Source organism: Phaseolus vulgaris, chromosome 1 (genome assembly GCF_051622355.1).
Source record: "Phaseolus vulgaris cultivar YP4 chromosome 1, ASM5162235v1, whole genome shotgun sequence".
NCBI classification, from domain to species: domain Eukaryota; kingdom Viridiplantae; phylum Streptophyta; class Magnoliopsida; order Fabales; family Fabaceae; genus Phaseolus; species Phaseolus vulgaris.
The window spans coordinates 42,267,318-42,332,870 of record NC_143498.1 but is presented as its reverse complement, the minus strand read 5'-3'; the positions used below and the strand labels follow the sequence as shown (position 1 = coordinate 42,332,870).

The following is a 65,553-nucleotide window of genomic DNA, read 5'->3' as shown; positions in this document are numbered from 1 at the left end:
CAAGACAAAAAAGTATAGGAGACAAAGGATCACCTTGTCTAACACCTCTACTACAAGGAAAAAAACCCACAAAACTACCATTTATTCTGATAGAAAGCATAGCTGAACGGAGAATAATACTAATCCAACCGACAAACGAGGGGTGAAAACCAAAGCGTGACAAAACTGATAGTAAAAACTTCCAACTTAGAGTGTCAAAAGCTTTGTGAATATCAACTTTGTAAGCCACATTGCCTCCGTGAACCTTTTTAGAAAGCAAGTTAATAGCTTCAGAAGCAATACTAATACAATCTTTAATCTGTCTGCTCTGCACAAACCCATACTGATTAGGATTCTGGCAGCCACAAGAGCAAGCCGATCTGCCAAAATCTTGGAAATAATCTTAAATTTAAAATTAGCAACAACAATCGGTCTGTAATCTTTAATAGATTCAACACCCTGAATCTTACAAATTTTAAAACATATAAAATTGAATATTAAAATTATGGATTTTTTTAAATACAAAGACTAAAACCTCTGGATAAAAAAAAATAAGAAGATCAAAATTATAAATCAAGAAATAAAAGTAAACTAAATCTGTATTATAGTATTTTTTAAAAATTATTTAGTAAAACTAGGGGAAGCATACACTTCTCATCTCATCCACTTCAACCATAATAGAAATTTAACATACATAGAGAAATAATTTTGTATGAGTTAAAATTGAAAAGCAAAAAATAACATGTAAAAAAAATGATGAATTGATTAATCAATCAACCTCTTTTTTCTTCTCCTCTAATTTGAATTTCTCTTATTCTTCAAGCTTTTTCTCTTCTTCCATTAATGGTTATGGGATCAGAGAGTGTGATGACGTTCACATAAGCTTAATGGTATACAAAAGAATGATGATTTTACCATAGAATATAGTTGCTTGAAATGGAGTGGAGAGGGTGATTGAAAATAGAAGTTATTTTATTTGATATGTCAGATTTTGATATAAAAATTGTCCCTTAACATTAATTTAAAAAATTAATTTTTTTTAAGTAATTCATATGAATTGACAAAATATTTCATTGTTTTAATAAGATGAGATATATTAAATAATCTACAACCAGTTGTACACCAAAAAAACTGATATGTTAAATACTTTTCTCATTATATAATACTAGCGGAAACAGAGATAGACAACATCCATCTGTGTATTCACATTTTTTTTATTATTTACGTATAATTATGTTTAATATTAAAAGATGATATTATTTCCACATTTATATTGTTAATATAAATTTATAATCAATTTTAATAAATACGAATGCACATTAGAAAGCACACAAATTTTCTGACCGCACCTACTCTTATATTGTGGTTGAAACATTGTCAAACTTAGTAGTTATATATGTATGGTAATAACTTAATAATGATTAAAAAAATTATCTTAATATTTCATATTTTGATGTTTTGAAATGTAAGTATTGGTAACGTGATATTTTGTTTATTTTAATAATTGTTAGTATCACCATTAATGTTACATCTGAGCTAATATATGATTGCATCATCTTCCATTAACCATCTTTTTCCTTTACATAAAAGAGTCCAAGGAAAAAATAAATAAATAGATAAACACCTCTTGTTTTCATCTTCCTCTTTGTGTTTCTTCCTCTGCACCTTCTTTATCCCTCTGGATTAATGACTTCTACACCTTCATATCTAAGAAACTTGGGAACAAAACAGAAACATGTAAATAAACTTAAATTCCTTCTCAAATCTAGATTGAAATTTTAGTGTTGTAAGGATGTCATATCCTACCTGTCAAAATATTTATCTCTTTTTAGTTTTAAAGACTTTAAAAAATTATCTTTGAAGATGGAAGAAAAGTGGTGAATGATTAATGTTTATAAAACAGTCATTTTAGTGTTCTTGATATGAAATAAACAAAAACATGAGTCTTTAATAAAAAGAAAAAAAAGAAAGAAAAGGGATTTAGGAAGAAAAATAGTGAAAAAAGATATCTGAAACGCAAGTGTGTTGTGAAAAAAAAAGTTGAGAAACTTACTCTTTGATAGTGGAGAAAATAGAGTGAGAGAAATTGGGAAGAGAGTGTGTTTGACGAAGAGTCACTTGATGACAACAACTGTGAACCAATACAAAACTAAATACAAAACTATATACAAAATCTTATATACAAAAACATAATGCATGTAAAGAAGATGAAACAAATGAAAGTGCGTCTCTCTAAAAGAAAAGGATGATGCTAGAGAAGGAAGTGAGACTTAAGAAAGTTTAAAGAAACAATTAAGAAAGGGAGAGGAATGAGAAGTTTTTAATAGAGAGGGAAGTGAGAAGTTTTTGATAGAGAGGGGAGTAAGGAATTGTTAGAGAAGTTACTTTGGATTTTTAAATGATAGAATTAATTAAGAAAAGAACAGTGAATACCAACAAAAGAAAATAATGAAAATGTCAAAGATAATAATAAAATGACAAAAAACCTCTTATTTTATATTTTTAAAATAATAAAATAAAATATTGGTATAAAGATAAAATAAAAAAGTAAATGTGTAAAAAAATAAGAGAATTTTTTTTATATATCTATACTTATATATAAATGGATTTCTCATAATAATCGTTTTTTGGTGTATAGAATTTTTTTTCGATTTTACCATTATTTAATATATCTCATTTTATTAATACAAATTAAGTATTTTTTCATTTCATATGAATTACTTCAAAAATATTTTATTTTTTATTTTTTAAATTAATATTAATGTAAAGTTTTGATATGACTTCACATTTTTCCCTTAGTTCCTTATTTTAAGATAACAAAGAGAACATATTCGCACATATTTTCACATCAAATCTCATATATAAAATAAAATAACTTCCACTTTTAATCACTTTTCGCACTCCATTTTTTTTAAGTTTTTTAATTTAGACTCATCCAAAATTATTTTTATATGTATATTATATTTCTATCATGGTAAAAATTAAGTAAAAGAGAAAAATGTGGTGGAATGCGGCTCTCTTTACACTAATAAATATAAATGTTATAACATTTCTTTACTAATAATGTTAGTTCAGCAATGACATATGTGTTTTTTACTCAATTACATTAGCACTGTTGGTGAAAAAATTGATAAAGAAAAGGTGAATTCACGTATTTGTTTCACTCTTTAAAAAACATAGTATACTTTAATAATAAACAGAGTAAATTATAAAAAGAAAGGATTAAAAAAATATTTTCATAAATACAACAAACTAAACCAAAATTGTTATGAAATAAATGATATAAAATTGACCTGATATAATTAATTTTGTTTCTTTCACTTTCTCCAACCAATCAAAGAAAAGCTTAACCGAATAAAAAAAGTAAAATTTTTATTTTACATTTTTATTCTAAGCATTGTAAAAAACAAACAAAAATATTTAATCTAATTTGGTATGACATAAAAAAGGCATTGGACAACCTAAAAGAGTGGTCAACGGGGGACGGGGATTGTCCGAAGCGGGAAAGCACGTTGTTTGTTTGGTTGGTGGTTATCTGGTGCACGTCTTGGGGAATAGCAACGAGAAGAAGGGTGAAGCGTCCGATGAGAAAGCGAATCTGAAGCGGTGAAGGAAGGAAGCAATCGCAGCGAGGAGGGTGCAGGAAGTGCAGGTGGAGTGAAGCGCAGGTTAAAAAAGAGTGAGACACGATCCATGGACAGTTGCAAACTGAATGGTGAGTTGGCAATGTTGTGGCATGTCGCTTTTGGCACCGTCCCATGCATGATTACCCCCACATCACAACACACCACACTTCATCATCAACCTCTAAAAAGTTAAGAGTGAAAATTACACACACCCCAGAACAAGAAAAGCTGCTTCTTCTACCAACACGCCCTCCCTGGTTTACTTTACTTTTCCTTTCATGTGGGGTCTTTTTCTTTTCCCAATTTGCCCCTCTTTCATCATCATATCATAATAATATCCAGCTCACACTCTATGTGCAGTTGGCACTCACACCATAATGCATCAACTTCTCAACACTTCCTCAAATAAATCCCACACCTTTGCCCTTCCCATCCCCTCATAAAGTCTGTTTGGATCGGATTTTAAGAATATACCATGCCTTTTAACTGCTCTCAAAATTCAGAACAAGTCACCTCACCAAACATATTTAATGCTTCAAAACACATTGACCTTTGCTTTCCTAATTTTAGTTATATAAATCAAACATAATACAATCATAAATCACATTTCATATTACTTCAAACACACGTGATCATTATTATACTTTCAAGCTTCTTATATTGAATATACGTTTCTTAATAACTACCTGACAATGTTATTTTGAGTTATACTTATTAGAGTTAAAATTAAAATTTATTTATGGAAAATGGTTAAAGTGGAATTTGGAGTCCTAATTCAATTAATATAGTATAATATTAAACACACTCTTACTTTTGGATATATAAACTTCTACTTCTTCTACAAGTATCTTTCTCTTGTTCCATTTTATTGATTGACCATATATTTCTTAGGGGTCTACATTTTTTTACATGAGAAAGACTATTTTGACACTTTTAAAAAAAATACTCTTACCTAACAACTAATTTTAGTAATATAGTAATATATATTAATATTTTATATTAAAAATAAATGAATGTTTTTATGTTTTAATAGTATCAAATGAATATATTTTGGTTTTTAGTGGTGTCAACATGTATTATCACTCTTTTTTACATACGTGTAACTAGATGTTTCACTCACTATATTTAATATGTTCTAAGAGTATAATCTATTTTTTAAAAAAATTAAGAATCAAAAGATCTCCTAAATGCACAAAACATAAAAACAAGAAAATGGAAATATTAAAGGATATGAATTGATTGATTATTTATTTTTTTGGCTAGACTTAAAATGAGTGTACAAGTTGTATATATTCAGACTATTCATTTTGATTTCATAACAATTAAAGAGATATTCATTCTCATATCATTTGTCTTCTTTTTACTCTTTTGTTCATCTTTGTTCTCTTTTGTTCATATCGATTCTATATAGATAATGTGATCATATTAATTTTTATATAATTAATGCTCATTGATAATATGATCAGATTAATTTTTATATATTATAATTTAAAATGTTTATATTATGATTTGATTACAAAGATAATGATAAATATAATCTTTATGATAATTTTTTATTAGATAACAGTGTAAACAATATTTGTATTATAATCTAATATATATATATATATATATATATATATATATGTGTGTGTGTTTTTGAAGCTATAAGGTTATAAGATGTAGTGACTGATTTATATGAGATTTGTTTCAAGTGATAATTTGTTATGTGAGTGTAGTGGTTTGTATATCTCATGTTTTTGTTGGTTAATGTATTTTTTAATTATATATGTCAACATATTTTTTTATGAGGACACATAATAATTTAATCTTGAGTTGGTAAGGTGAAGAGACTCCTATATGATATCAAATCAACATGTTCAAATCTAAAGGGTAAAGATCCATTCGATGGTATACAATTTCTCGATTTTGAGTCACTAAAACGAAGAAGTTACATGGTGTGATCGATCACATATCATATAGTTGATCATATGACTAATTAGTTGGAAAGTGGAGGTGACAAAACATTATGAAATGTTCTATAACATCTTACTTTTTATGTCACAATACAAAAAGGTACATAAAACACAATGTGTGTTCAAACATCATATTGTTCAATTCAATAGGTTTATCACTAGGTTGCCAAAAAGTGACAAGCTCCTATGTGTGAATTTCTCATCTTTACCTCAAAAACCTCTTCTTGTTTCCTATTACAAAGTGGACTTTAAGTCTAATTCAATCCCATAAAACCGGCTCATGGGGTGAGGTTTGCACCCACTTATATACAATGAAATATGTGAGATCTCCAACATTGTCAACGAGCAATGCTTTGTAATCGATGAAATACTTGTCTTAATTAGCGTGAGAAAATCAGGTTTAGGGTTATTCATATTTTTTGTGAAAAAAATGTGTGTGCTGATAAGTTGGTTAATTTAAGATTTATTCATATATAATCATTTCATTGGTATAATAGGCTTCCATCTAACATGTTCTTAGAATTTTTTATGAATAGGTATAGTCTACCTATGTATCGTTTTTGTTAACATATGAATTTTGGTCTGATTCTTCCATATATTTTATATTTTTTTTTCTTTTTTTAATAATAATATTTTTTTCATGTGATGATAGATGATTGTTGTTACTTAATGTGTTAGCCTAACTAAGATGTAAAGTTACATAGTAATGTTTAACATGAAAAGTTTTTATATATTATCAACGAGCATTATTTATATATGCATAGATATCAATTCAATGTTTTAAAGTATCCTCGTAACAAACATATTACATAATTATATTTTTTTTTATTTCAAAATTATAAATTATATAAGTGATGAAAATTGTATATCTTTTACACTTTTTAATATTATACATAAATATTACAAACAATATATAATTGATACAATTATAATTACACTAACATACTAAAAAAAAATTGATAATATAATAAAAATTCGTCACTAAAGAAGTTGATAATATGAAAAAAATATTTATGGCCATAGATTATTTTTAAAATCTTGATTAAGCTAAAATGTTTATTGATTATAATAAAATTTTAATAAAAGAATGAAATTTAGTATATCACTTTTAATCGATAATAAGATAACAATATACAATGTTTATTGATTAAAACAATTTTTTAATATAAAATTTCAATATAAAATTTCAATCTATTTTTGTAAAATTTAACTTTTATATTTATACATTTTTAAACAGTAAATGAATTTAAAATTGTGATAAGTTAGAAATAATGAAAAAAGAGGACTAAAAATAAAAAATGAATAATATAAAAAATAAAACTTAGTGTTCTTTAAATATAGCTTACTTGTAATAATTATTAAAGTATGTCCGAGGGTCACACATGTTAACTAATTATTATAAAATTTAATAATTTTATCATGTACTAAAATTCTTTATTAAATAATAATTAAAACTACTTTACATTCATTAAACTCGTAATATGTAACGAGTTTAACATTTTTGCGTGTTTAATGTTAATGAATTCAGATTTTAAAGCAGGTTTAAAGTGTCATTAATTCAATTGTAAATATCTGACTTTTAATATAATTATTATAAAAAATATTAAACTTACTATAATTTCTCAGTGATGGGATAAGACGTGTGTTTCTCAAAAAGTAATATTGATTTATTCTCTTATTAAATGTTCATTGTGTAGAGTTATTATGTAACTAATAGTAATCTTGATGTTATTTTCTATATAATAGGAATATTAAACTAATAATTTTTTAAAATAATATTGAATCCGTTTAGCGATTAATTTATATGATTTTTTTTTATTTATGCATAAAATTTGGATAAACTAAAAATGATATAATGGAAAAAAGAAAAATAGGATGAATAATGGAAACAAGAAAAGTGGAATAATGAAAATGAATAATAGAGATGAGGTGAGGTTATTGGAGAAGCGAAAGGGGTGTAACTGGAAAGTAAGAAAAAGCGCAAGAGTGCCAGCTATTTCCAACAACAAATGTGGCCCGTGGATGCGATATTCGCAATGGACGGTCAGGATCCTAGGACGTGCAATTTGCGCTTCATTTGAGGCGAATTTCATTTGACCATACCTTCCTTTTTTAAACCACAGGGCGGGTACCTCAGCCACACACATACACACACAAATTTCACAAACTTCGAAAAAACACGACACACTCTCATACACACACGTTGTCGCACACACATTCCTTCTTTCCGCAGGTACCGCCACGTTCTCTCTTGCTCTTTCGTTCGCCCGATAAGAACAGCCACCCACCGATTAACGCAACTTTTGTGTGTTTTTGCAGCAACAAACGTCCTTACCTTAAACGACAATGGCCGATGCCGAGGATATTCAACCCCTCGTCTGCGATAATGGAACTGGAATGGTCAAGGTATGAGTAAATGAGATCATAGTTTTTTTTTTTTTTACTTTTAATTTTTACCGGTTTTATAGATGGTTAATTGAAATTGAAACCTAACCGATCATCTTTGGTGTGGTCTTATTCGATCATTTTCTTCATTAACAAAACTCGAATTCGAGATCCGAACTCAGTTTCACTCAGATCAACGGAATGTTGTTGAGGATCTGTTAGAAAATTGAATTTTCTTTATTGATGACGTGAATGTTGTTGAAATTTGTCTGCTAGGCTGGTTTTGCCGGAGATGATGCTCCGAGGGCGGTGTTTCCTAGCATTGTGGGACGCCCACGTCACACTGGGGTGATGGTTGGGATGGGGCAGAAGGATGCGTATGTTGGGGACGAGGCTCAATCGAAGAGGGGTATTTTGACTCTGAAATACCCTATTGAGCATGGGATTGTGAGTAATTGGGACGACATGGAGAAGATCTGGCATCACACTTTCTACAATGAGCTTCGTGTGGCTCCTGAAGAACACCCCGTGCTTCTCACCGAGGCACCGCTTAATCCTAAGGCTAATCGTGAGAAAATGACTCAGATCATGTTTGAGACCTTCAACACTCCTGCTATGTATGTTGCCATCCAAGCTGTGCTTTCCCTTTACGCTAGTGGCCGTACAACTGGTAACTGATCTTCATCAACCTTTCTTGATTCTTGTTTATTTGGTGTAACATGCATGTTGTGGCTGCCAGTTTTGTAGATATGCTGTGAAACTGTTGATCTGTCTTTCTCATCTAACTTGATGTTTTGTGAAGTTACCGATCATGTGTTTGTCTCAATTGAAATGGCTTGCATGAGCTCCAAACTAATCCGAACTGGGTCCGTGTGTCTTTGCATGTTAGTTTAAGCTTCTGGGTTTTTTGGATCATGACATGGTACCAAACTGATCCTTACTTTTCTATTACGCCGCCAAGAAGAGAGATCGGTTACATGGATCACGCTATCATTGAACTAAACTGCAAGGATTCCTTGTTGTTGTAATCAAATAAAAAATCAATACACCCTTGAAGCCTAAAAGAGTTCCGATTGTTGCATGGTAGTGAGGGGGAAGTTGTGGGAATATGTTTAGAAGTTAAACTTTTGGTTTATTTCGATGTGTTTTTATCATGAATGTTTCTATGATGTATGATGATTTCGATTTGTTGACATGACTTGGTATTGAATGAAATGAGTTGATTTTTCTATGATGTTTGTTGTAGGTATTGTTCTGGACTCCGGAGACGGTGTCAGTCACACGGTTCCTATCTATGAAGGCTATGCCCTCCCGCATGCAATCTTGCGTTTGGACCTTGCAGGGCGTGATCTCACCGATGCCCTCATGAAAATCCTGACCGAGCGTGGTTACTCTTTCACCACATCTGCAGAGCGGGAAATTGTGAGGGACATGAAGGAGAAACTGGCCTATATTGCTCTTGATTACGAGCAGGAATTGGAAACTGCCAAGACTAGCTCAGCCGTTGAGAAGAGCTATGAGCTTCCTGATGGGCAGGTGATCACTATTGGTGCTGAACGATTCCGGTGCCCCGAAGTTCTGTTCCAGCCATCCATGATTGGGATGGAATCTCCTGGCATTCACGAGACAACATACAACTCTATCATGAAGTGTGATGTCGACATTAGGAAGGATCTATATGGTAACATTGTCTTGAGTGGTGGTTCAACAATGTTCCCAGGCATTGCTGATAGGATGAGCAAGGAGATTACAGCATTGGCTCCAAGTAGCATGAAAATTAAGGTTGTAGCACCACCAGAGAGGAAGTACAGTGTCTGGATTGGAGGCTCCATCTTGGCTTCCCTCAGCACCTTCCAACAGGTAAACTGCATGCATCACCATAATTGCATGAGTGAAGCTGTTGAATTTGGAATGTTAATACAGCATATAACTTGGGAAATTGTATTTCAATAATATGTAGAAAGTTTAATAAAATAAATATTATGAGAAAATTAGAGGAAATATCAAACATAATACGTAGCTATAGATGAAGGGAATATAATTAGTTTAAAATATATTATTTTTCGTTTAAAATACGTAGCTAGAGCAAGCACTTGCTGAAGCCAACTCAAAGCATTGAAAGTAGCAAATTTAGTGTACTCCTTTTTAATGTTTTCTCTCCCGTCTGCAGATGTGGATTGCGAAGGCAGAGTATGATGAATCTGGGCCATCAATCGTACACAGGAAATGCTTCTAAGTTATAATCATGGAGTATGAAAGCTGGACCAGGGAAATTACTATTTATACGAATACTACAAAAATACCATCAAGTGGTTGAGGAACTTGCATTTCCTACTCTTTACCATTCCTTTTATCATGTTTTTGTGTTTTCCTTTCTTTGATATGTTGAGATAAGAGCATGAAGGCTGGCAAGATATGTAAGATTCAATTTTTCCCCGTTTTGTTGTAGTAGAAGAGATGTGCATTGTTACCGTTTTGGTTTGGTTGAATCAACAAATTCTTTTTATGAAGTATTCTGATTAACGCAGTGGTCTGGTACTTGCGTGATTTATAATTTTCTGCAACGAAAATGTGATTTTTTTTATCACAGTCCAATATTTTATCACCACATTTGATGTTTATCTCAGTTCATCTGTCAATTTGCCAGCTTGGTATTTACTTGTTCCCTATAAAGTTATATACCAGTCTGTTAAAATTATGCTGGTGTACTACTTAGCGTAAGAAACGACAAAGCTTTTAGTAAAAGCATGTTCTTTTTTCAATCAATATGGGGAATTTCTTCCCTGCAATTTCAGTCAAGCTCAATTGTGGGTTTTTACTCTCTCATGGCCATTCGTTCCTTCCCAAATTTAAGGCAAACTTGGAAACTCTAATTCAAATTATCTTGTTTAATGTGTTAAAACAGAAAAAAAAAAACACAGAAGTTGAACCCATTTGTCATTCTTGTTTTTATTTTAGTTGTCGATATTAAGGAAATACTAAAATCCAGGGATTTTTTTTATCGGCAAACTAAAATCCAGGGAATACAGTCTCACAACACAAGGGAGGACGAGTGCAACCTTCTACTGATGGTGAATTTTAGATCTCGTGTATCTTTTTTTCTAACTTTATTTTATAAAGAATATGTTTTACATTATGATTGATTTTATTAAAATGTTGAGAAAATAGTTTTTTTTACCAAAAATAATATATAACATTAGATTAAAATAAATTATCTTTTTCGAATAGTTGTGGTGTGATGTCGTAGAGATGAATATCCAAAATGACTTCGGTTGCGTTGCGTTAGTGTGCTTTGAGTATTTCAAAATGGGTATCATGTTTTACTTTCTTCTTCATTCTAGAATCTGCTTTTTCATATTTTAATTTCACTTTAACTTAAAGTTTGTTATTTTTTTAACTTTATTACTTTATCCAGCTTTACTGAGCTTGAAACTTGAAAACTGAGTGGTTATTGTATTCATTCCTCTGACTGTTTGAAAATTTCTTTCTAATGGAACCAAAGAGTAATTCCCTTTTGGGACTGCATGTTTAAATGACTATAATTCCACTATTATTATAAGAAAAATCATTTTCCTGCTACTTTACATGTCCATAAGTCCATTATTACAGAGGATTTAATCAAAGATTTTAATCCATAAAAAATGTAATTTTCTTATTTGATCTTCATTTTTCTATTTTTTCAAATAAGCTTTTCATAAAATATATTTGGTCACTAAGTGATTCATTTTGTTTATTTTTTCAATTCAAGCTCTCTAAATAGTTCAAAATTTCCACAAGGACCTATTAAATTGAAAATTAAATGAAAAAACTCACAATATGTAAGAATAAAAGTAAAACTCTTAACATTGGGGAAAAACCCGTGATATTTAATAAATCAACTGAGAAATGAAAAATGAATAGAAATCATTCTATAAAGAAAAAAGTTTTATAAAGAATTGTTTTAAAAACTAAAAACGAGACCAAATAAAAAGTTCAGAATTTTTAAGAAATTTAATGATACAGATCAGATAATTGATTCATCGGTGATGATGTAAGATCCTCTTCTTTTTAGGTTGATTTTGTAAGAATTTTCGTTACGAAAAAGAATTAGAAAAAAAAAGTCAATAATAAAACAATAGTGCGGTGCTACTTTTATAACTGACACCCACTTGCTCTTCTTTTATCCCGTTTAAATGTAATGAAACCTTGGGAGTGGAGCAAATGGCAGTGTTCCTAATGTGTATTTCAAGACTGCGTGATAAACGGTTTAGCATTCAAAATAGAAAAAGCCTTCTAATCCAATGAGAAGCAAATGAGTTTCAGAAACAGGAATTATAGTTTTAACAGTAAAATAACCTTGATAAGGTGGCAATGTATGTGCTCAAAATGGAGAATAGTATGCTGCAAACTGTATGTAAGTGTTATGTTACAGATTATTGGTTTCCTTTTGAGCCAATCAACTTTATTTGCTGTAGTTCTGGAAAAAACAATCCTTGAATCACGGCATCAACAAATCACCTAAAGTTCGAAAACTTGATGGTCCAGACGCGTCAACGAAGGCTCTTACGGACAACTCTGGCACATTAACATCTGCTTCTTGGCGTAAGAAGATAACAATCACAGTAATGTCATCATGATAAACCCGTCTGGCTCCCTCCTTCACGTTCAGAAGCTGCCTATATTCCATCCTCGCTCTTCTAGCCGCCTCCTTTAATGCAGTCTTAACAAGTCTTCTTGCAATCCCCTGGAACCATGGCATAAGAACATTTTCATTCATACAAGGGTGAAGATAATATAAGGACAAGTACAGAAAAACATACATTTCGTGGATAACGATTAACAATCTCAGCTGCTTTCTGATTTGACAGGTGTTCCCAAAGTCCATCGGATGCAAATATAAGAAATTTGTCATTGGGTTGCAAAATTCTTGAAAATAGAGATGGTTCTGCAGACAGCACAGGTTCAGCGAGAGGTCCACTCGGGATATGAGGGAATGTTGGATCGAGAGAGAATGGTGGCGTCTTCAGATATGCATCTCCTATGGTTCTGGATACCTGATACCAGTTTTTGTGTCAAAAAGAAAACCGTATGTTATTACAGTGTTATACTACTGATTCAAAGACTATCTTAGAAGTGAACACAATTGAAACGCAGAAATAAATCTCAAACCTCAGCAGTTCGCACATAATCAATAACTAGTTATAGTTTCCACCAACTCAAATGAGCCAAAAGATAATCATGACACAAAATAGTGAGTTGTAACAGAGCCTACTACGTTTCATATAACATTTATTAGTTTTGCAACAACCAGGGTCAATTATCATGTATTACAGGAAGCTGTTAACAAAAGATGGAGAGCAATGTCACAAATCACAATCAGTTTATCCATGGAGTCATTACACATGAAAAGTACAGGAAAAAAGTTCCATAAAGAATCAAAGAGGCAGATTACTAGAAACCCATTCTGAAGGTAAAAGCAAAAGAAAACCTGGATGATGCCTTTAACACGCCATGCTCCACGATTCATGACTACAATATCTGGATCATTTGGATGCAAAGCCCTAAGTTCTTGTCTAATATCCTCCCTACCGACATTGTGGTCTCTAGTCAACTGTTCAGCAATGATGGAGTTACATCTACCAGCACAACCAACGACGGCACGGGAGTCTCCAAGATTGGCGATATATAGAATCCCTCTCCAGATCAAACCAACCAGAACACAGGAACCAACTTGCGCCATTGAGGAATCTATCCTAAAACTCCTACTAACAATAGTCATAAAGTCATCCTCAGTAGCAGCAATAGCTTCTCTCAGAGTTCCTTCACAAAGAGTTCTACTTTCCTGAGCAATCCCTGTAACCAATGAACATCAACAACAGCATGGCAAAATAAAATAAGCATATTTATATTATTTTACATGTTAACTCACTAGTTACACACAAATTAAAACTAAAATGGAAATTTAAGAAAATAAAAGCAGGCAATATAAAATCTCATAAAACATATCGATCCTAAATTGGCAGATAAATTTGTCTCATGATTTACCAATTTACCATTTTTTTATCCTGAAATGCAGAAGTTAATGTTTCCATATCTTACACATAATTATAAGTATACACAAGAAAGTATAGCAGAAATCCGTTGATATATAATCACCACTTGGTTCCTTTGAATTTCAGGTTCATCTTTTCATTCATTTTTCATTCCTCAATTTTTTCAGAAACAGAAAACACTAGTTCACGCAGGAAATGAACACAGAGAAGAGGAAGCCAAAAAGAAAAGCATCAGAAAGCAAACTGAACTTCATGCAGTTTCTTACAGCAGCAAAAGAACATGCAATGAAAACAAAACAAAAATAGAACCAGATAACAACAAGAAAGTATAAAATAAAAAAATAGGAAAACACTCAGCCAGAAGATTCCAAAATTCAAAGCAAAACCATCCATAGAAACTCTCAAGACTCACTTATTATGTGTTGGAAGATGCGATTTCTAATGAACCTGGAAGCTTCAGGACCACCATGACCATCATAAATCCCAACAAAGAGCACATTAGAGCCAATTTCAACTTGGCTATAGTCTTCAATTTCTCCATTTGCCTGGCACACAGCAAAGGAGAATTCACCACAAGAATGCCTCTGAAGGTCTCTACGCCACATAAGCGAGTTTCCAGTGGAGGAAGACTCATCTTCATCATCACTGTCCATTCGTGCATAGTGCCTCAAAGAGTTGAAGCACGAAAAAACTATATTTGAAATCCAGGTAAACATCAACATTGACTAAATTCTTGGCGGGAAAATCCTCAAGGTGGAACTGACAAGACCCAAACTTTGGTACCTACTGAATTCCAAGATCAACACCCAGAAGAACAAAAATTGTGATTAGAGTGGTATTAAAAGCAAGAATTGGAAGTTAAAGAAGGGTGTGAGCAAAGATTGAAAATTGAGCTTGAACAGAACAAAATGCAGAGAACAAAAAGCAGAGAACAAAATTTAACTTTTCAAGAAAGATAAAGAAAAGCATGAAAGAATGAGAAATTGCAATGCATGTCAAATTTTGTAAAAGAATAGAAAGATCACAGTTGGACTAACCTCTCCTTCTTGATGTGCTAGAAGTTCATGCAAGAACTTGTGACAGTGGTCAAGAGAGAAGAGAGAGAGAGAGAGAGAGTTTGGTAGTGAAATTAAAATTCCAAAACAAGAATGAAGATCTTATAGAAGAGACTAGTGTTGAAAATGAAATGATGAAAATGGTGTTTAAGCAGGTGATTTTATAGAGGACTAGTTTATCTCTTTCCGTGCATTACACGGCACATTTTTATTTTTCATAATTCACGAAATAAAATAAATTTTACAGGTACTAAAATAATATTAAATTGAATTTATACATTTATTACAAACTATAAAATATACTAAAAAAAATACATTTATGTTGTGCAGTTAATATTTTGAAAAAATTATATTAATGACTAAGAACAAAATTGGGAAAATTTTATGTATTTGGAATCTAACAGAACAAAAAAAACATAATTCAAGAACTAATAAAATTTAAACCTATTATCAAGATAGAAAAAATATTTATTCAGTATTTTAAAATAACTTAAAATAATTCATGTAATAAAAAATTTAATGGTAAAATACAAGTATTTATCAAATGTTTGTATCTAATACATGTATAATATAGTACTGAACAACTAAATAATATATTATAATAAATTAATATTTTTTATCCATTCTAAAATTTAATTATAAAATTAAAAAAATATTATTATTTTATCATTATTTAAGAAAAATAATTTTATCATTATAAATTTCTTTCATTCTTTTGGTGTATAACTTTTTGTATTCCAAATAACACAAGTTAAGTAATATAATTTAGCACAATAAGAAATATGTCTTTTGAAGACATTCACATCACATCACGTAGTTTCAAAAGAACAACATGAAAACATAATTCAAGAAATAATGAACCTACTATTAAAATTAATTTATTATCAAAAGTAGTTTAAAATAATTTATGTCATCAAAATATAATTTGTAAAATTTAAGTATTTATGAGCGTGTGTATCTGATATTTGTATATAGTATTGTACATAAATAATATATTATAATAAATCAAATGAACTTTATACATTCTAAAATTTAATTATAGAATTAAAAATTTAATTATTCAATCATTAGTTAAGACAAATAATTCTATTATTATAAATTTCTTTCATTCTTTTAATCTATAATCTTTGTTGTGTTGTTATTTTAAAAGCAGTTTACACAAATTAAACTTTAGGATTTAATTTTAGGGTCTGACTTTCTACTCAATTTCTTTTCATTTTTTTTTTCACTCTCAAATCCACTTACGATTTCTTTTTATTTTCTCTAAACATTTTCTTATATGGACCATTTTCTTAAATATTTAATTAAATTTATCAAATATCACCACGACATTAAATAGACAGTCTTAGAGACGAAAAAATAATTAGTCACTATATTGACTAAATTATATACTATGTAGACACTAAAAAAATTATTAATATATAAGTAGTCTTTATTATTAATAAAATTTATAAATTAAATTTTATATTGATATCTAATTAGCTATCAATTATTTCATACTCTAAAACTCGTAACTAATTAATAATAAAATTTATAAATTAAATTTTATATTGATATCTAATTAGTTATCAATTATTTCATACTCTAAAACTCGTAACTAATTAATTAATTAATGTAATTGAATGATAATAGTTAATAAAAACAATTATTAAAAAAATAAAAAATCAAAATCAAAACAAAGATTGAGTCCTATGCAACAATTTTTTTTGAAAAACTAACTATTAATCGTATACACAATTAGTCAATATCAAATTAATCTAAAAAATATTCATATTATATAGTAATGAATATCACAATAAACCTAAAAAAGTTCCCATATATCTATTATACAACAATTTTTATTTTTTTATCACATTATTTATTTAATTACTTATTCATATTTCATTGATAACTTTATCTTACTATTTAATTTCTATCTCTATTCTATTACATGACTTAACGTAATATTTTTTCTTATTTTAAATCCGCAATAAATAAATTTCATACAATTACCTACATTTAAAAAATTATAGCTGTAATAAATAAACAGAAATTGCAAAATATATTAATAAACAATATTTTCATTCTTTTATAATTATTTTTTTTTCATTTTTTGCTGATTTTTATTTTTTATTTTTTTTATAATTATTTTCATTAACTACTATCATTCAATTATATTAATTAATATCATTTAATTATATTAATTAATAGTAATTAATAAAAATTTAAAGATTATTCGCTGTCACCAAATTATCCGGGATGTCGTCTTGCCAAATTCCAAACTAATAATCTTTGCCAAATTCCAATAATTAAAGTAATGACTCATCCATGTACCACGAAACCACCAATTGTTGTACCATGGTTCAAATAATCAAATGCACTACGAAACCACCAATTGTTGTATCATGGCTCAAATAACCAAATGCATGACTCAATTAAGAAATAAACCAAATGTACCACAATCACCAAACTCGTTAAACACATGCACGACTCCCAAAGAAGTTGAATTTTCAAATCAACTGGAGCCATTTAGGAGAAACATGTTTTTTGAAACCCGGATCGTTCAACATGCCTACAACTGATAAGTGTCATATCTCAGTAATATTACATATTAAAATACAGACACTTGGGTATTTGTTGATAAAATAAATACAATTTAACCCTTAATTTATGAATTTATTTATTTTTTTACATATTTTGTGATTATAATATGAATAAGAATGATTTATTCCCAAATTTGTGTTAATCTCAAGATTCTATGGGGAAATTGAGATGAAAGAGCTAAAGGAATATATACAAGATAAAAAGGGAAAACTAGAATGCCCCAACATTCACTCAAACTCGCTTAAGCCTTCTAGAGGAACTTGTCCAAACGAGCTTATTCTCACTCAGGCGAGACCACTCTAAAGAGATTGGGTTTTTTCTCGTCTAACTCGCCCAATCACAGCCAGACGATTAGTCACTTAGCCCAAGCTCAACTAGGTTAAATATGAGGTGTGAGACGTAACCCTAGACATTATTGAAGAATATAAAGTGATAAAAAAAACCCTAGAGGAGGTAGCTGTCAAGGAGAAACATCCTGAATCTTATTTTCTTGCTTTCCATGCTTGTAACAACCAACATGAGTGGCTAATTCTATCCTTTAGAATTGAGAGTAATCTGTTAAGGCTCTTATGTATTGAGGTGATATTGAAATATAATATTATGTTCTTAATTGATGATTGATATTGTCATTTTATTCGGAAGGCTTGTTTACCATGATTTTGATCCTTATATTTGACTGAAAAATACTTATAAGTTTCTGACCTAAATGACAATGCTTAACATATTTGAATGCTAGGAATAAATTTGAAATTTTAATTGCAATCAACATCTAATCGTAAAGATAAATATTTTTTTATAAATATGTGAGAAATCAATATTTGAAAACTTTCTTAATAATTTTATATGCAAGAAATCCATATAAATGAATTTTATATGGGCATCAATATCAATCCAAGGATAGAATATTATTATGTTTTTCAAAATTAAAAAGAGTAAGAAGGATGAACCTCAATCTCATTTTTTCCAATTGAATTAACAACTCTTTACTTTACTTTATTTACATTCTTACAATCATTCATAACAAAAATCCTACAAACTTTTACTTATTGTCTTCTATTTAGTGAAACTTATACTTTATAATTCAATTATTCCTTATAGGTTCAATATCCGTCCTTAGGGACTAACTATTACTTTTAACACGATATACTTTCTGTAAAATAGTCATCAACAATTTCAATTAATTAATTTCTAAACTTAACAAACTCGTGTAGGTAACCCACGACTTTATAATAATAATCAAATTCATTATTCTCTCTAACGACTTCTTTCTCGTAGATATGAAGTCGTGCTAGTTCGAAAGAATTTCAATGAATAAATTTGTTTCATGTACCCAAAAATTACCTATATACATAATAAAAAAATTAATCATACCCGTAATAATGAAAGCGAATTGCACCATTAACGTAAGTGTTCCTACTTGACATATATTAGAGAAATTCACTTGCACTAACACTGGTGCAAAAATATAAAAAAACGGTGAAGTGATTAAGGTTCAATTAATGGCTTGACAGTTTATTGAGTGATCTATTACAATCAACATGTTCTAATGGCTTTTAACATATTATAAGGGTTCTTATTGAAATCAACCAGTTTTCTAGAAATTAAGAACAATATGAACCGTACCCAGAAAGAACAGATTTATTTTTAATTGAACAGATTCATTTCTTTGTTGTTTTATCAATTATGCAGAAACTTAATTGTAGAGATTGAGAGAGAATGAACACAAGGAAGTTATACTGGTTCACTCAACTGAGCTACATCCAGTCTTCACCTAAACCAAGGTGAAATTCACTAAATCACAATACAAACAAACACAATTCCCACTGTTCTTGAAACCTACAAGAACTTAGGTACTCTTGCTGAAAAAACCTATTTCAGCTCACACACACTCTTCAAGAAAACCTATCAAGAAGGGTGTTCAACCAAACTATTACAAGAAATGAAAAGTGAAACGACTACACCTGATTGAGGATACAAAGATATGCCTTAAACCAGTAGGCAAGATTGCTAGAACAGTAGCAACACCTCACACCAAGCTTTTGGAACCAAACCAAGAACAAACACTTTGTAATTTTCGAAATCTTTGAAAAACAAATGCTAATTTTTTGTAAACTCTTAATTCTCTGTTGTAAAACTTGTTTTTACAAATGTATAAACGATGTTTAAACTCAAAAACAAGTTCTCATTTTATAGAAAACCAACTTATAACAGAATTTTGAAAAACAATTAAAGCTGTTATAAAATGAACAGATTGAGAATAAAATGAACAGATTTATTTTCAAAAGTAGTTAGAGAATTTGTTAAGTGAGGAGACTTAGTCAACCATTCTGGTACAGAGATAAAACTGAAAAACGTTTAAGCTAGATATGGCACCAGAGACAAAAAGAATCTATTCATTTACAGATGAACAGATTTATTTTTCAAAACGAAAACAGAAAAGCTTAACTATTTAAACACAATCGTTTTGAAAGGTAGAAGACTAGTCAAAATACATGATGCACAAAATCTAATTTTCACAGGACTTAGCCAAGGCATCAGTTAAAAAGAATCTGTTTATTTAGAAAAGAACAGATTTATTTTTATGCAGTAAATGTGTTTTTTGTAAAACATGTGAAAAACAGCTTAAGAAAACTTATGTTTGTTCTTATCACATGGCCAGTGGTTAGGAGGTGAGTTACTCAGCAAAAAGCCCACTCTTAAACAACCTCTAAGCACTACCTAAGACACACTTAAAGCAAAGCAAAAAATACACATGAAATGTACATAAAAGTCTTCATCAAACACAATCTTGAAGGGGCAACAACCATCTTCAACAGTAAATACAAGAGATAAGAAGGCGGCTATTTAGCTGCATTCTTAAATGCCATTTATAAATGCGGCTATGGTAAATAGTCGCATTCTTATTTAAATTTAAAAATAAAAAATAAAACTCTAAACCCTAAACCCTAAGGCAGCAACGACGGAGGCAGCAACGACAGAGCAGTGGTGACCTTCGCCAATACAAGAAAACAAACAAATAAGAGAAACAAATATATAAACCAATGGTGAAAAAGAAAGAGAAATCGAAACGAACTTACAATGGCACGAAGAAGACAATGAAGGGTCGCAAAAGACGAAAGGAAGCACAAGAGCAAAAACATAAGAGAAAATGAAGCGCCAGAGAACCCTTCGCCAATGCAAGAAAACAAACAAATAAATGAAATGAAAAAAATTTATAAACTATTGGTGAAGAAGAAAGAGAGTTGGTTGAAACAAACTTACAATGACACGAGAACATAATGAAGCCCGCAGAAGAAGATATGAACACCAGAGCAGAAACAGAGAGAAAACGGGAAGCGCTAAGAAGAAAGAAACTATGAAAGCGTAAGTGGTGTGCTTCAGAATTAGGGTAAAAAATGATTTTAAGAAGGCGACTATTTGTAATAGCCGCATTCTTAAATCAAACATTTTGATTTAAGAATGTGACTATTACACATAGTTGCCTTCTTAAATCAAGTTAATTTAAAAAATGTAACCATATTTTGAAACACGGTGTCTAACCCTAAAACCGCATTAAATAATGGGTCATTGTTTTAAACTTTTGTACTAGTATAAGAAATTTCTGAATCATTATTGATATCATCTAATGAGAAATGTAATTGTATTTTTCCTTGGCCAACTTCTAGAATTGTTTTCTAGAAAATTTGCTCATTGTTTCTATCAAGAGATGAATTATCTATCATTGGAATATCTCATCTCAACTAATAAACTTGTGAAACTCACCTCATCATCCAATTTAGCTCCAATGAGTGTAAATTCAAAATAAAGCAATCACAAAGTGAACTTGATTTAACCTTTTTTAATAGATAAATTTAAAATAAAAAATAAAAACTACTAAGGGAGGTGTGTATTGATAGTCATCTGGGATGTTTGTAAGGAACAAAAGCATTTAAAATTGAATTTAATGCAATGACCATATTCAAACACGTCAGATGTAAGATGAACATGCATAGAAGCTGAAGTTGTTCAACAACTATAAACAGTTTCATCCTACTACCTAGAGAAGTGAGCTTACTCTTGTATTTATTGAAAGATGTAATCAATTCCTAGGGAGTAAACATATGATCTGAATTAGATGATAAAACTTACAATCTTTATATGTTTGTTAGGAGTTGATGAATGTCAAAGAATACTCGTTAACCTAAAAGTGATTGAAGTGAAGAATACTCGTTAAGTTAGGAATGACTGAAGTCAAGAGTACTTGGTTAAGTCATGAATGATTTGATAAAGAATACTTAGCCGAACCAAAAGTGGCTTGAGAAAGAATACCCTTAACGAAACAATAAAAAAATTGAGTAAATTATAAAGAATTCTTTATAATTATTGTTAAAGCATAATAAATTTTTTGTTAATTTATTAAATGTATCAATTTAGTGTGTGATTTATTATTTAGTGTATCATCCATTATGAAAACTTTTCTACATTTAATGTTTCTCTCTTACTTTCATGATAGTTTATAATTTTATTTAAAAATTGAGTAAATTATAAAGAATTCTCTAATTTAACCAAGTATATTGAGAAGTGACAATTAATATATATTATTTTTTTCAGAAAATTACTTTGAGAATTCCGATTTATATCTATCATGATTTCTCAATGCTAACTAGTGGATATATATATATATATATATATATATATAAAATATTAGTCTTATTGAATAAGTGTGCCTTAAAACATGAAGTTGTAAGATTCTTGATTAGATATGGAAGAAGCTATTTTATCTTGTAGACTAAAAGGAAAACTCTTTAACACAAGTCCCATGTGAAATGGCCTTTTCTGAATCTGTTATTACATTTTTGAATTACTAAAAACGTTAACTTAATTTAACTTATCTTTCTCGAGAGAAAAAAAATCATAATAGCATCTCCAATAATGATTGTTTAATAATTAACTTCGAGAAACTAAATGATCTTGAAAAGAATTTTTGGTACTAACTTTTTTTTTACTACTTTCTTTAATTTTAGAAAAAAATATGATATCAAAGACGGTTCCTTCAACTTAAAAATACGAATTTCTAATAAAACTCAACAAATTCTTAAATAAAATTTATTTGAAATTTAATTAAGTAAAAATTGAAAAATATATTAATTTTTTTTATCGTTGAAACAAAACTGAGTATTATATATTTTTTTTTTTAAATGATGCAATCATAAATAAATTTTTAAAATGATGCAATCATATTTTTTTATCAAGTTGTTTAACTTTAAAAAACCTTTATAAATAATTGAGATGCAAATTGTCCAACAAACATAATTTCAAGTATTTTGGACAAATTCAAATAGAGAAAACCTACATATTAGAAGAGACATAAACAAAGATTTATAAATTATATTTGTTTTTAGTATTTCAAAGGAGATATTGTAACAAAATGGAGAATGAGGACATAAATTTTATTACTTGGAAGTGAAAGAATGAAAAAGAGTTAAAGAAGATATAATGGGACAATATACATAGAGTAGTGAGGTTTGCATTTTCCTTCTGACCAGGAACTAACGCACATGCAGCATCAAAGAGAAGCTGTAAATTTCTGAACACAGCTTAAACACTGTCATTGATCAAACGTTTGTGGCGATTATAATGCTTTTCCAACAAAACTCTCGAAGCACCTTCAACAGTTCTACGCCATGTCTGCAACAAGTCATGAAAACAATTCATTTACTATTATAATTATATTTTTTTTTAAATGGAGACAAATAAACATTCAGTTAAGATTGATTAGTGATCAAAATTAATAAAATTACCTCTTGGGAGTAATTGATTAATTTTTTTGTTATGAAGTTTGAAGCTTCAAGTTAAGCCATAATCAGGCTTAAATATGCCTTCTAAATAAAGCATGTTATAATATAGCTTTTCCTACATTATTATTTTATCCACAACAGCAAGGTGGAGTTCATATAATTAATCAATCAGAATAATTTTTATTATTATTGCTTTTGAAAGTTCAATTTTAGGACAAAAACCCAGACAAAATGTAAAAACAATTCCTTGCTTTTTTTGAATTCAAATTCAAATTTCATCTCTTTAATGCACTAGTAAAACTGGGCACTAAACCATTAAGGTGAAAGTTCTAGTTTCAATTGAAAAATAATTTCAGAAACACCCAGACCAGCATTTTTTTTTCTCAGACACATTCAAACAAAAGTTTCATTGCAATCCCAAGTCTGTAAAACAAAGCTCTGAAAGTTAGTGTTTATTTCGGCCTTCAAAAAATACGTTTCTTCGACCAAACTAGTTTTTTTTTGGCTGACATAACAAATTTGTTATATTTACATAAAGTGAAAAAAATGGCCATCTACAGGGACTTGAATGATCATATATATGGACCAAAAACATGGCTTGTCTGAAGAAAATGAATTGAATAGGCCTCACCTTATGAATGTTTCCAAAGAGTGATGACTTGTTTCTGACTCTGAGCTGCCGGAGCACCAGCGACCTCCGTGTCAACTTGGGCGGCAGAAGGGACCTCCTTTCCACCACGGTGGCGCCACCTGTTGAAGGGCTGTCACAGAAATCATATTCCCTCCTCTTCTTCCTCCTCCTTTTTCCACCCTCCTCACAACCCACTTCTGCAAACTTCCTCAGAAGCTCATCCGAAGATTGTTTGGTCACATGTTGAACCTTAGCAGTGTCCATTGGAAGTGAAACAATAATTGGCACTATTTATGTTATGTAAGGTAATATTAACATGACTATATATGTTGTGTGATGAGGACCGTTACGAGATGCAAAAGTGGAAAGAGATAATTGTAGAATAATGAATGAGAGATGGAAGAAAATATAGCCGTTGGGTTGGGATAATAAATTGTGATTGGCTTAGTTTTCGTAAGATTTTTCTTATTTTTGTGTATGGTTTTGGATTTTCGTGTGGTGTGGTGTGTTGTTTAAGGATGGGAATGGCATGTGAATGTTGTGATGGGAACAATAGAATACTAAAGTTGAAAGGACCCACAATTGCGCTCTCCTTCAGTTTCAGTGCTACTCTCTGACGTACTACTACTACCTACCTTATCCTAATATAATGAATAAACTATCTTCGTCACAATCAAAAAATTGCATGTATAATATAATAAACTAACTTTTACAATTAGTATAAGAGTTAATTAGGGTGGTCATTTTTTTTCTTTCACCAACAGAAGAATTCTCTTCAATATATGGGGAAACTTTTACTAATTTTATGCATTTTTAAATTATAAAATTACCCAATTAAAAGAACGAATAAGATTAGTACAGTTTTCGACGAGAATCTTATGTGCAAAATGACAACGCCCAATGTATGAATTCCAAGATGTAAAATATTTATAACATAATAAAACTGTGTCGGGCGTTTAAGTATTTCAGAGATTCCTAATTCGATATTTGACGAATCCAAAAATAATTAGCAAGAATATAATGTGATTTTTTATAAACAAAATGCATTGAAATGTTATAAATATCCATTGTCAAACAAAATGGACAAGTGTAAACACTGTTACATTGAAAACTAGCAAGACAAATGGACATGGGAATCGATAAATCAGGATACTATAAATATTAGACTCAAGAAACGCAGGTAGCCTTTGTCAACTTTAAGCTTCAATTTTCAGTTCTTCGCCCTTTACGTCTGAGGATACATGGCAGCACAATAACAAAACAAACTTTGCATTACCTGTATTGGATGTAAATGCAAATCATCTGTCTACATATATATATGGATGACATTTTCAATCTTCAAACAAATTTAAGGGGAAAACTGACACGTCAAAATGACTTCAGTAATGGCTTTATTAGTTTTTAACTAGCTACGCCTAACGAGCCAATTAGGCTCTTGAATGTGATAACATGTGTAAAGTAAAAAAAATAAGGATGTGTATGTATACCATTGATTTCAGTTGAAAATACCTCATAGACTCAACCCTTTTTATAGATCAGGGGTAAACCTTTCTTACTCTACATTTTCTCCGTTTGAAAGAGCTATATAAACACTATATTCATGCTAGAACCGCTCTAAATTTAGAAGCTTACAGATTTAATTACCAAAACAACTTCATTCTGCACTGTTATGAGCTGAATTGGGTTCCAAAACTGAGAGCATGACATTCGAGGTCCCTTAGATTAAGCTGCATAAAGGGAAAGAAGAATTACATCAGATGAAACCAGGAATATATCAACCAAACATTAAGCAGAGAAAACAACCTTCAGCAGTAGTAATCCTACAACTAATATTGCTCTTAACTACATTTTCATCAAATATAGATCCTTCCAGGATTGCATCAGTGACAACCAAGTAGGATCGAACTAAAATTTCTACCTTCTTAGAGAAGGCAAGAGATACCTAACTAGGTCAGTAAAGTTCCTGGCATATTAACAAAGTAAATAACACGAGGAGAGAAAAAGATTGCAACAGGGCTTCATATTTTATTTATTAAATTTCAAAATTACAGATTTACAAGCATCACGTTCAACCAAACTGGAAACTATATCAACCATCGTATAGCTTGGAGGACTTGGAGGAAATATACCGGCTATCCATAATAGTAGAAAAAAACAATCTACATACCAAAACCTGTTTGTCTCACGTGACCAATCCGTAACCAAAATATTTAGAAACACCCAGTTATATCTAGCACATACCAAGACCAAACCTTTCATGATTTTCTTAAAAGAGAACCCTCTATCTATAGAAAGTTCTGTCAAAATAGTAAAAACATATTTTCTGATGTTCTTTCTTTTAATTGAACTTTTTAAAATTGCTCCATTATATAATAGGCGGGAGAAAAGCAGCGAGAAAGATAACATTGAAATTCTAGCTAAGAACCATATTTTAAGCTTATTAACCATTTAAAGAAACCCATTTTCAACTTTTAATTGACTGCAATGAAATGCCTAAAGTGAGTCTCGTTAGTACGTTCATAGGGACAGCAATCCATTACTTTAGCACCAAAACAGAGACATGTTACTGATGTGCTAATGGAGTAATATATTTATACAAGAATTAAAAGGCCATATCTAAGTTAAAATGAAGAGTGCAAGATTTGGAGCTCACCATAACAGCAACTCCAGTTTCACTAAATTTAGGAACACATATGAGTCTCACTAACTGCCCTTCTGATCCTGCAATCATCAAGCAAAATTAATTAAAGTTTTAGGGAAGGGATATTATAGTAAATGCAAAACAGAAAAAAAAAAGTAACTTTTATTTCTGCAACTGCAATATTGATTTTAGAATAAAAATACCCTTTATGATCCGAGTTTCAAATTTATCTTGATTTCCAACAAAGTAAACGTGAGGACAGCTCTCAATGAAGAAAGGATCCCTCTCAGTATAAGGAAAGCACCCTAGAAGGCAACAGTTAGTAACAGAAGTCAGAATAAATCATTTTATTTTTTGGAAGAACAACTATGCTTCTTTTCAGAAATAGCAGGTAATATAACAAATGTTCAACCTCTGACCTAAGCAGAAAAAAAAAATAGATTACTGATAATAAAGGAGTAAAAGCATCGAGGCATACATAATGAACATACCAAGAGTATTAGGTGCAGTGGGTGCTAAATGCCTCCACCTTAATGTCTTTTCCATGAATTCAAGTTTATCTTTTGCATCCGAATAATTCTCAAGATCATCTACATTTTGACCCGATGTCCCAAGAAACCTGGAAGCAGTGCAGGATCATGTTCAATGTATAGTGCATTTAGCAACAAAGACAATAATAGTGAGAATAGAGTATTTACCTGACATTATCAAGCTCAAAACAATGAGGATTTGTACAAGATCTAAAAGTATTATATGTGGAAGACCCGGGGAAAAGGCATCCATGCAATGACTGCAAGTGATGATTTTAGTAACAAAGAAAAACAGCACATGTTAATATGACCTAGGCTATATATAACCCTTGAAGAATTTGGATTCTCTGCTGGGTTTTTGGTGTTATCCCTCTACCGTGTCTTCAAAATACACTGATTTTGATATTTTAAAATATATTAAAACTTTTTTAATATATCAAAATCAATGTATTTTGAAGGCACAGTAGAGGAACAACACTAAAAACCCAGCAGAGAATCTGCACTCAACCCTTGAAAGAGAAATATAAGAACCTGTTGTGGCAATGAGAAATTAGCAGGGTCACTGTGTCCTGGCATGATATCCAAAGGCAAACCAGCAGCTATCTGAAAAGCAAGTAAAAGTTAGGCAAATTATTGAGAAAAACAAGGAGTACAACATAAGAATGAATGTAATGAAACAAACCTGACTCAACAGAATGTCTAGCTTCCTTATTGTCTCAGACATTTTTGCAAGATCCTTTGAAGCCAAATTTTACAAATATTGATGAAAAGGCCAAAAATCACATTAGAAATTACAGATTAAATGCCAGACAACTGGTTGTATTATTTACTGTAATCAGCTCAATTAGCTGTTTTGCTAGCAATGGGTGCTGTCTAGCAACCGGATATCAATCAAGACTTTATATAATCAACTAAAGTGCGTGAATCTAAAATGCAACTCTAAGATGTTAAGAAGTGGCAGGATAACTTAGTTCTTCTCATCTAATTATTCATTAATACAAATCAGATGATTCTGTAATATTCCTCCACAAAAGTGAATTACTATGGCAACTAAATCAAATAAGAGAGAGCAAGTGCAATCAAGGAATTCAGATACCAGAGAAAATTAATTGGTGATTATACAATACAAATTACAAGAGAATAGTGGGTAATCATATTTTGGTCCATGAAACGAAGGTGTTTACTTTATTAGAAGAAGAAAAAGGTAAAACTATTGAATTATATTGAATGCATTGTTTAAACTTGTTATGTAAAGAGATATTGGCATAGGAAACCAAATAGTAGAAAAAAATGCATAATCATTAAAGAAACTCGTCAGTGAAACTATTAAGATACTAGTGGTGCATATTACTCTATTATGTTACTTTTGTATAACCTCGCATTGTCTCGTAGTTATACTATTCTTTTCCTGTAATAAATCAGATCTCTCCTTACACAGTAAAGCTCACGTAAGTAGTAAATGGCATATGCAGAAATAACGATTTCTCTCTAAAATCCTTTTGTTTTCCTATCTCTCTCTCCCTATACAGGAACATGAATACCTGTCCGTTAAGAAGTCTCTGAGGTATCTCAACTAAATTTCCAGCAAAGACAACTCGAACAATTTTTGACGCAATACTTTGCTCCTGTGTAATTTGTCACTTTTTATTAGTTAAAATGTAATGGTGCATAATTATCAACTTGAGAAGTTGAGAGAAAAACCGGACAAACCTTCTCATCTCCTAAATGCGCTGTGATATGATCAATGAGAAGCTGAAACCGAAGAGAATTAGAGGTGCTGCTCCCAACCCCTAAACCTGACACAAGAACAACGTATTTGTCTTCCCCTGTAGAATCCAAATAAAAGAAAATTCAAGACAATAATTTCACTAAAATTTGAAATTTTAATAACAAATATTGAAGTATGGATGATCAAAGATGTAAAGTTAAAAGGATAAAATGGCAAGTATGTTGCTCATTATCTCTGCATTAAGACAAGCACGAGAAGCAATGAACAAGCAGCATATTTGAATTGGGTAACTTATCAAAGTTTGACCATATAAAAAAGATAAGAAACTAGTTCCGTTAACTTCAGCAAATACAACTAAAATCTTATGCAATCAAATCGAAAGAGACTATGATAAGAAAAGGGAAACAGAAGACAATTTATAATTGCAGACTGTGAATAATAAAATTTTCAAACAGCACAAATCCTTCTGACCAAATACTAAACAGATAACAGAAACATCACTTTATGCAGGAAAGCGGGATGCCAATTGAGCAAATATTCTTCCGTCCTCAAATGGGAAATCATTATCTACCATCAGTAAGCAAGGTCTGGGCAAAAATCCCATAAATGTCACGGGTGTGCTTTATTGGGTTATAAAATGCAAGGGATATAAATGAGGTACCTGATTTAAGGGGAAATTCTATCTGTGGGGGTAAGCCAGCATCTAGTACATCCTGAACCAAAAAATCACCTGCCCCACTTTCCTTTCCAAGTAAAGCAACCACAATTCCTGTTGCAGATAATGTAAGTATAAAATTGTCATGTTTCAAATGACAGTCATTTGTACAGAAGGCAAGTTGCATTGCTATAAAGTAGCCACATGTATTATTCCTAGGTACCTCATATTAAACAAATCTGAAAACAAAGCAATCCAAACAGAAGAAGGAAAAATAAAGAAATTGTGGAAACTAAACTTAATGTATTGGAATTAACATGCACATGTTTCATAATTGCCTTCTTATAACCAAATCTATTTTACTAAATCAGGATAAGTAGTTCATCATATAGACCTGTCACATATTCAGAGGGCGGAATGATATTTCCACTGAGCTTAACCCGCCCACTTTCATCTTCCAAAACTAGGTAATCATCCGAGTGCATGAAGTTATGTGGCTTGACAAGTGGAACCGCTGATTTCTGCATATTATCAGCAGAAAAATAGTAAAATACAGCACCACGGCACATTATTATCAAATTTCATAGAAGAAAGCTCACAATTCATCCTTATATAACGAATTCAAGTCCTCACTCTCGAGACCATATACTCTTCAAAGTACCATACAACACAACTTAAAAGCTTCCATATTAAACCAAATAAATATTTTTTCTCCTCTTTAGCAATTCAACCAGAAAACACTTTCGCTTCTCTGCATCTCCTAAACAAAAACTCGAATTCCTACAGCTTACATTGCGCATAAACGAAACATTTACAAATCATTGACAATACAAGTAAATTTTCCTAAATTCAAACTTAATTTCTATCTTGACGCTGTGAACCAATCAGATATCCACATTGATACTACTTTGAAGACTGGTAGTTTAAATGTCAACAAATTATCATACATGTCGATCTGAGATTGATTGAACGTGTAAGAAACATTTACACTGTCAATCTGAGATCGAATGAACATGTAAAAAACATTTACACTGTCAATGCACTCACAATTCACTCTTAATATTCTCTGTAATATTTTCTAATTATATTGTTACAATTTACTTAAAATTTAAAAAACACACATGCAATATTGGGGATACCCATGAAGTATAGACAGAAAGGAACCTGCTTAGAATACTCGTCAAGTATACAAGGTTTGAGCTTCATGTGTTTGTAGAGGGTTCCAACAATGACACATTCCTTGCCCTCTTCCAATTCCAGCACCGTGCACACTGTTGGAAACAGAAACCGGTAAGCAGTTATTTGAAACCTCAAAACAAATGAAACAGCACAGCACAGCACACACAAATATGATAGTATTATATTACCCTAAGTGGATGTGATAGTAGAAAAAGAAGGAGTGGGGTACCGGGAAAATTAGGTTTCCAATGAGGAACGAGAGAATACAACAGAGTTCGCATCAAATGAAGGCGTGCGAAGTAAATATGGCTGTACTGTTGGCCGTGAAACATCTCTTTCCTAATTTTGAACGTTTCGTCCTGCTTCCATTGAAATCAAATCAACACATTCATCATCAAGATCACAATACAAATGAATCAGAGAGAGAGAGAAAGAGAGCGAGAGCATTAACCAGACAGCCATAGCTACACTGCACTCGTTCCATTCTCATGGCCTTGGCGGGAACACTTCCCTGCTTCAATTATTTCTTTCTTTCTTTCTTTCAACTCTGCACGGAACAACAATACATAAATACTCAATTTATTTAATGGTGTCACCCCTTCTCTATTTGTTATGCTTTTTTCGTAGCATAAAAATAATATTGTTTTTGGATTTTTTTATCAAAGTTTCTTGTTTTTTCGATTTTTTTCATCTTTTTGTTTTTGATATTATTAGTGGAGAATCCCAAATAAAAAGGTTAAAAGACTCTTCTTGAACAATGCAAATAATGCCTAGCATGAAAAATAACAAAGACAATAAATATTAAAAAAACAAATATTGAAGTAACAAATGTGAAATACTTTATGGAAATAATAACAATTGATAAACAAAATTTAAATATTTGTAATAATATAAATAATAAACATAAAATTAGTTTATTTTATAATATAAAATTTATTTTTATTAATAAATATTAAATTTGTTCTCAAATAATAATAATTTATTTTAGATGTTTTATTAATTGAACAAATTCAAATAGATATGCATATAACCATAAATATTTTTCTGATTTTTAAAATAAGTTAATTAGTAATAAAAACGAAAACAATTAAATTTGTGTGGTTTATGAAATATTTTATTTGACATTGTTTCATGTTTATTATTTAAATCATTTTTTTAAAACAAAATTCTTCAAATAAATATTGTAAATATTTTTCTCTATCTATTGCAAATATTTATCGATTTTCTTTAACCAGAATCAATTTCAATAAATTGAAAATCTCACGTGCTTATTTTTAGTATCTCACATTATTATTTGGAACAAAATGGTTTTGTCATTATCTTTTTATTTAAATAATCAAGCTCACATTAATACAAAATATTACAACTAGGTCTAATTTAACAAAGTATTTCTTAAAATATGTTAACAAATGTTCAAATAAAGTCACAAATTAAAATCAATGCTACTTCTACAAAATCTACATAAAAAAAATAAAAACTCATTATTATAAAAATAAAGATGGTTACAGCTGTAAACATTGTTAAAAATGACTTCCACTTATTACTTTAAGAATTTATTTATTTAAAAATTTGAATTATTTATTATAACTAATATGTAATGATTTGTTTACACGTGAAACTTATTTAATAGGTTCCAAAATCTACACATTATATTATATCAAATCATTCTAAAAATGAGAATTAAAACCAATATATACAATTTTATAGTATTTTTATTATACTTATTTTATGATATTATTATTATGAAGGTTGTAGATTAAGAGAACAATAACCAGTCTTTTTATGGTAAAGTTGTTGTATTAAGAGGTGAGTTTAGGCAAATTATGTTTGTTGACACGAAGGGATCAAGATACGACATTGTAAAGGCAGCAATAACCTTTCTCAACTATGAAAATATTGCAAATTTTTTAAACTTCTAGAGAATATGAGATTAACAAGTTAGGAATGAGTTGAAAGTGCTACAGATATCAAAGAATTTGTTTATTGGATTCTAAAGATTGTTGATGGAAATATGAACTTAAACGAAATGGGTGAAAGCATAATTGAAATACCCAAACATCTCTTAGTCGAACACAGTGATTCACCTCTACTTAGTTTAGTTGAATTTGTGTATCCTAAATTCTTGAATAATATGAACAGTGCTAACTTTTTTTTTATAACGGTGTGATACTTTGTTTGACAACTGAATGTGTAGATAAAGTCAATGAATTTATCATGTGTTTAATCCCTAGAGAAGAAGTTACTTACTTAAGTTCAAACACACCTTGCCAATCTGATGAAGATGAAAACAATTAAGCTGAGTGGTTTACATCAGAGTTTTTAAACGATATTAGATGTTTAGGATTCATAATCATTGCCTAAAACTAAAAACTAATGTCCAAATAATGCTTTTAAGAAATATTGATCAAGCTAATGGACTATGTAATGACACATTATTACAAGTTAATGAGTTGGGAAGAATGTTATTGGTGGTACAATGATTACAGACAAAAACATTGGTCATAAAATATTCATTCCTAAAATGGACTTGAACACTTCATATTAAGGACCGCCTTTCAAGTTTCAAAGAAGACAATTCCCAGTATCCTTGTGCTTTGCAATGATTATAAATAAAAGTCAAGGTCAAACACTTTCCAAATGTTTACTTTTTTTTCTTGGCCAATATTATAAGCCAACGGTCAGTGGATATAATGTCTTATCAAAATCTTCTATTCCTATCTTTTGGACAAAATAATACTTCTACTTCCTTTTTTTTCTAAGACTTGACAATACAAGTGTGACACGTACAAAATTAGTTTCTTATCTTTCATATATTTCCTTCCACCAGTTCTACATTTAAGTTATCTGCAATGATGATTGAAATGTGTTGATATTATAACTCAATATTACTCAACACTCAATTTATTCCAGCTAAAGTAAGAAAATTATGTTATTCAATTCCCATTGTTTGTTGCTTGACATACTTCGTCAATTAGACTAGATGGCATGTAGTTCAAAGGTTGAATTTTCATCTGTTATATGAGCAACTCATTCTATTTAAAGACAATGAAGAAATTGATGAAATATTGAACACAAATGAACATAAACGAACACTATTTTTAGCTTGGTTTGAGGCTAATAAAATTTATCTAGAGCGACAATATTTGACCTATTATGAATATCCTAGCCAATTTGTTTGGATGGCATGTAAGAATACTATGTGGCACCTCACAATTATTTATCTTATTAATTGATCAATTACCATAATTATCCTAATTATCCTATTATATTATTGGTAATTACTTGATGGACGTAATTACTATTACCATAAATAATAAGGGTTTCCCCTTGGGAGTATTATAAATAGAGATTACCAGACAACTAAAGAGACACTCTCATATTCTAACATCACACGGTCGAAACTCATTCCCTAAAGGGATTTTCGAGCCTCTCATCTCTTTGTCTCTCTGCTCACATAATTCCATTCTAAGCGATACACCCTAAAGGGGAACCCGATCAAGATCATGTCTTCGTCCCTCAGCCATGCGATCACGGGTTTACCAGGTATTATCTAATCATTATTCTCGTTTCATTATATGATTGAGGAATCCTAATCCAGCATGTGGTATCAGAGCGGTTTATGTTGCTTAATCGATTCTTCTTTCGTTTTCCCTAAATTTGGAAGAAACGAGGATTTTTATTCAACCTATTGATTTTCTCGATGTTTTTATTTTGGTATATTATTGAACCACTTATTTTTGAAAATCCACCTTGATATCATAAAATAAATTTTAATTTTTTCGTGATCCATAATTATTTTAAGATTTTGAAAATTAAAATTTAATATGAATGTTATGTGTTCTTCATAATTTTTGTGAGTATTCCCTTATTTGGAATGAAATTAATTTTGATTCTATGTTCATCATCATTATTTGTTGTTTGTATGAATTTTCAAAAATTAGGAATAAAAAATTTTCGGAAATTAATTATTCCCTTAATTAGGAAATTTCGAAAATAATATTTTTCCTTAATTCAAATTTTCGAAATACAATTGATTCCCTTAATTATGAATGAATTTGATTTGATTGTGTTTTCCTAAAATAAATAAATAAATAAATAAAAATTGATATCTTAGTCTCCAAGTTTTTCCTTATTTAGGATAGTATATTCTTGCCTTATTAATTTTCGGGTATTATTATTATTACTATTTTTGAAAATAGCAGTCGTGTCAAACTTGGAAACATATCAATCTAATTAAAATTTTGAAGACCAAATCTAAAATCAAATCCTTAATATTCCGCTACTCACCTTATCGGGTTTATGAGTAACATATTTACGCGTTTCCTTTTATTTATCGAATTAAATATGGTAAATCTCATGATACCGTAATTATGTTTAAAAAAAAATACTTATTTTGTTAAACTCTTAAAAAAAAATATTAAGTTTGACAAAATTAAAATTAAATTTTTTGCTTAAACTTAATAACAGGAGTCTCCCTTCTGTCCAACGATGATGGGTTATGTCTTGTTATTTGAGTCTAATTAAGCACCTTCACTTACTTGTGAGTACACTTAATTATTAAATATTCACATGACATTTGCCTAAAAACACAATTACTTCTATTCTGTCCAACGATGTTTGTTGCACTTGTGTTTTGCAAACTTAATATGTGCATAAGCTTAAATGTTCACTTCTGTCCAAAGATGATGTGTCACATTCTTATTGCACATACCTTACTTATAATTGTTCATTATGCTTAAATAATTGGTAATTAACCAAAGTGAAAGTTGATTATTTAAGTAGAACCTAATCTAGTCTATTATTTTGATGTTATAATAGATTTTATCACAGCTTCATTATCATAATGGTTCTTACTTATGCCTGCTTTAGACCTAAGTTTCCCTATGTCACTCTAACGTTTTCCTTAGCCTAAGTATCTTAATTCATCGTCTAACCAGCCCCTAATATGGGAATTGAGACCTTGACTGGTGAAAATCATTCTTCTTGGAAAGATTCCTTGATGCTGACTCTTGGGATGCTGGATTTTGATCATGCACTAATTGAAGTTGCTCCTCTTTCCCTCACTGATAAGAGCACTCCTAAAGATAAGATGGCTTATGAGAAATGGCAAAGGAGTAACAAGATGTGTCTTATGCTTATCAAGAATTCCATCAGCCCAATCATCAGAGGAGGCATTCCTGATTCACCTAATGTTAAGGCTTATCTAGCTTCTGTGGAGGAACAATTTCAAGGAACCTCTAAGGCGCATGCTAGTACTCTTATCTTGAAGTTGGTGACTACAAAATATGACGGGCGCACCGGCATTCGCTAGCACATCCTGATGATGAGCGACATGGCCCGTAAACTTAAGGGATTAGCCATGGAGATTAGTGAAGGTTTCCTAGTCCACTTCATTATGACTTCTCTTCCTTCTGCGTTTGAAGCCTTCAAAGTCAACTATAATACTCATAAGGACAAATGGTCCATGAGTGAGTTGATTGCTATGACTGTTCAAGAAGAAGAGCGCCTGAAGCTGGAGAAACCAGATGTTGCTTACCTCGTGGCTGCTGAATCGAAGAAGCGGAAGGGCAAATTTCATAAAAGGAAATCTAATAAGGTCCCTAAAACTGATGCAAGTGCACCCTCCAGATCTAACAAATCCACTAGCAAGTCCTAATGCAAGTTCTGCCGCAAGGTAGGACATAAGCAGTCTGAGTGCTCAAGCTTTAAGGAGTGGCTGGCTAAGAAAGGTAATCATCTAAATATGATAATTGAGTCCTTTAATTTAAATGTTCCAACTAATACTTGGTGGTTTGACTCTGGTTCTATGGTTCATGTGACCAATTCAATCCAGGGATTCCTTACAATCCGGAAGCTGGAAAGAAACCAAAGAACACTTAAGATGGGGAATGGACAAGGACTATTTGTCGAAGCTGTGAGAACCTTAGAATTACTTATGAAAACTGGAAAATGTATTAAACTTTATGATACCTTATATATTCCCGAGATTACTCGGAATCTTGTATCAGGACCAAAGTTAGACATTGATGGTTTTTATGTTTCCCATGGTCATGGCAAACTTACTATTTCTTTAAATTCTCAATTGTTTGGTACTGGTTTTCTGGATAACGGTCTCTATAAGTTAGAACTAGATGATAGCTTCTCCAAATCTTTGTTATCATATAATATTAATGAGAACTTAACAAAGACCAAGAGAAAACGAGACTTAGAAACTTCATCCATGTTGTGGCATCAACGTTTAGGCCACATTTCACGATATCGCTTATCTCGACTTGTGAAGGATGAAGTCTTACCATCTCTCGATTTCACTGATTTTGGAACATGTGTCAAATGCCTCAAAGGAAAAATGACATCCACAACTAAGAAAGGTGCCACTAGGAGTTCAAAATTATTAGAACTTATTCATACTGACATTAGTGGCCCTTACAGCATCGTTGGAATAACAGGACATAATTCATTTATCACTTTTATAGATGATTATTCTCGTTACATGTACTTGTATCTCATTAAGGAGAAATCTGAATCACTTACAACTTTTAAAGATTATAAAACTGAAGTTGAAAAACAACTTGATCTTCAAATAAAAGTTGTTCGATCAGATAGAGGAGGTGAATACTATGGTAGACACATTGATTTGGGGCAAGCCCCTGGTCCATTTTATGAGTTTTGTAAAAGCCAGGGGATTGTGAACCAATACACCATGCCCGGTACTCCTCAACAAAAACGGTGTTGCTGAAAGGAGAAACAAGACCCTAATGAACATGGTGCGTAGTATGTTAGCCAACTCCAATTTGCCCTTATTCCTCTGGATCGAGGCATTAAAAGCAGCAGTTCATATACTCAATAGAGTTCCTTCCAAATCTGTCCCTAAAACTCCTTATGAACTTTGGACTGGAAGGAAACCGAGTCTTAGATATATGAAAGTATGGGGCTGCCTTGCTGAAGCTAAAGTTTATAACCCTTTCTTAAAGAAGTTTGACATGAAAACAGTAACTTGTCACTTCATCGGGTATCCCGATCACTCAAAGGGTTATAGATTTTATTGTCCTTCCCACGTCACTCGCATTGTAGAAACCAAACATGCTCATTTCCTAGAGGATTTCAAGATCAGTGGGAGCAGTGATAATCCTTACCTGGATTTACTAGAAGTACAAGAGGCGGGGGGAGATCTACATCAACTACTAATTTGCCTTTGATCACTCCTTTTGTACCCACTCCTCTTCCGCTGCGCCACCTACTCCACGCTCAGAACATGATGCTACTCTGAATCCATCCGAGAATGAAGTCACCCTGAACGACAAACATCAGTACAATGTAAAACCCGCTAATCAGCTCAGGAGGTCATCTAAAACTAAAACTGCTACAAATTTTGATGATTATGTAACCTACCTGACTGAAGCAGAAATGGATGCAGGAAGGTATATTGATCCTACCTCTTACAATAAAGCCATTACTAGTGATCAGTCTTCTGAATGGAATAATGCCATGCTCGATGAGCTTGACTCCATGAAGAAAAACAATGTTTGGGATCTAGTATAATTACCCACGGAGTAAAACCCGTAGGATCTAAACTGGTGTTCAAAACCAAGCTAGATCAGAATGGAAACATTGAACGCTTCAAAACAAGATTGGTTGCAAAAGGGTTCACTCAGAAAGAGGGAATTGATTATCAAGAGACCTTTTCACCTGTCTCTCGAAAAGATTCCTTAAGGATCGTAATGGCCCTCGTAGCTCACTTTGATCTAGAGCTACATCAGATGGACGTCAAGACCGTTTTCCTTAACGACGACTTGTATGAAGACGTGTACATGCAACAACCAGAAGGTTTTAAACCTGAAGGTCAAGAACACCTAGTCTGCAAGCTGAAGAAATCCATTTACGGGCTGAAGCAAGCCTCACGGCAGTGGTATATAAAGTTTGATGAAGTTATGAAGAAACAAGGTTTCCTTAAGAATCAAGTGGATCAATGCACCTACCTCAAGATGAGTGGGAGCAACTTTACTATACTTGTCCTTTACGTAGATGACATTCTATTGACAAGTAATAGTATAGACATGTTGCATGAGTCAAAGCGCATACTTTCGCATAATTTTGACATGAAGGATCTCGGAGAGGCCGCTTATGTTATTGGCATCGAAATATACCGAGATAGAGCTAAGGGGATTTTGGGATTATCCCAAAGGGCCTACCTTGACTGTGTCCTCACTCGTTATAACATGTAGCATTGCTCTCCTTCTGTGGCTCCAGTAATTAAGGGAGATGTTTTCGGTTCTTTTCAATGTCCGAAAACAGAGGCTGAAAAAGAGCAAATGGCGATGATACCTTATGCATCTGTAGTTGGAAGCATTATGTATGCTCAAGTCTGTACTCGTCCGGATATCGCGTACATTGCTGGAATGCTAGGCCGGTATCAATCTAATCCTAGTCTAGATCACTGGAAAGCAGCTAAGAAAGTACTGCGATATCTACAAGGCACAAAAGACTATAAGTTGACCTATAGGAGAAGTGACAGTTTAGAAGTGGTGGGTTATTCTGACTCTGATTTTGCAAAATGCAAAGATGACAAGAAATCCACTTCTGGGTATATCTTTATGTTAGCAGGCGGGCCTATCTCATGGAAGAGTCATAAGCAGCAATTAACAACAACCTCAACAATGATGGCAGAATATGTTGCAGTGTACAATGCAACTTGTCATGGAATGTTGTTGTGAAATCTTATTGCTGGACTCAAAGTCATTAACTTTATTTCCAGGCCATTGAAGCTTTATTGTGATAACTCAGCTGCCGTTAGTTTTTCGAACAATAACAGTTCGAGTGGCGTTGGATTATATCTTGATACAAAGTATTTGTTCGTACGTGAGCGAGTTGAGGAAAATAAGCTTTGTGTTGAGTATATTAGTACTAAAAATATGCTTGCGGATCCGATGACTAAAGGTCTCCCACCTAAAGTATTCGAAGAACATGTTTCGAAGATGGGATTATCTAAAGACCTTATTTAGCATATTTGTACTTACTTATGTTTAATAAAATTTCCTCATTTACCTTGATTTGTGTGTCCTTAAATATGTTTATGCATGCCTAAATATACATAGACACTAACTGTACAAATCAAAGTCTAAAGGGCTTACTTATCAATTGATCCTAAAATTTACTTAAGTTTTAAATTTGTATTGTAGTATGATTAATGGGGGTCTTGAGTTGAATACTGATTCAAAGACTGTATTTCTCTGCTACAATTACAGTTTAGGACTAAAATGAGTATTAAAATCTGGCCAGACTTATCTAATGCTCATAATAAATAATCCTTTGGCCAAGTGGGAGAATGTAAGAATATTATGTGGCACCTCACAATTATTTATCTTATTAATTGATCAATTACCATAATTATCCTATTATATTGTTGGTAATTACTTGATGGATGTAATTACTATTACCATAAATAATTAGGATTTTCCCTTGGGTGTATTATAAATAGAGATTACCAGACAACTAAAGAGACACTCTCATATTCTAACATCACACGGTCGAAACTCATTCCCTAAAGGGATTTTCGAGCCTCTCATCTCTTTGTCTCTCTGCTCACATAATTTCATTCTAAGCAATACACCCAAAAGGGGAACCCGATCAAGATCATGTCTTCGTCCCTCAGCCATGCGATCACGGGTTTACCAGGTATTATCTAATCATTATTCTCGTTTCATTATATGATTGAGGAATCCTAATCCAGCATGGCAGACTGAAGAGAATGAAAGCCAAGGAAGATGAGTGTTAGTATTGGAAGGCTTACATATATTCCTCTTGGGTCAGGAGAATTATATTATCTCAGGATATTGTTGAATTATAAAAAGGGTGTTATAATTATGATAACATCAAGATTGTTAATGAGGTAATTTACAAAACATATAAAGAGGCTTGCTATGCAATGAGACTTCAGTTCAGAAGATTGTTTGTTACACTATTACTCATGAATACTATGTCTAGACCTGGTGAAGTGTGGAACAAAACTTGGAAGTTACTATTAGATGACATTGTATACCAAAAAAAAAAGTTTAACCTACCAAATATAACTTTATGTTTTCCTCAAGGTTTATAAATACTTTATATGACATATTAATTTTTTGGTAGACCTTACAATTGAAGATACTCAAATACAAAACTGTTGTCCTCTACAAGTAAAAGACTTATTAATTTGAAATGGTAAGTCTTTAAAAGACGTTAGTAGTCTACCACAACCTATTAATTCACATTCTTTTATTTATGAGAATAGATTCATTATTGATGAATTAAATTATGAAAAAATAAAAATGTCTGAAATGTATTATTTTCTTTTTCAATCTCTAACTACTGAGCAAGTGGATATCTATGAGAATATAATGACAACAATATTGTGAGAAGTTTGAGTTTTTTTTCTTATACGGTTATGGCAGCACAAGAAAAACTTTTATGTGGAAAACTTTTCTATTGCCATTAGATAAAAAGGGTTGATTATGTTGAATGTAGCTTCTTTGTCACTTCCGGGAGGGAAAAACAGTTTATTCTACCTTTTGCATTCCTTTGTTAATAAATGAACAATCAACCTGCAACATACCCTAAGGAAGTCTTCGTGCCATATTGTTGATTTAAACTAAATTAATTATATGGGATGAAGCTCCAATGATCAATAAATTTTGTTTTGAAGCTCTAAATAGAACTCTAAGGGATGTCATGAGGGTTGGAAGTCAAGAGAACGCTCATAAGACTTTTGGTGGTAAAATCATTGTATTGGGAGAAGATTTTAGGCAGATATTGCATGTTGTAAAAAATGGATCAAGATATGCCATTGTGAAGGCAACAGTAAACTATGCGGAATTATGGAAACATTGCAAAGTCTTGAAACTTACAGAGAATATGAAATTAATCAATGAGAAATCAATGCAAATTGCAACAAAAATAAAAGAGTTTGTTGATTGGATATTCTTATTTCTGATAGTAAATCTTTCAACGAGACTATAGTGGATAACCAAGAAAGGTATAAATTTATAACTTTTTAATAATTTTAATTGTCTATAATATTAGTTTGATAAATTTGTTTCTTCTAAATGGTTTTAATACAAGAATTTCATTGTACTTAATAACACAAAAATGTATATTCACTATAAAAAATAATGAAGTTATTATACTTTACACAAGTTTTTTTTTAATAAAAACTTTCATGTTAGGCATCATTATGCAACTTGACATCTCAGCTAGGCTGACACCTTAAGTAAGAACAATCATTTGTCATCACATGACAAAAGTATTATTAAAAGAAGAAAAAATAAAGATAATACAAAAATATGGGGGGACTAGACCAAAACTCATGTTAACAAAAACGATACATAGGTAGACTACACATATTCATAAAGAATTATAAGAACAGACTAGATGGAAGCCTATTTTACCAATGAAATGATTCTCTATGAATAAATCCTAAATTAGCCAACTTATTAGCACACGCATCCCCTTCACGAAAAATTGTTGTAGGATCTTTTTGTTCCATTTGCACAATATATTCGACAAGGGAGATTCAATAAGGTTACTCTGCATGTCTACTAATGGAGGTGACATGCAAGGTGTTAAAAGGGAAGTTTCCTTCTAGAGCCATTAAACTTGGCAGCGGGTCGAAGAATTTTTGTCGTCTTCATTCTTTCTGTGAAGGATACAAGATTATCTTTGAATGTGATACCAGAAATCCTTCTTCTCATATCAGAGTTTTGTTACTTGAGTTATCCTAGATAATTTATTTTATTATTCTCTTAGGGTAACAGTTATCCGTACTTATGAAAGATCAAACATATTTATTTTTGTTCCCTTTGTTAGAAACCTGAATAGTTAAGTGCTATTTATGTTTTTGTTGACTATATGTTTATGTTTAGTAGTATTCATATTCTATTTGTTCATGCATTACTTGCAATGTGCATACATAAATTATTACAATTTTGTTTCATCATGTGACATATTTATAATGTGTTGGCATTATTACATATGTTTAACTCTATAAGAATTGTCAGTATATTAAAGTCGTAAAAATCTTTGATCATATTTTTTATGTTATATATTTTGTGTTAATATTATGAAATGCTTATATTCATTGTATTCTTTATATATTGTTTATTATTAATTAGTAATTGAAGTATTAAATTGGTTGTTTTTTCGTAGAAACATGTTGATGCATATATGTTTATTTTTGCAGTATGGTTTTTAAGATTTTTAGTTATTTCTATAAATAGTATTTCATCGTATTTATATTTTATCATATTTTATTTGTATTAGATTATATTTTAATTTATATGACAAAAGGTGACTTCATAATTTAAAGTGATTTTCGCCTACAATATGTTTCTGGAAGAAACACACATTTTTTTTATTACTTTTATTATTACTATACTTGGTATAATATAATGAATTAAAAGCAATAATTAATTTAAGAGATTTTTGTAGATTAACTTACAGCATGAAGTTGGTGAACCGTACTTCATTTTTCCCATAAATATCTTATGGGAACATAATATTAGATAATTATTTATATAATGTAAATTTGTTCAAGTTATTGTTTTTTATTCTAATATATTTGTTATGGCAAAAATTTATTCATTCCTTTTTACTTATAATTAATTTGTGGACTACTAACCTTGAAAATTTATGATAAGTTAATTTAACATTTTAATTTCAGTTTTATAATTATTATATGTAAAAAAATAATATTTTTTTAATTATCATAATAATATTTATATATAAAATGTTGTAAAATTTTCCGTACATTACACATTTCTACATACTAGTTTTATACTCATAAGAGGTAAATTTAAAATTTAAAATATTTGTTTATCAGTATAGAAATAACATGAACATAGCAAACTCATTGGACTATACTAAGAATTCGAATTTTAACTTTTATGTTGTTATTATTCAGAGTTTTGAAAATAAGTTAGTTTCATGTCCTCACTTAATGGCTAAGTTGTGAAATCCTGTTTCAGGTGAAAGATAGAAGAGGTGTAATGAAAAAAATATTTTTGGATAAATCTTAATATGTACTTGTAGAGAGACATTTTATAGGAGACTATAATAAAATTTATAGTTTGTTTTCTTATTTTTCTAATATTAGGATGATAATATGGATTAGACGGGATAAGTTGATTCAATCATTTATTCTTGATTCAGTTTGTTTAGTCTGTAAATTTGGTAAGACGGGTCAGCTTACGTAATTCACTTATTTTAAAAATAGAAAGTATATCATATTTTAAGTTTATTTTACAATATTAAAAGTTCATTATTCATGCCCCTCAACATTTAGAAAACAAGTCTAATAATTATGTGAGTCGTTTGAGAATAATGATTTTATAACTTTAAGATGCTAATATTGAGAAAACAGAACACGCGAATGAGTAGAAAACACGAGAGAAGTTTAAGAATTGTGAGGCAATAACAGAAAATGCGAATTACTAGCAATAAAAAAACTAGAACAAGAATAAGGTTTCCCCACAGCCGTGAGAGACTTGGTCTACATGCACTGATTTCAAACCTTGGTGCAATAATTAAACTGTTCCGAGATGCCATATCTTATTCTGCAAACAAAACCGCTACACTACTTACTGTTTAGATACTACTAGCAACATTAGGGTTCAGTGAAATTATTCCCAATAACCAAGTTTGCATACTTAACAGTCACAAAGGAAACTTGAGACGTCCGCAGCACTAATCATCACAACTTATTCTTGTACCAAAATACACCTTTGTGCTCAGTACCGTGATCTGGCTCCACGTAGATGCACTCTCTTGCCTCTCTCCACATTGCCTTCACAAATGGAGTCTCGTCAAGCCGATAATACTCTCCCAAAATAGGCTTTATTGCTTTTGTAGCCTCCATTGCATGATAATGCGGCATTGTAGAGATTAAGTGATGTGCTACATGAGTGTCTGTAATATTATGGAAGACCTTGTTCAAAATTCCATAATCTCTATCAACCGTTGCCAGAGCTCCTCTCAACCAGTCCCACTCAGAGGAATTGTAGTGTGGTAATGCAGGGTGAGTATGCTGCAAGAATGTAATCAACACTAGAAATCCATTGACCACTAGCAATGGAACTCCATAAACACACACCACCCAGGCAAGCCCTTTTGCCATTGCAAGATGGAAAAGGCCATAGCACACTGCAAGTACTCCTGCATCTGATATATATATTTGCATTCGTTCACGATCAGTGTAAATAGGACCATAAGGATCATAGTGGCAAGCAAACCTTTCATAAGGCCTGCCTGACACATTAAAAGCCAAGTACAGGGGCCAACCAAGAGTGAGGGTGATGACTAGTGTGAGGACTCTGCCTAATGGATTGTTAAGGTATTTAGAGTACCACTTCATGCCGGATTTCTGCTTTGGCACAAATACTTCATCCCGCTCAAGAGAACCGGTGTTGGAGTGATGACGGCGATGGCTGTATTTCCATGAAAAGTATGGGACTAGGAGAGCAGAATGGAGAACAAGGCCAACGATATCATCGAGCAGCTGGTAGTCACTGAATGCATGGTGGCCACACTCATGAGCAATGACCCAAACGCCAGTGAGGATACAACCTTGGACAGCCCAGTAGATTGGCCATGCAAGGAAAGAGAGAGGACGGGGAAGGGTGTGAAAGTAGTGGGTGGCAACATAATAGAGGCAGAAGGCTATGGTGAGATCATAAATGACATAAGAGAATGAGCGGAGAACAGAGCGCTGGAAACAGTGAGGTGGGATGGCTTTCTTGATCTGGCTGAGGCTAAAAGGAGGTTTTTCAAATGGCACCCGCTTCAGAGGGTCGGCCTCTGATTTCCTGTTGGCAGGAGGGACAAAGGTTCGGCCACCAGCCCCCATCTTCACACAACCTGCAAAAAGACAACAACATCACGGCATATTGTTACAACACTTTCCATGAACATCAACATCAACATGAACAAGAGTAATGTCTCTTAAACCAAGGATTACCAACAATACCTACCTAGAAGGTTCTAAAAACGCACAGCATTAGAATGGATACAATGTGCGTGATTTACAGAGCAAAAAATGCATTATTAAAATACTGCATACAGAAAATTTCAACAAAAGTAGGCAACATGTTCCTCCCATTATCGTTTTCTAATTCATTACTTTTCATCTCTATACTCCAGTTTGATAAGGGAGGAGATAATCCTACTCGTAATCATAATATACAGATTAAATGCGAATAGAGAAACACGCATTATTACCTATACAAAAATAGAGATTTGCTGGCAACACACTAATACTTTTAGTAAGAGAAAGTGTGTTAGATAAAACCTGCTAAAAGAGTATGTTGAAACCACTACTCATCCTGATATATTTATTTTCTTCTTATAATGGACTTGAGCATGGACCATTCTCTCTTGTCCAAACCATGGTATAGATGTACATCATAGTCACAAAACAAAAACAAAATGGACAGGGATGATGTCTAAGCTATGTTTTTATAGTTAAAAAAAAAAAAAACAATCCCACGTGCAAAAGTAATTGAAAAAAAGTCCATTCACAATTCAGAAAAATAAACATGCAACAGCATCCAGATCTGGAAACAAAATGGGAGACTTTTCCAATGAGAAATAATAAGCATAGATAGCTGGATATGACACTACACTAGCTTTCCATAACTTTCCCCATATCTCTACCTAGTGACGATCTTCGACGCAAAAAGTAGAACTGTGTCAATTACTAAGCAAATGATACAAAAACTCAAACTGATTTATACAGTATGTCACGCTTTACTGTTTGTTTTAGATTTTCATTTGATTATCAGCGTACGACAAAAAAATGTTTTCAAAATAAGTAAATAAATTTGTAAAACTGAACAAAAAAGTTGAGTTAAATTAAATCCCAATATGTGGCCAGTTAAAATTTTCAGATACGTACTTACACACATATTTCAAAAGTAACTATACTTTACTATATAAATAAATGAACTGCTTCAAATATCACTTTCGAAATACTTCCAAATATCTATGAAGTTTTTAACCTCAATTCTTTTAAAATCAAAATTTGAACATCAAAAATTCTAAAGTGAATTCATCAAAAATTTGAAATAAGGAAATCTAGAATCAGCATGTGTTAGGTTGCATATAAACAAATAATTTTGATTAGGTACTTACGCAATACCTTCTTGTATCAATGTCACAAGTATTTAAAAAAAAAAGTGAAAATATTGCAATTGAAATTGAAATCAAGTTAAATTGATAATAGAATCCTGAGCTTCATGTAAAAAAAACCCTAAACCCACCTAAGTCTAATAATATAAATTAAAAAATATAAATAGTCATATATCACTTTCTAAACACATTCCCTTGAGAAAAAGGAGCAGCCGCCATCCTCCAAGGAAGATATCAAAGAAGGTGTTTAGATCTAAACCAGAGAAAGTTATGACGACCTTTACTATATAAGGGTTTTGTGGACCTTTACCATATAAGGGTTTTGTGTACATTGAATCAAAACAATTTATCATAGAAAAATTCAACGCAACCGCCCGCAAGATGTCTCATATTAAAATATAAAACGTTAAAAAAATAGAATTTAAACTTGTCAATCAATCAAACTCTATATATATATATATAAATGAGATCGCGAATAGAGTTTGTTGGAGAAATCATATTTAATTATTTCAGTAGCTTTCAGTGTAAGAAATTAATGAACAGTGATTGTAACAAAAATCATTTAAAATAAACAACATTACTAATACGACATGTTTAAAGATTTTAAACAAAAAACACTGTAAACTTTTAAGAAAATTACTTTTACTATGTTCCTATTTTTTTATAAAGACAAATTAAAATTAAATTAGTAATATATATATATATACACATTACTAATATATATAAAATTCCCAAATATAAATTATTTAATAATTTCACAATATCTGAATAAATTTTTTTTAAAAAAACCATAACATTTATTATACCAATTTTTATTCAGCTCTAATAAATTCTTCATTTTTTTGTGCAGGAAGGAATTTAATTTAAATAATAACAAAAAAAAATAGTATAGTGAGAAAAAATATTCATAAAAATTTAAATAAAAACTAGAAAAATTGTTTAGTGAGGAAAATATTCATAAAATTACTTTCTTGGATCCGGATTCTTGTAGTAGAATTTATTTTATAAGTTTTCATGTAATACTAATATAATATTATGGATACTTACTCCTGCATTAAAACAACTATTTATTACAATCGAATATACGAGGATTGAGTCTTTTTAAAAACCAGCGGCGGAAAAACCGGTATAGGGCAGAGAAAGTGAACAAAATTACCCTGATATCATATAAAAATATAAATTAACCAAAATACACATTACATTATTTAAAATTTATTAAAATATTTATAAGACTTTTATTTTTACTCTTTTTATTTCCACAACAGAATAAATATCTATATATAAATTTATTAAAAAATTAAGTAAATTAAATCAAATTAAAAACTTTTGAATACATTTTTAGCTATACTTCTATTAATTTATTTCAAATAAATGATAAAAAAATATGCATAATGAATAAGTGATGTCAACTTTAATTTTCATAAAAATAATATTTATAAAAACAGGTATGAATAATGAATTCTTCTTATATTTTACAAAAGCAATTCTCATTTATAATTAAATTCCTCATTCTCTCTTCTAAATTCTTATTCTCCCTTATCAGGTACATTAAATGAGAAATGATTATATCCAAGTAAGGAACATTCAAGAACTTAGAAAAGAAATTACTCAAAACAAATGGTTAATAAATTTAAACGGAAAAAATCAATAAATATTACATATTTGAATGAGAAAAAATATTAAATAATAGCAGAAAAAGTCATTTATACAGAGTACTACATTATCAACTAATACAAATCAGAAGTAATACTAATTCTAAAATTGCTATGATAACAATAAAAAAAATAGTACGTGATTAAACAATTACATAAAATAATTTTATTTAAATATAACACTTATTTCTTAAAATTAAATTTATAAATATCAAATACTTAATGTCATTTGTGAAATAAAATTTAACTCTTATTTACTGATCTTGGAAATTTAATAATAATAGTATGCATAAATTAAAAATATTTGAAATACATATAAAAAACATAAAAATGAAATATTAAACCAAATTTTAAAATTGATAATAAAAATACTTATATTTTATTCTTCCTTGAACAATACTAAAATCAGGACAAAGAGACATCAATAACATGTTCTAAATTAAATAAACATCAACATCAAAATTGTATACCAACAAAAAAGAAATTGTCAAAACATTCATAATTATCAATAAGTAATTAAAGTATAACTTTTTTATATTCATATAGTATATATATTTAAAATAAATGAAAGAAAAGTGTAATTTAAGAAAAGAATAGAGAGAAGAAATTTCCTTCCTCCAAACAATAGCAAAAATTTATAGTATAGGGAGTTGGAGAGTTGCAGAGATTTTTTAAGTTGGGCAAGGAAATCCGAATATTCTAACGCACGAACCACTCAATTGGTCAACAAATCTATTCATTAAGAACAACACTAAATAAGGTGCAAAAACATAACAAACAAAAAATAACAATCAGCGAAATCCTAACTCCAGAGAGAAGTCGTGTGTATTCAGTTTGACAATGAACACAGCGATTAACAGAAGCGAATAAACGAGATCTGGAAGAGAACGGAGGTGGAAAGTTACCTCACGCAAAACTTGTTCCAGATTCACGACAACCACGCTTATTACAGAAGAGAAGAAGACAATGCTGGCGTGGTCCGGAGTATTAGCAGAAAGCAGAAATAGGAGAAGCGACAGGGAGGAAAAAGGAGATTCCTCCTTAGATCCGATAAAGATGCGTCGGAAAATAGAGTTATACAGAGAGGTTTATTTTATGCATATGTGGAGGAGAAAAATAGAGAGAAAATGAAGCAGGATATGTAAGAATTGGGCGCAATGGAATGAAAAGCGTAGGAGAATCACGTAAAATAAAATAAGCGTGGAATTTAAAGAGAATCGAAGCGCGGAGAGCGGAAACGGTTAGATCGAGAGAGAATAGGGAAAGGAAGGTAAGAAGAGAGAGAAGCACACATACATAGATAAATAGATAGATATCAGTGAGAAGAAAGAGATTGAGAGAGAGAGAGAGAGAGAGAGAGGTACCTGAAAGTGTGAGGGAGAAAGTTTGTTGGTGCTGTGAAGAATGTGTGAAGAGAAGGGAGTGAGAAAGGGGGCAAGGGTTAGGAGAAAGAGGAGTGGCTGTATTTAAGGTGTGTTTGAGCGAGAGTGGGAGCGATTAACAGTGAAGGTGCGGCTTCCGTCCAATGAAGGTAGAGCCCACTGGATTTTTTCCCATGTTCTTCCCGTGTCAATCTATGGTTATGGCTCACCTTACCATGCCACTTGCCTCACCTTTACCTCTTCCCTCTTTCGTGTTTAAGGCCCACTGCCCTTACATCCATTTTAATATTATTCAAGTAAAAAATAGTAAATGAGTTAGCCATACTTTTTTTTTTTTTGTGTGTGATTGAAACTATCATGCTACCCTTTTAATTGCATCACTGCCACCAGTTTGCAGTATAAATTTCGTCCATATGCATTTTTACTTTTATTTTAAATCAAAAAATTGGGATTCCTCACCAGATTTTGAAATGATAGCACGCAATTGAATAGAGAAGATAACATCTCCAAAACTAAATAGAATGTATGGCAGTAATGCAGACACTTCACTGGACATTTTGTGGTACCACAAGGTTTAGGAGGGAATGTGTATAAATTATTATTATTATTATATTGTGCGTTGGAAGTTAATGCTAAATAAAGAAAACTGAAATGAAATATATATATATATATAAGTAAAAAAAAGTTATAAATTTTTTTTTAAGGTTTGAGGTTGAGAGATACTATCATTTCATTTGTTTATAGTTTATTGAAATTTAATATTTGTGTTCTTTAAATAAATCACAATTAATATCACGCAAGAATTATTTTATGAAATTTCAATTTACTTTGTGGACGTTCTACTATGTTATGATGTTATTTAAAAAAAAAATTAATCTAGAGTGTCTATAAGACTCCTAATTTAAGTAATTTTTATTTAGTTGCTGGCACAAAAATACGATTCCTTATAAAAAAATATTTTTTAATTTTATAACTTATAATCTTTAATTTTATATCATAATAACATACTTCAATGAGCAAATACTATAAAACTTTTATCTTAAACTTATAAATTTGGGTATCATCCCTTCAATTCAATTGGATACTTTTGAAGTCATTTTCTTGTTATATCTCCTTAGAGAATGAACATCTTTCATACATTAAATATAATTAAGAAAGTTAATTGGTATTATCTTGTCCATCTAATTTAAAACTACTGTTTTAATAATTAAAATATGGCTCTAATGCATATATAACAAATTATTAAATTCACTCTTACACATAAAAACTTAAAAACTTATTAAGTTAGTTTTTTACATGTGAAATATTATTGATTTGGTCTCTCTCATTATCATTTTTATATACATTATTAATTTAATTATTGTTATATATATAATAATCAAAAAATTTTAAAAAAATGTATAAATAACGGCGACCAAATTTTCAGAAAACTGATTTTATAATTTTTTATATGTAAAAGTCGAATTGAATTTTTTTAAAGGAAAATAATTAAATAATGTTTCTACCTTTTTAATTTACACTTTATTAAAATTTGATATTAAAAAGAAAATAGTTGAAAATAAAAGTGCAAGTGAATAAGATATATTTTACAAATAATGTCATTATACATAAAAATAGTATATATTTAATATCAATATATAACATTTTTTACTTATATTCTATACGAAGAGAATATTACCTATGAGAATGTTAATACTATACTCTTTTTTTTTCTAAATTCATTTATAGAAAAAATAAATGTTTATTGGACTTAAATATAAATAAATTTTAACTTTCAATTCACAAAATTTTTGCTATTTTAAATAAATAATTATGTATTTTTCTCAAATAATAAATCATTAATATTTAACATCATGTTTGGTTGATGCTATCTTCGCAACCCACACTAAAAACAACAAACTCAAAATGATATTGGAAAAGTTGGTCAAACACTTGTTGGAGACCTAAAAGAACAAATAAATAAAGAATGATTAAAACTAATTGGAATACGCTAATCAACTTGTATTGTCAGATTAAATCAAGATTAATCTTGAAAGTCGTGTTAATTTAGATCTACTTCAAAATAGCACTCACACTCACCTCTATAAATAGGTTGGCACAACCAGGTAAAATTTAGGTTTTCAATAGTATTAAATACTCCAACCACTAAATACTAACTTGATTGTAGGTAACCCCGCCACTCTGGTCGAGACCAGAGAAGAAATTGACAATCATATCAACACGGTGACGAAGACGCATTTTCGGTTCATACAAGAATAATTGGTGCTCGCCATGGGTACGAGAAGGAAGACTACTGAAGAATGTGATGGTATTTACGAGTATGACTAACGACCAAAGATTAACAAATGCAATTGAAACCAAACACATGGTTATACTTCAAAAGGAAATGGTCAAAATTAAACAAATGAACACTGAAGAAATTAGTGCCTTCGGACAAGAAAATGAGGAAATGAAGCGGAGAGACTCGCCTGTCCCAACCCTTAGAGGAAGAATACTGAGAATCGATGACTAAAAATAAATGTCCCCACAACCTCGAGCACATGGTAACCCATACATTGGAGGTAGAATTACAACTTCACACATTGACAAACACTTTGATAACATTGGGAATTGCTCGACAACACCCTTTTGTTGACAGAATAATGAAAGTCGAACTCACTCTAGTTGGAAAATTTAAGTATCGACCAATGTGACAAGACAACCAACCCCGATGAAAATGTTGATGTGTATGTGACCCACATTGGACTTTACACTTTGGATGCCCAAGTACTCTATCACATTTTCCCTACATCTTTAAATGGGAAACATTAAACTGGCTTACTTGTCTTCCACCATTTTCTATCGACTGGCTTGAAACCTTAGTAGCCAAGTTCATAACGTAGTTCGCAATGAGTTGGTCACACCATTTGAAGTTGATCGTCGTTGTCAACATCTGACATGAGAAGGGAGAGTCACTAAGGCTCTTCATAGAGAGGTTTAGGAACTCGTTTTGAATATATGAAGCCTCATCCCGGAGGTGGCCCTCCATCATATGGTGACAACACTAAAACCAAGACCCTTCACAGATAGTTTGTGCAAGAAACCAATTGTCGACCTAGATGAGTTAAGGCTAAGAGCAACAAATTGCATGCAAATAAAAGAACTCCATGAGTTTTAAAGTTAAGATCGAGTCCAAGAAGCCCAAGGAAAATGAGAGATCGAACATACCTTAACCATCAAACAAACCCAAGGAAAATCGATTGCCTAGATTCTCCCGGTACACCTTGTTAAACATAGACAAGAGTTGGATTCTAGAAGAGGTTCTAAGTGTTGACCACATTCCAAAACGTCGTAAGGTGTGAATGCCATGAAATGTCAATACAAACCACAATTTTAGCCACACAACCAAGGGGTGTTTAACATTGAAGGATAAGATTAAGAATCCAGGCAGGACACTATGAAGGTTCGTCAGACAACATGGTTGTCACTTTGTACCTCACTCACCCGGATGAAGAGAGGAACGATCTCATCGAGACTATGACAAAGGAGACACCATAGTAGATTATTGTTGAAATGATATTGACAGACCAAGATCGATCCAAAGTGTTGACACTGACCGAGAATGGAAAACTATGGAAACTCCCCTCAAGGGAGTCATTAATATAATAGTTGGAGGTTTCGCCGAGGGAGAAGCATCAATCACAATAAGAAAGTGATATCTTTGTGTTGTACAATCGATAAGCACAGTGGAGTCCACTTCGGCGAAGGATGTCTTTGTCACCTTCATTGATCTCGACTTTCAGGTCATTCACCCTACGTCGAACTACCCCATATGGTTATTACTATTGAAATAGAAAACTTCGCCATAATGGAAACACTGATTGACTAGAAAAGTTTGGTAGACATGCTATATTGGAAGATCTTTAAAAGCTTCAAATACTCAAGATCGAGATTCAACCCTATGATGATCAAATCGTAGGATTCTCCGGTGAACGAGTTGACACAAGGGGATACATAAACCTTTATACAAAGTTTAGGGAGGGAGGACTACAAAGTTGAACCATCGAGATACGATACCTCCTAGTCGATGCTAGCACAACATACAACATCCTTTGAGGGAGGTCCTCCCTTAACCGGATGGGGGCGATAGTCTTTACCCCACATTTGGCAATGGAATTTCCTTTAACATCGGGTGATATCATCACGATACACGTGGACAAGAGAATGATGACAATATGTTACGCGACTAGCTTAAAAATTGAGCCATCATAGTCGTATTGAGATGATTTGGTCTATCGAGATCAACAAAGTCCATGAATGGACCATATTATTGCTTTAACCAATCTTAATATAAGGATAAATGATGTTCGAGTGGAACCTAGAGAGGACACTACTCCGTTATAGTTATGGACGAGAACTAGTGTACCCAAATCGGGACTTTGCTAATCAAGTAAGATGCCGAGAATATGCATCAAGCCCTTACCAAAAACACCAACCTATTCACTTGGATAGTGGTTGACATGCCGAGAGTCAACTCTAACATTATTATACATAAACTCCTGGTCTACAAATAAGCTAGGTCGGTATCCCAAAAGAAGATAAACTTGGAATAAGAGACTTTGAGTGTAGCTAAGGCTGAAACCAAGAATTTACTCAAAGTTAGATTCATCCGAGAATCTCAATACACAACGTGACTCACAAGTGTACTCATGGTAAATAAAACAAATGACAAATGGATAATGTGCATGAATTATACCAACCTTAACAAGGTTTGTTGAAATGACGATTATGCTTTATCGAGCATACACTGACTTGTCGATGGGGCGATCAAGCAAAATATTTTAAGCTTTCTTAACACACAATCCCAATATAATTAGATTTGCATGCATCAAAGAGACAAGGAGAATATGACTTTTATGATGGATGATGTGAATTACTTTTACGAGGTCATGCCCTTTGACCTTAAGAATGCCAAAGTAATTTACCAAAAAGTAATGAACATGGTCTTCAAGGGCCTTATTGAACAAAATGTCAAAGTATATGTGGATGACATGGTTGTTAAGTCTAAATCTTGCATGTGGAGGATCTCGGTAAAGTGTTTGTTGTGCTTAAAATAACATTAGATTGAATCCCAATAAGTGTGTATGTAGGGTGGAGAGAGGAAAATTCCCTGGTTTCATGCTCAATCATAAAGACACAAACACTAATTCCGACAAATGTCGAACTATCACTAAGATGATAATCCCCAAAAACATGAAGGAGGTGAAAAGACTCATGGAAATACTCTTTATACTATCTTGGTTTTTATCAAAACTTCTTGCGAAGACAAAATCATTCATTCAACTACTAAAAAATGACTCTAGATTCCATTAGAGCCCCCAATGCAAAGATATATTTGCCTACTTACTATCGAAATTGGTGAACACCAAGAAGAAGAGTCACCACCAATCAATCATCTAACAAACGATTGTGGTACCAAACATAGACCAAGTTGAATGCTTCTCAACCTCTTTAGATGACCTTCATACAATAAGTCTTGGTAGATGGCACATGCATCAAACTCAAGGAAAATTTGATAAGATAGAAGTGCGCCTGATATATGCTTATTGGCCACGACCTATTCAAAAGAAGTTATTATCGGTCCCTACTAAAATGTGTGAGGAAAGGCTAAGCCAATTACGTATTGGAAGAGTAAGAACGAGGAGTATGCAATTTGTAATCTGTAGGAAAAACTATATCAACCAAAGTCCTTTGAGCAAACTACTACTAACCTACTATTCAAAACGATTGTGCCAAGTATGTGAACAAGTGCATAAAGTGTCAGGAGCACAAAAATCTGGTACACTTTAAACTCGAGACACTACACTACATCACTTTCCCATGACCCTTTAAACATGGGGAATGAACATAGTAGGGTTTTTTCCTCTCAACAAAAGACAATGTAAGTTTTTTGTTGGTAGGAATTGACTATTTCACCGAATGGATTGAGGCAAAACCCCTGACTTCCATCTCGATAAAAAATGCCTAGAGATTTGTATGGAAGTATATCATATGTCGATATGATATACCTCATTCAATAATCACCAATAATGGACAATAGTTATTGACCGAGGTCTAATCGAGTTTTATGAAGGTCTCGAAATTCATCACATCACCAACTCAATAGAGCCCCCCCCCCCCCCCGATTAAGTGAGGTCCCAACAAGGTGATTTTGAACAAGTTGAAAAAACGATTAGGGGTCAAAGGAAAGTGGACAAAAGAGTTTTGGAATACCATACTTAATGGTTGCTTAACGAATGTCTTGGTTGAAACCCTTGACATGCATCCTAAGAACATACCCTTTAAATGTCGAGAGATTTCCCTCGACCTTGACTTTTTGAGAGGTGGCCTTCTCGTTAGCTAAGGTCATCTTGATTAGATTTTTCTTCAATTCCTTCATCTCAACTAGTAAGTTTTGTTATGTTAGAATCAATAACTTTTTCCCTTTTCTCCAAGATGAGGCATATTTTTTTATCCTTGTTATTACAATTTTTTATCTCAAAAGTTGAACCCTTGAAGATCTTGGAACCAAGAATTCGAGTAAATATCAGGGCTCAACTTTGCATCTCTAAGTACGCAACCATGAGTTCCTCAAACGAATCAAGGAGCAATACCTCCTTTTGGCTAGCTATCAAATATACATTCACACCTTTGAAAAACGCAAAGTCTTCCCCTCCTGAGCAGGGGTACAACAACACTGGTCCTAACATAAGAAAGAAAAAGGTTGAGACCTCTTGGGGGAGCTTCTCGGTGAAGAGTGTTTCTTGGACCTCTCATTCCTGTTGTGTTTTTTTGTTAACTGAAGGAGGTGTAAGGTTAATGTCAGGGGTAAGGGATTTAGTTACGTCCTTTGAGCTCTTGTCGCCCAATCAACCCTTCTTTAGCCTAAGTCGCTTCAATACTTTCATGAAGTTGAGAGTTGTTTGACCCATGATGCCTAAAAAGCAGGAAATCATTTAGCAAAGTTAACACCTAATGAGAATACAATTGAAACATACCAATCAAATTCACTAATCGTTGAGGGGAAAGATATATTGAAAGTACCTTCCTAGTGGGTAATCCTTTTGGGAAGAGATCGGAGACTTTAAAGACATTCTTATCCTTGAAGGTCATCATAGACCTTAGCCAATTATGATACTAGACGAGATCCCAGATTCAATGAAATGAGAACTTCGATTTTTCCCGAATGAAAAAAATATTTTTGACAACGATAACCTTAAAAAATCCACCTTTAAAGTTTTATAGGATGAAATATAGGGGCAAAAAAACATGTCCCCATTCATCTATAAGGGATACCCAACTGATCTGAATGGTAGGCCAAGAATTGTAATAGTGAAGAAAAACCTGAGGAGAGGGAAGTAAATTGAAACTCTCACATACCAAGCGAAAGACTTGTACTGAGGCCTATGAATTTGGATGTAGCTGTGTAGAAGCAACAATAAGGGTGTGCAAAACACTCATGGTAAACTCATTAAAGGAAAGTTGAACATGGGTGTCCGAGAACAAACAAATATACACATAGAAGAACTCGGGCGACACCCGCTCCCAACCATGAGATACATTGTCAGTGACAATACATCGCTCAAGAGAAACTATGCCCACTTCAACGTCCCTTTTGAGAATCGAGACACTCGTGACATATGACTTTATCATTGAAAACCATTGCTATTTCGAAAAATGTTGGGTGATGTGTGTATTTACCCACTCATAACTTAACTGAAGAGGGGGATCACTTATGGCTTACTCAACAAAATTCTTAACTCGACCGAGAGCATACCCTACATTCCCCTACCTCGAGGCCGAACTCTTCCCCACAACAGGGACCGACTAACTAGAATCCCCAAAGAGCATCAATCCAAAGATGTTGATACACTCAAAGATAAAAGCATCACTAATATCAAATATTCGTGAACTCTCTGCACCTAACCACTACTATGATAAATAAAAAATGCAAGTAGTCTTACTATTAAAGACTCACATTTGTTTATACATGTTGAAGCGCAAAAACTCAATAAACTCATCCATCACCTTTCAACCACCAGTTCCTTCAAATCAACGCTCAAAATCACGTTAAACTCAGTTAACAAAAAAAAAAGTATCAAAATTTTAATCATAATCATACTTTGTAAACCTTTTTAGCATAAGACTCTGAACAAAGGAGTTAGATGAGATTACCGAAAACACCTCAATCGTCTAAATTATCCTACCAAAGAAAAATATAAAATTTTAATCATAAATAAAAAAATGCATTTAAAATATTCTACCGAATGTTGGTAGCATCGGTAACATGTATCTTTTGTCATTAATGAAATCCTTATTGCTTCCAACTAATTTTTCTCATATGAACACGTTGGATGGATGGTGACCTTTATTCACACTTTTAAAATATTTTATGATATTGGTTAATATGATTTGAAAATAATAGGCATGTTTCAATGTTTTACACGACTTTAAGGTATTCAAGTGATTGATCATTATGCAATAAATATCTTACGTTATTTAGTACTTACATTCAATATAATAGTCCTCTCTTTAACCAACTTATTTATTTACATGGTTATCCTCTCTACCACATATTCTACATTCCGTACCCAAATATCTGCGACTCTCACGTTACTACCCTTATGTTATGGTCACCAACCGATTCAACAATCTCCAAAAGATTAAGAACCGTTGCATTCATTTTATTTATTTATTCTGCATACAATATATTTTAAATAAACCCCAAATAATGCAAACATCATGATATTTTTAATACTAAAAATATTTACATAAGTGTCGTTTGCAATGAAATTTCCTATCAATGAAAATTAACTCTTAATGTTAAAAAAAATTATATTTTGGATTTTTTTTATTTAAGCTCAACAAAACAACATCAAATTTTTATAAACGCATAATCATAAAATAACTCATCACTTTTATAACAACATAATTTCATAAATTACCATTTATATTTAAAAAAACAATTTATCTTCTAATAAAATCAAGTCGTACAAAAGAAGCGAACCTTTTCTTCACTTCCCAATTTAAAACTTTAATAAGATTACTTTTGCTCAATGCAAAAAACACAAATTAAGTGTCTGAGATAAATTTTAAAAAAATACCAACAAAAAAGTAAAAATATATAAGATCTTATAATTAATTTTGAGGAGGAAAAAATAGCTTAATTAAAACAATATGATTTTTGGTTGAAGTGCTTTAGCTCAATAATTTAGTTTATTTAAGAGTTTTGATAGAAAAAATGACAAAGAAACTAAATTATATAATATAAATAAGTAAGTTAGATTAAAAAAGGTTTAATATATTAAAGTGATGTTGATATAATTAAAGAAAATAAATTTTCAATATTTTTTGAAACAGAGTTTTTGAACAAGACATTTTTATGATTAACTTTTGTTTTAAAAGGGTCCCAGTATGCTTAAAATAGAGTGTTTTGACAATCCAATGGGTGGTCCCAAATACTGACCTACAACAGTACCCCATCTTTTTCTCTTGGTATGGGGTGAGTTTAGAAATATTAGGTGCAGGAAGAAAAAGTTTGGCACCTATTGGTATTGTTCCACCAAACATTTACACTGTTTTTGGATTGGTGGGATACAATGCCACAGAAAGGAAGAAAAAAAAAAGAACTGAAATTGTTATTAATTACATATGTAGTAAATGATCCAAATATCTTAATTAATATTTAATAAGAATGAATATAAATTAAAGTTTGGGGAAAAAAAATATTTAATAAGAGGTAATTGTTTAATAAAATTGGAAATAATTACTAAAAATTATTTAAAACTGAATTTTATATCAATTAAATAGTTAATTATTGTAGAAAATATTAAGAAGATGAAAGCTAATAATTTTTTTTAATATATTAATTTATGTTTTACCTGATAATACGGATAACAGATCAAACTCTTATTTTCATTATTATTATTCTATTATATTGGATGCTGAAAAAAAAAATCTATTATATTGGATACATTTTCAATTAAAAATAATATTAAAACTAAAATAATAGTTAAGAAGATATAGTTAATAAAAATACGATTTCAATATATTAAAAATTTGACTTGTTGAAATTTGTAAAAAGAATTGCAATTTCACCTTAATTACCTTTTCTAAATAGTCATAAACAATTTTTAAATATGGAAATAGAGCCCAATAATATAAGTTAATGTACTATTATACTTGGGAAACATGCAAGAAAAATAATTCAAAGTGTTGAAACGTACTAGCATAAATAAAAGCTCCAACACGCGCAAAAAAAAGTGATAAAAAAATCAATAAATTTAACACTATTTAATCATCAAGCATAATTAAATACAGCTTAATGGATCTATCTTGCCATAAATAAGTTTGAATGAATAAATAATTTTTAAATTATTGAAATCTGTAATATTTTTTAATTATCTTAAAATATTTTAAATTATAAGAATAATTGGTAATTATTGTAAAACATTTTAGAAATTGAGATAAGAGGTTGAAAGAAAATGTTGATAAAATTGGTTCTTGATTAGGAAATAAGTTCTATGAAATTATAGTTCAAATACTGAAAATAGAAACAAAGTTTTTGAACAAGACATTTTTATGATTAACTTCTGTTTTAAAAGGGTCCCAGTAGGCTTAATCCAGAGTGTTTTGACAATCCAACGTTAATGGGTGGTCCCAAATACTGACCTACAACAGTACCCCATCTTTTTCTATTGGTATGGAGTTTAGAAATATGAGGTGCAGAAAGAAAAAGTTTGGCACCTATTGCTATTGTGGCAACTTCTTCCTGCACCCCATCATTTATTTTTTGAAAAGACGGTTTTGCTCCCTTTAAAAAATTACTTCTGGATTGTTCTTTCCAAAATATTTCCAGAACATCTTTTTCAGAATATGTTTTATTAATTCAGGATTGTTCTAAAAAAGATGTTCCAGAATTATTTTTTATTTTTCGGATTTTCTATTCCAGAAATATCCTTTGCCTACAGAACCACTATTTAAGAAATACCCAAAACTATAAAGGATAATTTTAATATTTTTGAAGAATGTAAGGGCGCAGAAGAAAAATTTAGAGGTGCATGAAGAAACACCTGCTATTGTTCTACCATACATTTACACTATTTTTGGATTGGTGGGATACAATGCCACAGAAAGGAAGAAAAAAAAAACTGAAATTGTTTAAATTAAGAAAATATTATTATTTTGAATAAAATCAAATAAAAACTTTTTAATAATTGATTAGTATAATAAAAAATTATATATGTAGTAAATGATCAAAATATCTTAATTAATATTTAATAAGAATGAATATAAATGAAAATTTGGGGAATTTTTTTTATAAGAGGTAATTGTTTAATAAAATTGGAAATAATTACTAAAAATTATTTAAAACTGAATTTTATATCAATTAAATAGTTAATTATGGTCTATATTTATAAAATTGGCCACGTTCACGTTAATTTTTTTTTCTTCCAAATAGAAATTCTTAACAAAACTAAATAAAAAAAATATTTTTTTAATATATTATATCTAAAACACAAACTACCTAATTAAACTCTAATATAATTTAAATTTGATACACATAAAAATATTATTATTTTTTATTTTAGTGATTATGACTAATCAATAATTAATTTTAGAAATTCTTAATATTAACTAAGAGCTATAAATGAAAATAACTCTAAACACTCTTTATATGTTTTGGCCTAAGGTGAAGATTTTTTTTTATATAAAATAGTCAGCTTTTTTAGTATTATAATGCCATTTATATAAGCCGGTTGTAATACTTCTAATATAGAGTGAATAAAACGAGATATATTTTCATAAAAAGCAAGTCATGTTATTTTAACCAAAAAAAAATTGTGTTGATTATAGGAACGCAACAATGGTAACATCCACACCCAAAAACTTTGAAAAAATGATAGTTAGGTTTAATAGAAAACACTTTTTCATAGGGACTAAGGTTATCTAAAACAGAGGTAGGTAACATGTTTCTGGTATAAACAACACAAGTAAAGGCCTCAACCCAAAATGTGAGAGACAAAGAAGAAGCATCAAGAAGAGCAAGCCCAGTTTCAACGATGTGAAAGTGTTTTCTTTCAATGGAACCATTTTGTTGGTGTGTGAACAAATGGTGTCGCAGTGCGTTGTAAGTATGAAAAAACATAAAGACCATCAAGAATTTTTCCTTGGAGAATTATCTCTTTTGAAACCTGATTTTTGACAAAGCAATGATCAACAAAGAACTTAAAAAAGACTCCATTATCTCGTGCAAACTTCGACACACTTAAAATATTTTTATTAACAGAAGGCACATGTAAAAGATTATGTAGTTTAAAAGATTGAGAGGAATGAGGAGGAGAAAGAGAAGCAGAGCCAAAATCACGAATGAACATACCTGAACCATTACCAAGGTGGACAAAATCATTACGAGTGTAGGCGGTTTTGTTGGGAAAAACTAAGGGATCATTAGTTAAATGATGAGTTGCACCAGTGTCAGAATACCACAAGGGATCTTGAGTAGTTGACGATGTACCCAAGATGGAAGGCTTAGATTGTTCAAGATTAGTTGAAGATGGAAAGAAAGTGGTATTAGCAGATATATGAGTGGGCAACTTATTATCAGACCGAGTCTAGCAAGTGAGGGAAATGTGACCATACTTAAAACAAAGTTTACATTGGACGCGGGTAGACGACGTAGAGGAAGATTGGTCTGTCCAAGAAGTGTGTGGGTTGCGAAAAGATTGTTGACGTTTGTTATTAGATGACCTGAAAGAGCCACGACCACCGTGAAAAGAATTGCCACGAAAGGTAGTGGTGGAAGAAGGTGAAGAGGACCAATTGGTAGAAGCAACATTATCTTGAATGAATGAATGCTCAAGAGACCGGTGTTTCTCAAATATTTTTCCTTTTGCTAAAAGCAAAGCTTCAATATTCTCAATGGTATAAAGATCAGGATGAGACGTGATAGAGGTGATGAAAGCATCATATTCTTCAGAAAGACCATCCAAAACAACTTCGATGTGATCTTCAGAGGAGAAGGTAAAAGCAGTGGCAGTAAGAGAATCCACCACTTTCTTGATGTCGAGAAGATAGGCAGAGATTGAACGATCACACTTAGGAGTTTTGAATTGGAGCTTGAGTTTGTGGATTTTGGCGTGAGTATGGGAACCATAATAGACCTTCAATTTGTCCCAGATAAGATGAGCAGAGAGTAACCCAACCATTTGTGTTAGCATAGAAGTGGACATGGAGATAAGAAGTCAAACAACAAGTAGATGATCTTATTGCTTGTGAGGAAGAAAAACATAACTGACGGTGGCAGACTCAAGCAAAAATCGTGGAGGGGTGAGAGAGGATTCCAAGAAAGAAAGAAGATTGAGACTCTCAACTTGGGCAAGAACCTTTTGACTCCATACAAGAAATTTACCATCTTTGAGTTTGAGAGAAAGAGCAATGGGAAAAGTGTGAAGATGAACAGAGGTAGCGGAGGGATAAGAAACTGTTGAAGCTTTGAAACTGAGGGTGAACAGGAAGAAGACATGGCTGTGGGAAGATTTTTTTTTTTTGTGTGGCTCTTGATACCATGAAAGAGTAACAGAGCAGCCATAAAGAAAGAGAAAGGCAACACACAAAAGAAGAGAGAAATATTATTTTTGATATATTGACACATATAAAGAAAATGTATTTATAAAGGAGAAAGTACAGAAAGTACGTCCTACATCAAGAGCGTAGTATACTTTTCATTAACATTAAGCGATAATAAAAAAAAATATTTGTGAGGTTGGTGTTTCAAAATTCTTTCATCCATTTTGCTTATGTCCTTTGCATGCTACTAATTTTTTGACTCATTAAAATTATGTTATGTTGATCTACCTTTCCCATAATTAAAATATTTTCTTTTTAAAACTTTTTATTATTTCTATCTCATTTCAAAAAAATAATAAATGATTAGTTACGTTTATATCGGCCAAAAGAAAGATGTGAATTGCGTTAACAAATGTTATAAAAGATGGACAAAAAATAAAGATTGTATGGGCCAAATCTAACGCATGACAAACGCTTAGAGAAAGTGAAAGAAAAAACAAGAAATTACTTCAACTAGATTGAGATAGAAAGTTTATAAACTATATGTGAACTTAACTATCGATATAGGTTTAAAAAGTATTAAACTTTTTATGCGTCAGTGACACATAAGTATGATTGATTTTTTATTTTATGTATAAATATATGTGTTTTTTAATTTGCTTTAATTTATTGAATTTATAATATTATTATAAATATTAATTTTAGTTTTAAATAATTTATTTTGCAGACAAAATATAATTTTTGATATAAATTAATTAAATATAATTAAAAGATTTTAATTATTTAGTTGATTAAAATATTTAATATTAAAATTATTTAAAGAAAATATTTAAAAATGTTAAAATATAAATGAAAAAATAAAAATTGAGTAAAGAAAAAAAATATGTACTTAAATTTTGTAAATTGTTATATAAAAAATTATACACGTTTTAGAAGTGTAAATTTGACATTAACTATTTAATGTAAAATATAAGGAATATATTTATAAATAAAGAAGTAATTATTGTAATAAAATTTAAAAGTAAAGTTAAGAAAAGAAAAAGACAGGTACAACCTTATTTTGATAAGTAAATATAAATCTCATAATATCTATAAAGAACAATTTATTTTGATCCCAAAACTTTTATCTTATATTAATTGTGATAAGAAAGATGTGACTTCTTAGAAAAGAAGCACAAACTCATTTTAAATATTTATTCACAAAATATATAACACTTATGTGAGTCATTATTTTTGTCTAAATACATTCTAGAAAATATATTTCAAAATGATACTCGTTCTAAAATCTTATTTTAGAATTTTTTTTAAAATATGTTTTTCAAAATTTTGCGAAAACATTTTTCGAAATGTATTTATAAATTTCAAAAAACTAATTCAAAAATCATTTAATAAAGAACTTTGTCGGTAGAAGGATGGTGATAATAAACTAATATTTTATTTTGTAATTTAAAATTATTATAAATAGTGTTAAATGTATATTTTTTACGTTTATGTGTCAACAAAACTTTTCTTCTGAAAGAAACACCTAATCTAAGGGACCACTGAACAATTATTCCAACAAAAATATAAAAAATATGCTTTTTAGCTCTACTACAGGAGCGGTTGTCTGCTACGTGTACTAATAATGGAACCCACCTGTGATGAAGGTGGTAGCTAACCGACACGCGGCAGTTACGTGTAAGAAGAGGAATGAAAAAAATTGCCACGCGTACGACATGTGCACGTGTGGAAAAGTTAGCGTAGCACCTAAATGTATTTATTTGGTGTGTGGTGTTAGAGTCTGATACACTGAGCTTAAGAAAAGTAATCTAAGAAAGAAAGAAAAAGAAAGAAAAGAACAGAATCGATCGTGAAAATGCAAGGAGGAAAGAAAGCAGCAGAATGCGCGAAGGAAACGGCTTCAAACATGGGTGCTTCTGCCAAAGCTGGCATGGAGAAGACCAAGGCCAATGTCGAAGAGAAGGTACCCTTTATTTTCAATCATTCTATAGAACCATTATATTAATACGACTATCATATTACA

The 65,553-nt window shown here is 31.2% G+C and overlaps 7 protein-coding genes and 1 pseudogene across 11 annotated transcripts in view; 4 read left to right on the top strand and 4 right to left on the bottom strand.

Annotated features, from left to right (window-relative positions):
* Nucleotides 1–7,664: 7,664 nt before the first annotated feature.
* On the top strand, nucleotides 7,665–10,455 carry LOC137814134 (actin-3). Of its 2 annotated transcripts, XM_068616709.2 has the most exons (5): nucleotides 7,665–7,793; nucleotides 7,880–7,966; nucleotides 8,222–8,615; nucleotides 9,192–9,805; nucleotides 10,116–10,455. In XM_068616709.2, the coding sequence occupies exons 2-5, from the start codon at nucleotides 7,907–7,909 to the stop codon at nucleotides 10,179–10,181; spliced, it is 1,134 nt and encodes a 377-aa protein (XP_068472810.1). In that variant the 5' UTR covers nucleotides 7,665–7,793; nucleotides 7,880–7,906; the 3' UTR covers nucleotides 10,182–10,455. The 2 variants fall into 2 exon arrangements, with proteins under 2 accessions (XP_068472810.1, XP_090158989.1); XM_090302863.1 differs by lacking the exon at nucleotides 10,116–10,455 and having other exon boundaries at nucleotides 9,192–9,913.
* Nucleotides 10,456–12,262: 1,807 nt separating this feature from the next.
* On the bottom strand, nucleotides 12,263–15,150 carry LOC137816174 (putative protein phosphatase 2C 43). Of its 2 annotated transcripts, none has more exons than XM_068619254.2 (5): nucleotides 15,015–15,150; nucleotides 14,390–14,763; nucleotides 13,413–13,777; nucleotides 12,745–12,978; nucleotides 12,263–12,668 (listed from the first exon to the last, which is right to left on the bottom strand). In XM_068619254.2, exons 2-5 carry the CDS (start codon nucleotides 14,697–14,699, stop codon nucleotides 12,423–12,425), a joined length of 1,155 nt encoding a protein of 384 aa, XP_068475355.1. In that variant the 5' UTR covers nucleotides 14,700–14,763; nucleotides 15,015–15,150; the 3' UTR covers nucleotides 12,263–12,422. The 2 variants fall into 2 exon arrangements, with proteins under 2 accessions (XP_068475355.1, XP_068475357.1); XM_068619256.2 differs by having other exon boundaries at nucleotides 14,390–14,760.
* Nucleotides 15,151–23,023: 7,873 nt separating this feature from the next.
* On the bottom strand, nucleotides 23,024–24,365 carry LOC137816019 (uncharacterized). The gene is made up of 2 exons (XM_068619121.2): nucleotides 24,024–24,365; nucleotides 23,024–23,282 (listed from the first exon to the last, which is right to left on the bottom strand). The coding sequence occupies exons 1-2, from the start codon at nucleotides 24,285–24,287 to the stop codon at nucleotides 23,193–23,195; spliced, it is 354 nt and encodes a 117-aa protein (XP_068475222.1). The 5' UTR covers nucleotides 24,288–24,365; the 3' UTR covers nucleotides 23,024–23,192.
* Nucleotides 24,366–25,029: 664 nt separating this feature from the next.
* On the bottom strand, nucleotides 25,030–31,338 carry LOC137814133 (DNA polymerase delta small subunit). Of its 3 annotated transcripts, none has more exons than XM_068616707.2 (15): nucleotides 31,209–31,338; nucleotides 30,987–31,116; nucleotides 30,743–30,849; nucleotides 29,973–30,099; nucleotides 29,585–29,692; nucleotides 28,905–29,020; nucleotides 28,736–28,819; nucleotides 27,877–27,930; nucleotides 27,726–27,797; nucleotides 27,363–27,454; nucleotides 27,156–27,283; nucleotides 26,868–26,969; nucleotides 26,677–26,744; nucleotides 25,656–25,750; nucleotides 25,030–25,299 (listed from the first exon to the last, which is right to left on the bottom strand). In XM_068616707.2, exons 1-14 carry the CDS (start codon nucleotides 31,245–31,247, stop codon nucleotides 25,691–25,693), a joined length of 1,287 nt encoding a protein of 428 aa, XP_068472808.1. In that variant the 5' UTR covers nucleotides 31,248–31,338; the 3' UTR covers nucleotides 25,030–25,299; nucleotides 25,656–25,690. The 3 variants fall into 3 exon arrangements, with proteins under 3 accessions (XP_068472808.1, XP_068472807.1, XP_068472809.1); XM_068616706.2 differs by having other exon boundaries at nucleotides 25,668–25,750; XM_068616708.2 differs by having other exon boundaries at nucleotides 25,030–25,254; nucleotides 25,668–25,750.
* A 4,364-nt stretch (nucleotides 31,339–35,702) lies between these two features.
* LOC137816018 (uncharacterized) lies at nucleotides 35,703–36,068 on the top strand. Its single transcript, XM_068619120.1, has one exon. It carries the CDS (start codon nucleotides 35,703–35,705, stop codon nucleotides 36,066–36,068), a length of 366 nt encoding a protein of 121 aa, XP_068475221.1.
* Nucleotides 36,069–39,066: 2,998 nt separating this feature from the next.
* LOC137816017 (secreted RxLR effector protein 161 pseudogene) lies at nucleotides 39,067–39,756 on the top strand (annotated as a pseudogene).
* A 4,431-nt stretch (nucleotides 39,757–44,187) lies between these two features.
* FAD2 (fatty acid desaturase 2) lies at nucleotides 44,188–49,997 on the bottom strand. The gene is made up of 2 exons (XM_068616713.2): nucleotides 49,926–49,997; nucleotides 44,188–45,640 (listed from the first exon to the last, which is right to left on the bottom strand). Exon 2 carries the CDS (start codon nucleotides 45,627–45,629, stop codon nucleotides 44,478–44,480), a length of 1,152 nt encoding a protein of 383 aa, XP_068472814.1. The 5' UTR covers nucleotides 45,630–45,640; nucleotides 49,926–49,997; the 3' UTR covers nucleotides 44,188–44,477.
* Nucleotides 49,998–65,385: 15,388 nt separating this feature from the next.
* The window catches only part of LOC137816015 (18 kDa seed maturation protein), a 466-nt gene continuing 298 nt past the window's right edge, over nucleotides 65,386–65,553 (top strand). The window contains exon 1 of the mRNA XM_068619117.1: nucleotides 65,386–65,493. Coding sequence (XP_068475218.1) covers nucleotides 65,386–65,493 — 108 coding nt within the window. The remainder of the gene's footprint in view (nucleotides 65,494–65,553) is intronic.

What these genes read in the sequence shown, in the direction of transcription:
- LOC137816174 (XM_068619254.2), bottom strand. Translation starts at nt 14,699, where the DNA reads ATGTTGATGTTTACCTGGATTTCAAATATAGTTTTTTCGTGCTTCAAC. An exon ending in GTGTTAAAGGCATCATCCAG is followed by an intron (nt 12,979 to 13,412) that starts GTTTTCTTTTGC and finishes AACTGGTATCAG; the next exon opens with GTATCCAGAACCATAGGAGA. An exon ending in TTAATCGTTATCCACGAAAT is followed by an intron (nt 12,669 to 12,744) that starts GTATGTTTTTCT and finishes CCATGGTTCCAG; the next exon opens with GGGATTGCAAGAAGACTTGT.
- LOC137814134 (XM_090302863.1), top strand. Translation starts at nt 7,907, where the DNA reads ATGGCCGATGCCGAGGATATTCAACCCCTCGTCTGCGATAATGGAACT. An exon ending in ATGGAACTGGAATGGTCAAG is followed by an intron (nt 7,967 to 8,221) that starts GTATGAGTAAAT and finishes TTTGTCTGCTAG; the next exon opens with GCTGGTTTTGCCGGAGATGA. An exon ending in CGCTAGTGGCCGTACAACTG is followed by an intron (nt 8,616 to 9,191) that starts GTAACTGATCTT and finishes TGTTTGTTGTAG; the next exon opens with GTATTGTTCTGGACTCCGGA.
- LOC137814133 (XM_068616707.2), bottom strand. Translation starts at nt 31,247, where the DNA reads ATGAGAATGGAACGAGTGCAGTGTAGCTATGGCTGTCTG. An exon ending in TTGGAAACCTAATTTTCCCG is followed by an intron (nt 30,850 to 30,986) that starts GTACCCCACTCC and finishes TGTTTCCAACAG; the next exon opens with TGTGCACGGTGCTGGAATTG. An exon ending in TGAAACTCGGATCATAAAGG is followed by an intron (nt 26,745 to 26,867) that starts GTATTTTTATTC and finishes TGATGATTGCAG; the next exon opens with GATCAGAAGGGCAGTTAGTG.
- FAD2 (XM_068616713.2), bottom strand. Translation starts at nt 45,629, where the DNA reads ATGGGGGCTGGTGGCCGAACCTTTGTCCCTCCTGCCAACAGGAAATCA.
- LOC137816019 (XM_068619121.2), bottom strand. Translation starts at nt 24,287, where the DNA reads ATGGACACTGCTAAGGTTCAACATGTGACCAAACAATCTTCGGATGAG. An exon ending in TCTTTGGAAACATTCATAAG is followed by an intron (nt 23,283 to 24,023) that starts GTGAGGCCTATT and finishes GACTTGTTGCAG; the next exon opens with ACATGGCGTAGAACTGTTGA.
- LOC137816018 (XM_068619120.1), top strand. Translation starts at nt 35,703, where the DNA reads ATGGGAATTGAGACCTTGACTGGTGAAAATCATTCTTCTTGGAAAGAT.